General features: G+C 44.3%; 1 protein-coding gene, 1 long non-coding RNA gene and 1 pseudogene across 4 annotated transcripts; 1 reads left to right on the top strand and 2 right to left on the bottom strand.

Annotated features, from left to right (window-relative positions):
- Positions 1-16,446: 16,446 nt before the first annotated feature.
- On the bottom strand, positions 16,447-20,474 carry LOC112859372 (negative elongation factor E-like; annotated as a pseudogene).
- A 16,260-nt stretch (positions 20,475-36,734) lies between these two features.
- SNAI2 (snail family transcriptional repressor 2) lies at positions 36,735-40,456 on the bottom strand. 3 transcript variants are annotated; one of them, XM_086695939.1, is made up of 3 exons: positions 40,218-40,456; positions 38,877-39,422; positions 36,735-37,972 (listed from the first exon to the last, which is right to left on the bottom strand). In XM_086695939.1, exons 1-3 carry the CDS (start codon positions 40,294-40,296, stop codon positions 37,791-37,793), a joined length of 807 nt encoding a protein of 268 aa, XP_086552065.1. In that variant the 5' UTR covers positions 40,297-40,456; the 3' UTR covers positions 36,735-37,790. The 3 variants fall into 3 exon arrangements, with proteins under 3 accessions (XP_086552065.1, XP_086552064.1, XP_086552063.1); XM_086695938.1 differs by lacking the exon at positions 40,218-40,456 and adding an exon at positions 39,997-40,146; XM_086695937.1 differs by lacking the exon at positions 40,218-40,456 and adding an exon at positions 39,507-39,978.
- On the top strand, positions 37,969-52,409 carry LOC147572143 (uncharacterized). Its single transcript, XR_015247014.1, has 2 exons — positions 37,969-38,607; positions 49,211-52,409. It is a non-coding gene; the product is annotated as an uncharacterized LOC147572143 (long non-coding RNA).
- Positions 52,410-71,824: the final 19,415 nt, after the last annotated feature.

Below are 71,824 nucleotides of genomic sequence, written 5' to 3'. Positions count from 1 at the left end.
CATTCCAGTCGGTGTTCTTCTATAGAAATAACTCACTCCTTTGGCTGCTATCAACAATTTTCTCTTTGTCTTTAGTTTTCATACGTTTGAGTATGATACGTACTGGCATGGATTTCCATGGGCTTATTCTGTTGGAGGTTGGCTCAGATTTTTGAAAATGAGTTTGTGTCTTTCACCTTTCACATTTGGGAAGTCTGTATCCATTATTTCTTTGAAGCTCTTCCAGCCCCACTCCCCCACTCCTCTCCTCGTGGGTCTCTGATACCGTGGGATGTGGGACCTTGGCTATTTTCTGCCTGGTCCCTGAGACTCTCTACTTCCATGGTAGCAAATGGAAGGTGTGCTCCTTGCTTATTCCTGCTGCCATTGCCCCAGCAGAGGAGTTTGAGCCCCGCAGAGTGGGAGGGGATGTGGAATTCCAAATTCCTTTTTGGCCTACTGAAAACGTAAAAGCAGAAGGAGAGAAATGGGGTATGGTTCTCTACTGCTGTTTGCCCCCGGTAGAGGACATATTGCCAAAAAACTTTCTGTTGTTAGGCCACCCTCTTCCTGTTTCTTTGGAAGTCTTTTTGTGCTGCTGGTGATTCTGGATTGGAAGCTTCTACAGCACCCAAATATGTATAGGAGGCAATCTGGAAACCAAAGGGATATTCTACTATGCTGTTCCTCAAGTGCTGAGCTTTCTAGAACATCTTCCTTCATCTTTTCATCTCGCAGAGTCTTCATATGCTTGTTTTTGTGTGTTAAGGCTAAGTTTTTTAAGTTGTAAAAAGGTAGGCTACTCCAGCTTGAAATAACTGGAAGTCACCCTTGGACTTATGTTGTGAATTCCATTTTACTTTTGGTAACTAACGATTCTGCTATATTATTGTGATGTCATTTATAATCAGGTAAACCCTACAGTGGTACTCAGTTCTGGAAGGGTTTTGCAACTGTGTCAGTACTATAGTTGAATGGGGAAGCCCTTTGTCCACCTGTCTTTATGTGGGTAAAATACATGCTTCCTTTTTGCAAGGTGCCAGTTGAAGGTGAGATTTTATAAGCCAAGGTAAACAAAGCCTGAACCACAGGATGAAAAGCTCATACAAACCAAGATTGTAATAGTTTTCCGGACAAGTTTAAGCTCGCAAAATGTTAGCTAGAACGAAGATAAATAGGAAATGGGGACTTGAGTCTCGGGCATTACCTGATGATCAGAAATGACCACGTTTTGTTGGGTTGAGTAAAAAAGAAAATTCACATTCTGCCCTTTTTGCGTTGAGTCTGTCTCACAGACTTACTGCGCGCAGCAGCTCCAAGAGATTTAGGAGTTAGCAAGAACAAGAGACACATTTACATATGATCCACCTTTTAACTACACACTGCAGTGCTTGGACACAACATGGAAAAATATAAACCAACTGAACACATGGAGCTGGTATCCTTAGTCTAGCTATTACCTTTTGCGGGTGGTCACCCTCCACTCTTTGGTGGAGTGCTGTGAATCTCACAGAAATTCCTCTCGGTGTCAGAACCAGCCAGTGGCAGCCCACATATATCTTGCCTCCAGAGGAAACGTAGAAGAAACAGAAGACACTGACGTGGCAACAGAATGATGCATGCCAGGTTTGTTGAGAGTGCTCTTACCCTGCTTCCACTTTTCACCAACTTTTTCTATTAAAGTCTTCAGTGATGTTCTTAATTGCCTTACGTAAGATTTAGTGCGGTCTCAGAACATAAAGAAAGTTCTAATACGGTCTGCTGCTCTGAGAGTGTGGTGTTAGGCATGTATAACCCGGACACGGTAATTTAAACCAAACTTAAGCTTTCATCATGGAACCCTAGGTACAACATCGCCTCTTCTTAAAGTTTGATTGTTCATATTAATTTTTGTATATGTGAAAGGATGCTAACTAAGGTTATTCACTTTGGTGCCGTTTAAAAGTCTATCATGCTTTAAAACACAGTACAAGAAGGTAAACCAACATTTTATATACATTATACATTATAATGTATACATTATGTACATTATAACATTATCAATATACCTTTAGACTATCTAGCATCTATTGTATTTAAGCTATTGTACTTCATTTAATATAAAAGTGTCACTTGCTTGCAAAGTCTTTCTCTGAACCTCATGTAAGTCAGCTTCACACGATGTTCTCTATCACAGTTCCTTATTTAATTTCTTCCTGGCACTAATCATCACAATATAAATTCATATTATTTGTTTATGTTTGTCTTTACATTTCTAGAGTGTGGCTTCTACAATTAGGATGAAAGTTCCATGAGTGTAACAACGTCACTTATTTTTTATTGGCCTCTCTCTGTCCCTCACACACTCTCTAAAATCCGTGAGACTCTCGGCGGTAATTGTTGAATCAAATAATCGATCAAACAATCCACCAGTGTATTCTGTAAGGGTAGGCATTATGGTCCCATTCAATAGATGAAGCAATTGAGACTCTCAGCAGTGTAAAGAGGACATTCTGATGGCTTTGGTCATTACTTCAAGGGGACTATCAGATCCCAGAGAAGGGAGGGTAGAGAACACTAAAGACACATGTGTTTTCCATGGCTTAGGTTGCTTACATGTAAGTGCATGATACGTATTTGTATCAAATGTTATACGTTTCACCTTGCTCTCCCTTGCCACTTTCAACTCACTGTCCCTCTTGCCACTCTCACGGTGCTCAGCTTTGAACATTGCCGTCAAATTATTCTATTTCCTGTGTAATCCTTGTTCCAGCAAGCTACAGTGTCTCTAGTCATGCCCCCACGCTATGGTTCTGGAAGATGTTAACCCCTAGCCTCTTGCTAATCCTTCTGATGCCACAGCAGTCATCATTACTGCAGGTTTCAGAATCCACGTAGATGATGACTCACACGTTCTGGCTTCTCAGATCCTCCGGCGATCCTGTTTCCGCTCTTGGTCTGCCACTGACACCCATACCTAAATCTTCTGGCGACCTCCCATTATCTCGAGTTCGAGTGTCCTACTCTCCTTCTTCCAGTTTGATCTGTCAAGCACATGCTACCTAAGAATCTCCATTCTGGTCACTTGTTGACCCCACCAGCATCTAAAATTCACTGACCCTACTATCTTTCACTCTGACTCAGTGTCTGAACATCCTCTCGTTTCGTGAGCAGCTTAAATCCTGTAATCCACCATTATAATTACTTATTTTTATTCTCTCTGAGTCCCCTTGATCTGTCTCACCTTCATGTCGCTTTGGCTAACCCCTAAGCCTGGCTGTATCCAACTATACCTACTCCGTGCCTGCACCAGGGCACCTCAGGAAGGCAGGGGGAAAACACACAATTGACAATTTCAGGTGGGTCTGTACTCACTAGAAATTATATTACATTTCTCCAGGTGAATATTTGATACCTCTTTTTCTTTCTTGAAACGGTCCATACCTCATTGTCAGCTTATGACTGTTCACTGAGCAAAGCAAACATCTACTCACCTTCACCACTTTATCTACCCATCTTCCCTCACAGGTGTACATGTTCTCCTGCTCTCCTGTTGCTATGGATAAAAGTTCATGTGATACAATAGCCTTTCCACTTGTGCACTAGACCTTGTCCTTCCCACATACTCAATAAAACAATTCCAAAGATTATCTTTCTCCTATATCATCAAATCTTCCCTTACTATTAAGGGAAGACATAAAATAGATGATAGATAGATAGATAGATAGATAGATACAGGTAGATATAAAATATATATAATGTATATGTTAGATATATACTAGATATTATATATATGTATATATATGTATATATATACACATTAAGCCCACCAGAAACATATTGTAATATCTTCCATCTCAAAAAAAAATCAAAGTCAAACTCTCGTTTGACCTCGTATTACCTTTAGCTACTGTTTGTCCCCTCCTCGTTGTGTCCTTTAAAGGAAAGTCCTGGGGCGCCTGGGTGGCACAGTCGGTTAAGCGTCCGACTTCAGCCAGGTCACGATCTCGCGGTCCGTGAGTTCGAGCCCCGCGTCGGGCTCTGGGCTGATGGCTCAGAGCCTGGAGCCTGTTTCCGATTCTGTGTCTCCCTCTCTCTCTGCCCCTCCCCTGTTCATGCTCTGTCTCTCTCTGTCCCAAAAATAAATAAACGTTGAAAAAAAAAATTAAAAAAAAAAAATAAAGGAAAGTCCTAACAGGTTGTCTGTGTTCATTGTCTCCAATTTCTCTCCTCCCGTGCCCTCTTTCAACTACTCCAGTCTAAGCAGCCCTTGTCTGGGTCACCAATAAACCCCACTCAGCAACATGTAATGGTTCATTCTCAGTTCTCATCTCAGCAAGCCTAACAGTACCACTTGACACAGGTGATCACTGTCTCCTACTTGGGACGTATCTTCCCTTAACTGTCTGGAAAATACTTGTGGCAGACTCTATTTTCCAGAGATGCCTACAAAAATATTTCCCATGTGACCCACCTTTTTATAAGGTGAACCTAACACTTCTGCTACTGAGAGGTGGGGCCCATGTTCCCTCCCTGAGAAGCCCCACAGGCTTGAGATTGTTCCAACCATGGCATATGATCGAGGTGGCACCACGTGACTGTTTAAGATTGATCATAAGAGGCCACGCAGGCGTGCCTGGCCAATTCAGTCAGTAGATCACGTGACTCCTGATCTCAGGGTCCTGAGTTCAAGCCCCACGCTGGGCGTGGAGCCTACTTGAAACAAACAAACCAACAAACAAACGGACAAACAAGCCATGCCTCTGTATTCTAGCCACAGGAAGAATGGAGGAAACGATGTGAACATGTGAGCGTTGTATACAGAGTACTTGTAGACTGCTTCTGTGTACTTACCCTCCCTGATATAAGACTATCATTATTACTGCTGTAGAAATCATCGCTCTCTTTTCTCTTCACACAAGCGATAGACTGCACTTTTCACTTGCACCAAGAATCAAATGCTGTATGGCCATACTGCTTTTGTATTCAGATCATGGAAATATACTCCAAATGAGGAACAAAGCAAAACTATTTTCCAAGAATATACTGAAGGTAGGTGGTTACAAATAAGGCCCTTTTCTCTCATTAGTCTCCTTCTCCCTTGTTTTCCATCTCCCCATCTCTGTTTTTTCCCACTTTTTCAATCCTTACAGTCAATTCTGTGCCCTCCCACCTTTGATCTGAATACTGACGCAAATATGTCCTTCTTCCTTATTCTTTATACCTCTTCCTTCTATACTCGTTTCTACTTATTCCTTAGCCTTAAATGCTCACTATTATCTGCCAGGGACTCAGACTTATACCAGGTCCTTAGAAAAAAAAATAGTAAGTGTGACTTGGTCATTTTCCTCAAGGAGTTTGTAGTCTACTTGCAGAGAAAAGATGAGAGCCGGTGAAGCAATGGAAGGACATTGGGTGTCTCCTGGATCTTTTTCTTCTGAATTCTTTACTCTCAATTACAACCTGCCAACAAACTACAAACTTCATCCAACTGAAAGCAGGAATCAAGAAAAGTGTTCTGGCGAGAGAACAAAAACATCACAATGCATATTGGGCCACAAAAGTTTTGTCAAGAGACGGTCTCAGTGAGGAACAGATTTTCAGTTAGCAGGGATTAGAGTACAGAGACAAGAAAATGGCTTATCGTTGGAAAGAGTACATTCATTTAAAATCTATGTTTCTGGAGGAATCTGATGCGTAGATGATTGCTTTTCATCATTCATGAATTCTCCATTGAGAATTTGCCTGCTCTAAAATGTATTTGTAAGCCCCAAATTGTTGTGCTTTTGTAGTCATTGGGGATGTTTGATAAGTGACAAAACTTTGACTTGACAGATATGTATGTTCCCCACCGAGGTCGAATGAGGCAAGAAGCACTGCCTTCTTGATCCCACTCACAATGCCGGCTAGTGTCCTCTTCACAGTCTCCTCGGTGTCAGGTGTTTCACATTCTCGTTGGAGATTTTCATGTGCAAAACAGCCCCAACACATAGTACTGGGGTGCTGTCTAGTGCCCCCACTGCAGGACAGCTGTGATGTGCCTAACAGAGAAAATACATGTATTGGAAAGCTTTGTTCAGGCATGAGTTAGGGTGCCGTTGGTGTGACTACACAACTAATGAATTAATAACATATATTAAACAAGATTTCTAGACAGAAACACACATAGAGCAGGTATATATGGATAGGCAGATGAAATATCGTGACCAGAGACTCAGAGGACTCTAACCCTGTACCTACTCTAGAACAATGGTTCTATTTTCATGCATACATATATACATCATACACACACACATATGTTTTATATATGTGTTTCCTAGATATATATATATGATATATGTCATATATATGATATATATATATGATATATGTCATATATATGATATATATATGATATATATATGATATATATATGATATATGTCATATATATATATATCATAGGTAGGGCTCCAAGTCAAGTTTATAAGAAATTCATTTGTGACATGCAGTGTGCTGGGCTTTCACAGGCTACTCATGGACACCATGAGGCAGGTCACTTTCAGAAATTAGTTTGAAGCTTAACAATGTCTTTACTTGCCCATGGAAATGGTAGTGTTGACCTTCAAACTAAGTTCTGTCCAACTACAAAGAATGAGCACTTTCTTCATCCTTTTTAGGAATCTTCATTGACTAATACTTTGGACAAATAATTAGTGGGTTAGCTTGTAACGTCCATAAACAAAGCACAGATTATAGGTAGAATATGAATGTCTATTTTCTAGTCTTTTAAATATAGCTGAACTTCACTCCAGGAGAATGCATGGGTCAAATGCTTCCCTGGATGTCCTTGTAACTCTCTTGGGGAACTTGTTCTCCCTTCTGCCACTTGACTCTTTGATCAGACGATTTTGACCTCTGCTGTCACTGTCTTCTCAAATGTTTCCTTTGAGTTTGCTCTCCCTTTGGGGATTTTACTCTAAATTAACATTCCTCGTGACCATTCCTCACCGTAGATGCCCCTTGGTGTTGCTGCATGGAAACTCTGGGCAGGGGATTTGTGTGTCCCCAGACGTTGCCCTTCGGTTCCTTCCTGACCCGCAAATCTTACCTTTTTCCCCCCAGCCTTTTCATTTCCCTCTAGCTTCTCTAACTCACCCCATTGTGGATCTGTTCACCAATTCACAAGCAATTCGGGAAGTCATGTTCATTTGGGTGTTAATACAAGAAGAGACTCTATGAACTGCCCATTAAGAAGTATTGGCTACTTTTCCACCTCATGCATGGCTCATTGGGCATGCGCTCGTTACTTATAATTTGTATGACCAATAGTTGTAACTGGTACAAAGTCGTCAATTTGAAATGTCCTAGAAGATGGTATTTTATTTGGTCTATCCCGGAAACATTCACGCTGTAAAATAGTAGGCCCATGCATTCTTAAAACAATTGCCACATCGCATCCGTGGCCAATGCTTGAAAATCGCTCTCAGAATTCCTGCAGTGATTTTAATGATTAACCTGGTAGCCTTTGTGATGCACAGTTGCTCTCATCATTTGATTTCAGGTGGGAGAAAGGAGCCGCCACAGCGAGGAATCAACATCACGTCTGTTCTTTACGTACCCCTTTCCACCAGAGACGTGGTGTATACCTATGCGGGGGACGAAAATATATCAAGGCTTTTCCTGTAAGCACTTGTCTCTCACAGGTGGAAGTATGAACAATAAATCAAGTTTTTGGAAAGAGTTGGACCTGTGTTTACCCCAAATGTATAATTACTAGTACAGAAGCACTTCAAGAGCATTCCTGACTTAAGAGTATTTGACTCCTCCTTGTTTGCTGCCAGAGAGAAATTTCGGTTGCCGAAGGAGTGAGGCTAAGGAGCTCGCGGACTCTCATCACATGACAAAATGAATCATGAGTCGTCACGTGCTTTATGGGCTAGAGGTTTCCTAGAAAAATAAGCTTTGTCTTCATTTTAGAGGAACACACCAGCGTTCTGAGATAGTCCATGCTCCCCTCTGCGGCGCGGGCAGATCCTTCCGGGGAGGCGAGCCCGGGGCAGATCCTTCCGGCAAGCCCGGGGCCTCAAGGAGGAGAGACAAGTGACCGTTGCCTCATCACATGCAGTATCATGTGCCAGGTTCTCTGAGGGCACGATCTGTTTGCGGCTGACCTTTTAATTAGAAGCGTTCAAGCCAAGAACTGCAACATCACACTGTGAAGGGCATAGTCTTGAATCCTGCGGCGTGGCTTCCACAAGTTCTCCGTTTCCAGCGCCTGGCAGCATGTACGTGAGCAATGGACATCTTTCGTGACTATACCAAGATGTCAGGCACATAGATGATGGTGACTACCGGCCTAGAAATATTGCACGGCTCTTCCTGAAGGCGAGGACAGCAGATTTTACAGCACCCGGGATCTAGATTCCCGGGGAGAGAAAATGTCACTGTGCATTCATGCCGTACAAATGGCATTAAAAAACAGTAGTAGTGACGATAATAGTTTTTATTGTGTGCAAGTGACTTTACGAAATGACTGATTCTCATAATTCTGCAAAAGTAGTCACTGTCATGCTTAGCATACAAATTTGGAAATGAAGCTTCAGGGAGACTTAGTTATCTGTCTGTTAGCTACTCAGCATTTAAAACTGTAATCCACAACCGTGCCTTTCTGACTCAGTTTTTCCCTTCTTTCTCCCTGCCTTTCCTCCTTTCCATCAAATCAATCAACAGTTTTCTGCTGAATGGCTAATGTGATCCAAACGCCGTTCCAGACTCCCAAGATAAAAACAATGAATACGGTGTCAGTTTATCTCTCAACAAATTCTCACTTCAGTAGACGACACAGACATGAAAAACAGTAATTTCATTAAAATATGCAAGTTACCAGAGAAGTAAGCAAGATAAGTAAGTATAAAGTCCACTGGGGGCCCAAAGGGGATCAACGATGAACACAAGGTGACCCTGAGGAGGGTGCCGATGGGGAAGAGCTGCCGGAGGGAGCGCCATGATGGCGATGGATAAAGCCAAGGATGAAGTGGCCGGGAGAGCAGGGTCAGTGTGGTTGCAGAGTATGAGCAAGGGGCAGCGGGATAGGCGTAGGGACAGTGGCCGCAAGCCGGGTCCCAGAGTCGCACGGGCGGAGCGCGCCTTCCTCACGGTGTGACTTGAGCTCAGACGTTTTCCTCCTCGCGCTTCAGTGTGTACCGGGGTGTAAATAATGGCGCTCATTCCACAGGTTGACGTGAAGATAAGTGAGTTAATACTTGTCACTCACTTCCAAGAGTGCCAGGCCCGTGGCATTTTACGCAGCGCGCTCGAATCAAAACCACCTTGGCTATGCGTGCTGGAGACAAGTTACTGAGGCTTTGTGGGCCAGGCAAATGTCCTCAGACTTGGACCTGGATAAAAGGGAAGCCGCTGAAAATTTCATCCGGTGGAGGAATGGGATTGGCTCTGCTCTCCGGACGATGACTGCGGTAGCACCATGGAGGCAGACGAGGCTGCAGGGAGCGGGTTAGGCCAGCCCTGCCCAGTGTGCACTTGGGAACACTGCATGCATCACCATTTAATTGAGGCCCTCCGCTTTTTGTAAATGCCTGGCTTTTCCCAAAGGGCCAATTTAAAGGAACAGCAATCATTTGGACGTGTAAACTGAAATATACGTTCATTACCGGGTCGCATCTCGTACTAATGTGGTTTTATGTATTTTTCTGAATGTTGAGAAAAGAAATCTTGCCATAAGGCCTCATTTCTCGTATTAGAAACCTCCTGGGGAATTCAGGATTTAGCAGATAATTCAATTGCACCCACGCTGAGAAACGAGAAAATTCAGTTATACAAACTTTTCTTTTATGGTCACAAATTTCAATGCAAAAACTATATTCATAGAATTGTATTTCTTAAGTAAATTACTCTCAGACTTATGTCTTAAGTACATTGTTCATAAATTAGGTTCCTGGCACTTGTGGGTCAGCAAGCCGTGATTGTTCCATATTATTCTTTTAGTAGGGACCACTTGGGAAAAACCATTTAGCATTACCTACAAAAACTTAGAAAGTTCTCTCCTTCGTATATGTACCGCACAGTGATGCTTACACATGGCACTGGGAGATTTGTTCAAGAATATTCATGGCTACGTTATTTATACTAGCTCCAAGCTGGAAACAAGTCGGATGGCCATCACAGCAAAATAGATATGTGTTTTGTGGTTCATGTGTGCGATGAGCTCTAAAAAATGCTGACGTGAAGTGAACAATAGTTACATTCAGCAGCAGAGTGAGTCACAAAGTTGATGTTGAAATAAGAAGCCAGATACAAGAGAACATATACACTATGATTCTATTTATGTAAGGTTAAAAAAAAACAGACAAACTGGTGTTAGAAATCTGCACTGTGGTTACTTTTGGTGAGAAGGGGGGTCATAGTGATTGGACAAATCACAGACGGAGTCTCTGGGCTCCTGAGCCCCATTCTTGATGTGGTCCTGGTCACATAGGTTCTCATTCTCGTCCCTCCTCCCCTCCCTCCTCCATCTCCTCCCTCCATCCCTCTTTCCCTCTCTCCTCCTTCCCCCCTCGCCATCTCCCTATCCCAATCTCTATCTGTATCTATCCATGTTTTTTCACTCATCTGTGCCTTATTTCAACATGCCTTTTGAACAGATAATACTCTAGGGGTGCCTGGGTGGCTCAGTCAGTCAAGTATCTGACTTGATTTCAGCTCAGATCATGATCTCAGGGATCATGAGATCGAGCCCTGGGTCTGACTCTGCGCTGACAGTGTAGATCCCGCCTGGGATTCTCCCTCCTTGTCTCTGCCCCTCTCTTGCTCACGTGCGCTCTCATTCAAAATAAATAAATCGGCATGTAAAAAAATAAATTAAGGGTAATACTCTAGTGTTTTATGCATATTTTTAAGATTATGAAAATAAAACATATATAGAATGTTAGAAGATTAGGAAAAAATAGCCATAATTATCAAGCTCAGAGAATATTTCAACATTATAGCACAATATAAATTGTCAGGCCTGGAATAGTCATGATGTGCTGAAATTACATGAGAATTTTAGAATTGTAACAAGACAACAGTGGGCTCCTATCACTTTTATTTTTTAGACAGCATTCTTCAATAGAAAGGAAACACAGTGAACTGCCAGTGACTCTATTACTTTTTAAGTAAATGGAATAAAAACTATGAAAACTTTCATTGCTCAGAGCTGAGTCATACTGAACTCTTTCAATCTTTGAAAGTCCTAAAGGACACATTAATATACAGATCTATGATGTATACAATGTGATAACAAGGTCAAGGGTCTGTGCTATGTCACAGATACATGCTTATCAGCAAGTTTTGGCCTAGCTTCATGTGATTTTTGGCCTAAGCAAAGTTAATCGTGTCTAGAAAGGATAGCAGGATATTCATTTTGTGTAGCCAGTTTTGCATACACACACACACACACACACACACACACACACACACACGAACATATTCTCCAAATAAATGCACACATGATTCAAACATGAGCGCTTGTCAAGCACACCAAGATTCAGGCTTTGGAAGAGATAATAAACCCATAAAGTTTCTAGACAATCCATGTTGGGAACATGTCGGCTTCACTATGAAGAGTTTCTGTCTCCAAAACAGATTTGAGTTTTGAGAGCTCTCAGACACAGTTGGTATTATCACTCTTTTTTTTACGGCCATTCTGATGGGTAGATGATAGCATCTCCCTGAGTGGTTAGTTTTGTTTGGTTTTGCATTATTTTTTAAATATTTATTATGGAAAATTTGAAAGAGACACAAAAAGTAAAGAGAAGAGTAGAATGAACCTGATTTACCTAACATGTAGTGGTGACAGTTCTCGGTACATTGCCCGTTTTATTTCCCGTACGTCACTACCTGCTTGTTGGCCCCTCCTCCCCCTCCAGGGTTATTATGAAGTGTCTCGGACATCAGGAGTGTCACCTACTGTGACACATCCTGGTGTCACATGTACCACATACTAGGGACGTGCTGGAGGCTGTGGTTTTGTTACTTTTAAGTAATCTAAGAAATATTTTTAAAAATCTCCACTATGCACAATTTCAGATCTATATCCACCTACGGGAAAATACAAGTCACAGAACTTTACAGACCTCTAAAAATACTGGGATCTTAACTTTTTTTTTAGATTTAGAGCTAAAAGATTTCAAAAATCTTTTTAGATTTTTGCTTGGAAACTTGATTGCTAAATTCCGAATGTCATTTCGAAAGGTATTCATGTATTGTTGATATACTTTTAAAGTTTGCATTTCTTTTCCCTAGGATAAAAGTCAACCATACACACTTTATAGCATGAAAATAACAAATTGCTCCCGGCTCCCTTTGGAAATATCCAGTGTTAGCTATTTATTATGATTCTTTTCAGATTTTCCTGTGAATACCTTTTACGTAGTTAAGGTCATACTTAGTGTTTCAATATTTTTCAAACCTTGGATAATATCCAAGTTTTTCCTTTTAAAGGAAAAATGTGAGCAACCCATGGTTTGCGGATCCCCCAGGCACCAGGACCTAATTATTTAAAAAACTAATTTGAGAATAATTTATTTAAGAAGGTATATTTTTTATCCTAGGAGTATATCAAGTCAAAATTTCACTTTGACAGAGACGTTTTTATAACCGATAAGATACATGTCTAGATTATAATTAAGAGTGAAATACGTTGCAGGGTTCTAGAACTCATATCTGCGAGGGATCGACAAAGCCCGTTTTGTAAAAAAACAAACAAACAAACAAAAAAAAAAACACTGGACTACCACATTGATCGTTCATAATCACGGGCAATGAAACTCCTTTGAGCCTTGAATTGGACATTGCTGTCAAGTACCCCCTTATCCAGGAGGATAACACTTAGCGACAGGAAGGAGTGAGAAGGATGTGACCAGCCCTGGAGGCGAGGGGCAGGTGGTGCCCCCTGAGCTCAGTCCTGGAGGTGAATCGGGGCTTACGGACGGGGCGGGCCAGGTAGGAGATGGCGTGACCTGAGGCACAGAGGAGGGTCTTGTGTTCACGTGGGGGGGGGGTACTAGGTGAGCGTGTAGTGTCTGACCGGCAGGGCACAGTGTCCCGCTCCTCGCCCTAAGCGATCGGGAGCCGTTGAGGAGCTGTACGCAGCATTTAGTGGCACCGTTAAAGTCAGGATGGGCCTCCATGTAGTGGTCGTGAGGAAGCTTTCAGCAGCCCAGAAGGATCTTTTCTAGCAGACTCTGCTGGTGTTACCCCTCTTCCTGTCTGGCCTTGGTCTGGCGGTTCAGACGAGTCTTAGGGCGTGGGCTCTGCTCTTGTCTTGTCAGGCAGAACGACAGGTGCACAACTGTCCGGAGGGCATGTCTGCGTGTCGGCGCATCTCCGCCCCCGGCCTTCTCTCTGATGGCTGGTTTTCCCCAGAAGGCTTAGGACCGTGTTGTCTCAGGTCTTTCTGGGGGGCACACGCTCCCTTTTGGTAGATCACAGCTTCACACCTGGCCAGGGGCTGCCATGGCCAAGAAGAGCCCTGGTCTGTCCTGCCTGTCATGGGGCAACAGAAAGCTTTACTCTTAGTTTTCCGTCGAAGAGAAATCAATATTGTTAGTTTGTGCCTACAAAATTGTAACCTCCCATATGTTTTCCCCAAAACATCTCCTGGGTTACGGTGTAACCCTGGGGAAAGGAGGTCAAAGGGGGAGACAAAGGGTGGGGGCCACACCTTTGCCCCTTGGCACTCAGAATAGCAGGTGGGAAGGAAGGGCTGGCCCGATTTCAGTGCTGGTTCTTCCAAGGTCCTGCTGGCCAGCCGGCCACATGGGGAGGGAGCCTGAGGTGCAGGGAGTGGGGCTCTCCCTCTGCTGCTTCTACTTGTTTTAGCTCCGTGGCCTGGCAAGTGACTCAGTCAGCATTCAGTTTACCCGTCTGTATAATGGACATAATACCAGCTCCACCTCTGAGGATTTTCGTGAGAATAAAGCAAGTCATTTTATTAAAGTGCTTTGAACCATGTTTGAAAATTAGCACATTTATTACTTCTTTATTTTGAGGTAGCCTCTCCCTTCACACGTATTTGCTGAATAAGTGTTCGAATAGACACACGAGTGAAGACATGAGTGGAACACATGGTTCTGAAGACACATTTGGCTTCTGCCTTACTTTATAGTCCGTAACTGCACAGGCTGACACACTTTATCAGTACGCGGCATATAAACCCGCCCTCCCACACTCGCACGGATACCACACGCACGTCCTGCTAGAAGCAACCCAGTCACTTACTCGAGTGGGCAAGTGGGCACTCTGCCCCATTCTGACCACTGCTGTGCTCTGTCCTGTGCCTCTGTTCTTAAATGAGCCCATCATGGGGAGGTAGCCGCCACTGTTTTCACCATAAAAAGTCCCTCGGAAAAAGACCACATGCAGCGTTCATGCAAACCTAACTTGAAGAGTTCTGAGGGTTTGTAGAAATTGCTTTCAGTCGTATAAATCTGGAGTGTGTGCATCTGGGGTGGGGCGGGGTAAGGTTTGATTACTCTGCTTATAATTTGTGGCTGAATGAATTGGCACCCACCTGCGTTGAATGTCCCGTTGGTGCCGAGTCGTCGATGTGGCCCCCTTCCCGGCTACAGCCCCCGAAGTTAAGATGCTGTGAGTCGGTGTGTGGGTAAGCACTCAAGAACACAGGCGGGTGGCTTGGAAGCTCAGAAACAGGAAAGCTTCCACTGGTTCTAAGGCGAGGAACCATCCCTGTAGGGGGCTGGCGGGAGGGAGCAGGGAGTTGGTCAGAGATCTTTTCCCCTTCGAGGCAGGTTACTCTATCCCTTCTAGATGAAGCACAGGGCTATGTTTGGTAATGCGAAATGTCGGGCTGGAGAATAAGCGACTCACTTTATGCAAACAGATTAGCATATCACGTATACAGTTAGGCCTTTGTTGTTTCAGGCATGGGGCCCACTGTGGAAGCTCACCCATCACCGTCTGGCGGGGTGCTGCAGCCAGGTTCCAGCATCTCTGGTGGGGACAAAACTCGTAGCTTGAACACTACCTTCCGAATCATTTTCGAGGTCGTTTGCTTCTGGAGACTTGAAAAAGGTCTTCTGTTAGACCACTGGGGTCATTTGATACAAAATGGTGTCAGCAGAATCAGTAGCAGAGCTCTTTCTGTCCACGGGTAGCCTTCCTAGCGGGAGTGAAAGAAGTTCCCGGCAAACAACATGGTCATTGTAAGTGGGGCCCCTCTAGGGCCGCACGGTGGGGGATGACGACCACTGGTCACACAGTGGATAATTGAATCGGTTCCACTCACCGGTCACAGTGGCACGTGCTGGTCAGTCATGCCCCAGTCGGCAGGCGTTGGAAGTTAGGAACATCCGTGCCAGCATGCGCTATCTCTTGTCTTTTTGAGGATGGTCATCCTGACAGTGGGCGTGGAAATTGGTTCAACTATGGAAAACAGTATGGAGACCTCTCCAAACATTAAAATAGGAGCTGCAGCCATGTTCTATCATCTCTTGTGGGGACAAAAACCCTAGTGTGAACACTGCATTCCGGATCATTTTCAAGGTTGTTTGCTTCTGTAGACTTTAAAAAGATCCTTGGTTGGATCCTGGGGGTGATTTGATGTAAAATGGTGTCAGTAGAATCAGTAGCAGAGTTCATTCTGTCCATGGGTTTCTTTTTCACTTTTGGGAATATATGCAAAGGAAAGAAACATACGACTCCAACAAAATATCTTTACCTTATGATCACTGTAGCGTTTCCAACAGCCAAGACAAGGAACCAGTGTCCATCAATTTATGCATGGGTAAAGAAGTTGTGGCATCTCTTCCTATGTACAGAATGGAAGAGAGCCATCACAAAATGTGGAAATCTTACCATTTGCGGCAATGTGGATGGACCTTGAAGACACTATGCTGAATGAAATAAGTCAGACAGAGAAAGATGCTTTAGGATCTCATGTATACATGGAATCGAAAAACAAAAGCAAAACGAAACAAAACCCCAAACTCAGGAAAAGAGATCAGACTTGTGGTTACCAGAGTCAGGAGACGGGGAGAGGGGGAATCAGAATAAGGTGGTCAAAGGCACCAACTTCCCGTTAGAAGAAAACTAAGTACTGGGGATGTAATAGAGAGTGTGAGGACCACGGCTAGCACTGCTGTATGGTATATAGGAAAGTTGTTAAGTAGGTAAATCCTAAGACTTTTCATCATAAGGAGAATTTTTCTCTTTTCTTTTTATTGTGTCCACATGAGAAGACAGATGTTAGCTGAACCTACCGTGATGACGATTTCACCATATATGTAAAGTAAATGCTCACCTCAAGCTGTAAGTCTTAAACATATACAGTGATGCATGTCAATTATTTTTCAGTAAAACTGGGAGGAAAGAAAGAGCTCCCGTATCTTTTTAATTTTTTTTTATTTTATTTTTTGAGCTTGCATCTCAATGTTTTACTGAGACCAGTGTTGGCACAGATGAGGCACACAGAATCCAGCTGAATTCCCTAGAAGCCATCTACAAGGTTTTCCTCGGAGCCGTCATCACTGTAGACAATCCTGACCATCTTGTCCTAGTGACAACCCTTAAGGCTGTTCCGGACAGCGGGGCAGCCCCAGACAGACTTACCAGTGGCAGATTCCAGCACCGGCCGTTTGCCTGCAATGCTGACTTTGAGCTGTACTGACTCCCCCTGGGCCCATTGAGCCCAGCAACCGCCTGATCTGCTGGCTCCACCTTTTCTTGGATAAGGAAGGCACAGTTTCTGGATGGGTCCATGGAGAGGCCAATGGTGTTTCCAAAGGCAGAGAAGGTCCCACAGAAGAGGGTGGGCATCATGTCCTCTCTGTACACACACAGTATTCCCCTTCTGAGGGGCTCTGTGTTCAGGAAATGAGTCCCACCTGGGGAAAGGACCCTTGCATTCATGGTTCCTGTCTGGATCAAAGTCCCTGACCCCATCGCAATTCTTGTCTGGATCGAGGTATCTATCCCCATTGCAGTCCCTGTCTGGATCACGGTCCCTGTCCTCATTGTGGTTCATCTCCAGATCATGGTCACTGTCCCCATCATGCTTCCTGTCCCGATAATGGTCCCTGTCCCTATCGCAGTCCCTGTCTGGACCATGGTTCCTGTCCCCATCATGGTCCCTGTCCAGATCGAGGTCCCTGTCCCCATTGTGGCCCCTCTCCAGATCATGGTCACTGTCCCTATTACAGTTCCTGTCCAGATCGTGGTCACTGTCCCCATCGCAGTCTCTGTCCCGGTTCCACTCACGACTAGGGTCCTGGCTGAGGCTTCGAGGTGGGGAGGCTGAGGAGCGGCCCCACCACACTTTTCAGAACCCCAGTCAAAGCTTCAAGGGGGACTTCACCAGCCCCTGGGCCCTGTGCCTCTTCCCCATTTGGCCCCAGTTCCCAAACCCAGTCGCTGGAAGACACAGAACTCACACAGAGGTTTCCTCTGCAGGTGTGTGCACGACTCCTGCAGATCACTGTTGCAGATATGCAACTTTGGAACAGCTGGTAAGTGGGCACTGGCCCCTTCTCAGGGTCCTTTAACTTCCCTCGAGGGTTTGAGAGTGCCGGAAGCCCGGGTTCTTGAGCTGCCAGCTCCCAACTTCAGCAGCCGCTTTGCTGGTTCTGCTGCGGTGGCCCTGTCCACCACGCTGCTCAGACAGTGAGCCTGGGACACCACCTCGACTGGCTGTGCTGCTGCTACTTGGCTTTGTCAGAGCCAGCGATGCCTTTTTCTTCCTCTTGAATTTGCTGAATTTGTTCTGCAGAGCTGCCCCCTCCTTGCTCAGCTGGGGGTATCACCAACCTGGTGGCTCCCCAGGGGGCGGTACCAGGGGTCCCGTGGGCTCGGGCAGTGCCCGCGTGGGCCAGGAGCTCCTGAATCTTAAGGATCTTCCGGTGACATGTAGTGGCAAAGGCCTCCGCAGTCTTGGAGATGCCAAAGGCACCACTACCCCTCGATTTCCACACCACCCAGAGTAAAGCAATGTAGAAAAGGAAGCTTGCTCTTCTGACGGTTTCCAGTCATCACTGTAGAGAAGAAAATGGCCAGCGTAATGCATAGTACAGATTCAAACTAGACTGCAGAATCTAAGGCCAGGGAAATCACTGGAGACTTGGGTATTATTATCGGAGAAATTCTTTTGCATGAGGTATGGTGTGAAGAGTCATTTAATATTTGCAAATGTGTTGACATTTTATAATTTCATCATCCTTTTCTTGTTTTTTTTTTTTTTTTTTGTCTATGGAGAGGTTTTAAGCTACTTGTGCATCAAGATATATAATTCAAAATTAAGTGGAAAAAAAAACCCCTATCTTTTGGTATCTGTATACAAAGAAAGATCATCACTAAGTATTAACCTTTAGAGTATTTGTAGGGAAAAAAATACATGTTCTAAAGAACAAAAGTAGACCTGAGTTGAGATTTTTCCCATTAGGTGAATAATGTGTTAAACGTAGGGTGAACATGATGTCAGGATGGACACGGTGGTCTGTTTTTATAGAAAATGAAAGTATAGCACAACTTCCTTTTTAATGATTTGCAGAGACAGAAGTTCGGTTGTATTATCTTGAGCTTTGACAGTATTACTGCTTTGGGGGGGTTATGATTTAATCCATGTCACATGTGACTGTGTGGAAACATGACATGTGAAAACAGTCTGTTGAAGCACTTTGGTATGGCTCTGTGCCGTCGCTTATTATCAGCACTTTACAGAGAGCTCACGTTCAAGGCGATCAGCGGAATGGAGGACAACCTCCAAACTTCTAATACCTGCTCGGAATTATGCTAGTCGAAAATTTCAGGAAATCCCTGAAAATTTTTCTCAGAATTAGAATGGAGATAAGAAGAAGGGATATGGTGATAATGATCGTAGATTTCTCATGAAGTTAGCTTTGCTCCTCCTAATAAAAAAATGCTCGTAAGGCGCTGGCTGTCTCCGATCAGCAGGGTTTCCACGTTAACATGGAGGCACCTTTGAAGGTTAAGGGTTACACACAGAGATTGCCAAACCCCCAAGCCCCCTGTTCTGTTTATATAGGTCCTTGGCGGGATAGTCAGTTCTGTTTCATAACTAATAATACCCCCCCCCACAAAAAAAGAACTACATTACTGTGCAAAAACAACAGTCCTGTAAAAAATACTGATAGCAATAGGAATCTTCAGAAAACAGATTTTATTTCTTTCAAGTAATAACTGGGAGTGGTTGTGTATGTATCATTCATTCCTGAGCCCTTTTCTCAAATCAAAATTTAGATTTAGAGACATATCTCCCAGATGGGAAGAACATTCAGCAGGTGTCAAAAACTCTCCATTATACTGAAGTCTCAAACTATGATGGTAAAACCTCCCACGGAGGGTTTTTTTTGTTTGTCTGTTTGTTTGTTTTGCTTTTACAATTAGGATTTTTAACATGTTTGTCTCTGGCGCAGATCTGTTTTAACAAGGTAAGAAAATATTTCTCAAGCAAATCCAAATATTCACCAATCTGATGGGAAAATGTAAGGGTTAACTAAACCTTCTCCATTTGTATCTGAGGCAAAGCTTTGGTACATAATTAGTTTTTCTTTAAAATGTTTCCTAGAGATAATTTTCTCATCCTCCAGCATCCTTCTCCAGCTTGTGTGGGAGGGCAACGTGGCCTTCAGGCGAATCCTCCCCACCACTCTGTGCTCCATGGGGCAGGAGCCAGGAGACCACAGGCAGGTGTCGGGCTCACCCCCTGCCTTTGGTGGTGTCCCAAACTCCACAGGGTACAGAAGTCCAGGAAAAAATGTGAGATCAGCCACCCAAGTCGAATGGAAAATTTCAGGATGTTAGAAAATGTGGGGACAGCTGATGGCTGAGGTCATGGCTCAGAATGAGTTTTTGGTTTACCTGTTTACCCAATGCATTTCATCCATTCCAAAAAAAAAAAAAAAAAAAAAAAAGAAAGAAAGAAAGAAAGAAAAGAAAAAGGAAATGAAAACTCACAAGAAGAAAAAAAACGGTTGTTAATCTATTTTGACAAGCAGGATAACGAGTATCATTTTGTAAAATTTATATTCATGGATTTAGCACGATCTGTGTGACCATATGACAAATCTCTCTAGAGTTTTTTGATTTTTTTCACTCTTTGTTCTTTGTGTCATTTCTCAGAAATTACTTGAGTGTATATATTTGTAAGGAAATCAAAGCCATTATAGAGCTAGAATTAGACTAATAGATGAATATTTAAATTCATTTGAGAATTTTTTTTTCAGAGAGGCAGACACCCCTCATTTAGTGGATATGCTTTGCATCTAGGCCTTAGGGTTTTCAAAGAGGTTGCTGAGGGCTCCTGGGGGAAATGGAAGAATGTCAGGAGAGGGTTCGCCATTGAATTTTTGGTCTACACAGAGAGAAACAGAGAGAGGATATGGAATTTATTCCACTTGACCTCATTTTTGGAAACTTGACCCAATAAATGCTGGTCCCTTTCTTCTTTACATTCTCCACTTCCCTCTCATGGGCCCCATTGAATTTGTGCCTCTCCACCATGCCAGGCCCTACTCAGCTCTGTCACCCTGTAGAAAGTAGTCAAATCGGTCATGTGGATATTCTCCCCAAGGGTCTTCCCCCAGTGAGTGTGTTTCAAGGGAATGAGGGGAAACGCCAGGGGCTGGCAGTCTAGAATATATGACAATGTCCTTGCCCTAAAGATTCCATGTGGTGTTAAATCCGTTAGTGTAAGATCTCCCTGGAGTCTTCCTATGTTAAAGTAAACTTTGAGACTGCTTGTGGCGGGGTGGGGGGTGGGGTGGGGGGGGTTAGTATACACCATGTGACAGAATTCTGACCAAAAAAATCTTTGGGAAACATCTGAAAAGATTCATATTTTCTGGAGCACAGTTTGGAAACCGGAGCCAGGCACTGATTTTCAAACTTGCTCAATGAGTGCCTTGGAGGAAGTTTGAAAAGAAGCAAAGAGGCAGAATTCAGGCCTGTTTCAAGAAGAGTCTTTCTTACTCATTTCTTTTATATATCTGGCTTTTCAGTGACTAAGGTTTTCTTTGAAGAAAGGTCTCCTTGACCAAAAAAAAAAAAAAGATTCTAGAAATATTTGTGGATGTTCAAGACTGAATCTCAATGTCAGCTATTTTTTCCCCCTGGCTTTGCTACTCCTCAGACTTTCTTATGGTATTTTTGGAATGAAACCACATATTCAAACTTGAGTATGAAATCCAAAAGCCAAAAATGTCTGATATTTTTTCCCACAAGTGCGTTAGAACCACGAGCAAATGAAAGGACTCCTCTTAGTGGGAGATCACTGTGGTGGCTCAACAGAAGGAAAGAAAGATGAAGGCAGTTCTGTTGATTTATGTATAAATTCCTCATGTAGTTCATTAGCTGGACACTCTCAGCGGAGCACCAGGCTGTCCTGGGCAGAGGTTGTAAGTCCCTGAATTCACCACAATAGTCGCCTGCAGGATAAGGACGCTGCATTCCACGGGCTTGTTCCATGGACTTCTACAAAACTGCAGCACTGTGTGTGTAGATAAGGGAGGCCCATTAGAAATTGTGATTTTTAATCACAGGCCCAAGAAGACGAGCAATCAAATTTGAAATAGAAAAAAAAAATGATTCTTGAATATCAGCTTGTGACCTTATATTTATACTGCATTTTCCTAAATTTCCAGATCAAATACATGCATTATTAAGCACAAGTCTAAATTATTATTTAGATTTAGTAGGTGAAAAAACAATAGAGGCTGATAAATGGGCCTGGTTAGGGTCCCGTGGCCGTATTTGGCCCCTACTGTCCACAGCTCAAGATCTCCCAGGAGCCCCCTCACTGGGCTGGGGCAAGCATATTTGGAAGGGTACTTAAGGAAACCCCTGGTAGAATGCTGTAAAATCAGTTTCCTGACTGCTGGTGGGTTTTTTTTTCCTCTTTCTTTTTCCTTTTTCTAGTTTTTTTTTTTTTTTCTTTTTTAGTTACATACTCTATAACTTGCTCTGGGCAAAATTCTCTCATCGGGCTGTGGGATAAATTCAAAATGAGTAGCAGAAATGACAACTTATCTTTATTTCAACATGGAAATGTGGTTTCTCCAGATGTTTCTAATGTTCCAAATAGGGATTTTCAAAGGCTGAACATTGCATCAAGGCTGCCAGCCTGAAGGACTGTACACAATCATGTTGCTTCTGTGTGTGTGTGTGTTGGGGGGGGGGGTGTTCTGTCTGTCTGTCTCTCTCTCACACGCACAGAGCACGCATACACATCGTAAATGTAGACAGTAACATAAATCAATGCGTAAATAAAGATCCATCCGAAATGAACCACCATTTTTCTTCTTTGACATAGTGACTGATCACAATTAGACACAGATAATAGGCAACTGCCTTATTGGTAGAGCTGTTAAGGGTATGAAAGAGCCTTAAACAACCCAGAGCATTGAGTGGTGGCTGAGTCACTCTGAAGGGTGGTTTCCAAGACCGCAAGAAATCAGGAAGGCAACCTACAAGAAACATCGAAAGCACACACCACACCATAGGAAAATCCCATCTATGTACCCCTCCTCAACATACAGGGGAGAGAAAAAAGGGAGAGAGAGACACGCAGAGAGAGAGAAAGACAGAAACACCGAGACAAAGAAGTTTCACAAAGTTGGAAATATGGTTTTTGTTAGAATCACTGGTATTGCTGTTTTAATCGCGCCTTTAACTTTTCTCTGGGGAGAGGTGGAACCAGTGGCCGGAGCATAAGGATTTGAAAATTGCATTAATGTAGTGACGCTTTGCCTAACTGCTGCCGAGAAAGGGCTATCTGAGTGTGCGTAGATACACAGCGCAACGCATTGTTTCAGCTTTGAGGTGCTTTATGATACCTTTAAATGTTTACAGTGAGACGTGAAGTTATCCCCACAACCAGCTAGGTCGTGTCTACTTTGGGTCATTCATTCAATGAAAATGTTCTGTTTATCTTTTCGGTCCTGGGATTGTGCAAGGCCCTGGGGGGGGAGGGGGTAAAAGCGTGATCCCTGACTCTGCATTTACATTTAGAATTCATAGTCCAGTGAGGAGCTAGGCACATAGGCAAACAATTGTAGCACAAATTATGTATGACGTGCAGTGAAATAGAGATAAGAAACTCGATGTAGGTCTGGGAAAGTCAGGGAGGCTTCTTAGGGGAGGTAGCAGTTGAATGAGATTCTAAGAATATGTGGGAGTTAGGTAGACAGATAGGCACAGTATGTATAAAAATGTAGTTGGCTCGGGAAACTAGAAATTGTTCCGTATTTCTGGAGTATGCAAAAATATAAAACAGAACAAATTATTTATTTATTGAGGGAATCAACAAAAGCTTACAGGTTTGAGTTCATATCTTAACATGTCCGGACGTTGCCTTGAGTATCATGTGCTAAGAAAGCATTTTTGTTTAAGTTACTCTATTTTGCTATATTAGAAAGATAGAAATATACATTTGCTGTATTACAAAGAGAGAAAGCCAAAGCTCTGTTTGGTGACTTTTCTGCTATCTTTCATCGTGGCTGAAAGAGGGTGGGATATTTGCATGAAGGCGATGCAAAGGCCTGATTGCTTATGCACTAATATTATGTTTCCCTTGGAGTTAAGCCAGTGGGCCCCAAATTCTCCCATATTAATTTTGCCTCCTTCATCAAGACTCAGCCTAGAGCCACAGCCATCCCATATAATCTTACTCAGAGAGGCTGAGGTTTGGTCAGAATTATTTGAGAGTCTACACAATCCCCAAATAGGCACTTTCTGAATTTGTAAGACCCATCGATCCTTCCCACCCTTTCTGCGTGTGCTGAGGCATGAATAGCCCACCGGGGAACCCAGTATTTAATGTGGCTAATGAATTGGCCATGGTGTGTCTGTGGTAGACAAGTCAGCTTCTGGGGTTCTCCTTACATATATTTAGGAAAAAGTTATTTGTAATAGGAAAAAATTAAACAGAACACCAGAAACATCATCTCTTACCTTCCTCATGGTCTTCTGAGTGTTTACCCATTACCTGACCAAATATAGTCTTGTGATTACTAGATATAAAAAGGCCAGAAAGAACAATGTGGATGTTTTGATACAGCTTACTGAGGTTTTCTTTTTTTTTTTTCTGATGCCCTCCATAGGTGAATTAGGTGAATTAAATTGGGGTTTGGACCCCATTCTCTGTTTGCTGGGATCTATGGTTGCTGGATCCAAAAGCCCAGGTAATTGTTTTATTTCTTCTTTATTTTCATATTTTTGTTTGTTATGGAAAAGAGAGTAAATAAAACTTGGCACCTTACTAAATACAAATTTATATTTTTCTCTTTCCTTTTGTAAGTGATAAGGGTTGGTTCTTTGGTCCTTCACTGGGTTAAATGGGCTCATTTATAGGAAAGGGCCAAGGTGGGCTTCCTGCCAATGTTCAGCTCAATATTTTTTAAGTTTATTTATTTATTTTGAGAGAGAGACAGAGACAGAGACAGAGAGAGAGAGAGAGAGAGAGAGCGTGAGCAGGGGAGGACCAGAGAGAGAGAGGGAGGGAGAGAGGGAGAAACCTTAGCAGTCTCTGCACTACCAGCATGGAGCCCCACGTAGGGCTAGAACCGTGAGATGATGACCTCAGCCAAATCGAGAGTTTTCTGCTTAACTGACTGAGATTAACTGACTGACTGGGGCCCAGGCGCCCCACAGTTCAACTTTTTTTGTTTGTCTTTAAGTATTTTTAAATTTGGTGCTATTTTAAATTGAGTTAATACAAAGGTATTGAGGAGTCTATGTTTAGAAACTAACCCGATTACTGTGCAGACTGGCTCTCGAGAGCTATGACGTCTGCGTGTTTGAGTCACACACATAGGTGGTAAAGAGCTTTCATAACAAAACCTACATGCTCAGCACTAATGGGACACCATCTTCCAAACCCAGCTCCCACTCAGGTAGACCAAAACCCTGTCTATGTTCTATTTAAACGCTAAATACTATTTTCAAGAAAATGCCTCAGTTTGGTTTAGAATTTATATTTTTCAATTTCCTGGATTAAGAATTTTAGACACCAAGTGATTTAGAATTTTAAGTGCTGTAATTCACACAGGGATGGACTTATGTCTTATGAAGAGCAAGAGGCTATTAGTGCATTTTAAAAGTTCTTAAATGTGATCTTTTGATCTCACGTGACGTTCAATGTGACACTTTTGAAGGGTCTGCTTGACTAGGGAGAAGGACTGTGGTCCATAGGTGACATGTAATCCATTCTCTGGAAGGCAAATGTCTCAGAGAAGCAGGTTGAGACCAATCGCACCACCCATGCCTCCTCTTGGCTTGGGTTTTCTGGCACCTAAATAAATAAGGATGTTCTCATTCTTGTGGACGACCCCTGTCAGCCAAGCACTTATTTCGCTGTCAACAAAAGGGTCTATATGTTCTAGTAACTTGTTGCCTTTGTTTAGCGTCTGGTCACAAGGGAGAATTTTGACTGGCAGAGTCCAGGGGCATCAGAGGCAATTGCATTTACCAAGACAAAAGTGAAAATCCTATTTCTAATCTTCCTTTTCAACTGGGCTTCAAAATCTTTTTCTTCTGCATGTCATTTGAACCCTCCTGATTGAGTGAAAGTTATTTTGGTTTTTCAAATTACTTGGTCTTTGATATAGACCCAGATGATAGGTAAAGGATATAGGGAGAGAACAAGACTTTGGGCATTGGATGTAAGGTAAGTGAAGTATTTTGTCCTGTGATTTTTTACTTTTTTTTCCTGATTTCAGAAGTAATTTATGATTACTTATAAGTATGTGTGTTGTATCAATGCATCATATAGAGGGTGACGTTTTCAAAAATCTTTCCAAACTCATTGGATGATGAAGCACTTTTTGAACATTTTAGTGGCTTGTAAATATGAGAAACATCATTCTGACTTTTTCCAGCTTTCTGCATGGTTCTAGGTGAGACAGCAAAGCTTATGGGCATGCTGCCTATATGCTTTAATCCATTATGATAACATGGTTGATTCTCTGATCATACCCACCACAGGGGATTTTCTATTAATTCGTGCCGGGGGGGTAGGTGAGAGAGACCGCCAGTGGAAGGAATGTGTCTTTCTGGTAGGCAAAGACAAAATAATAAAATGGATGAGTATGTATAGACTGCAAGCTGGTTTTAGCTTTAAGAAAACAAGAATATACTGAGGGGCACCCGGGTGGCTCCGTAGGCTAGGCATCCAATTCTCGATTTCTGCTGAGGTCATGATCTCATGGTTTGTGAGATTGACCCTGCATCGGGTGCCATGCTGGGCATGGATTCTCTCTCTCTCTCTCTCTCTCTCCTCCTGCCCTTCCCCCACCTCGAAGAAAGGAAAAAAATATTGAGCTCCACAGCGTGCACCCCAGTGACGTGTGCTTATCATAGATTCGTTTAGTATCTTTGCCAGCACCTGGACTCAGGAATTGTCCCCAGTATACACCAGATGAGACTGAACACAGATCTCCCCACTGACAACCTAGGCGACAAAACTGCACCTCGAATCCAGATCAGTCGGATTACAGCCTTTGTACTACCCTCTGTGCTCATGGAACAAGACCAGAATGACCTGGACTGCAGCGCAGCAGCATTGATTAGTACTTCTTTAAAAAATTCTATCATACATATTTTGATTACTCACCATTATTTCAAATGGCCCCGACAGCAATTTTTGCAGGACACATGAAAATGCGGGCCCCTTCTTGTTTAAGATTTGCAATTGGGGAAGAAAAAAAAAAAAAAGAAGAAGAAGAGTAGCTGCCTTTAAAATCAATCAGGACACCTCCATGGAAAATTCCCTGGGCTGTTTCGCGGTTGGCAGGAGCAGAGGAGAGAGCTGGCATCCCGGGAAGAGGCACACGCCCGGCCCTGGGCCGGCCAGAGCTCGGCCCCGGAGTTGTCAAGATTTTCCTAAATTGTAAAAATCTAAAAGTTACATTTCAGAGTCGTCTTTTCTTCTAATTCTTCTTTATTGCCTTCTTATTAGGAAAGCCGTAACACAAAAGATCCTTTTACAACTTTTGATTTAAAATGCAGATTCCGAGAGGGGTTTGCCTGGCTTGTTCAGGGAGGGAAATCTGTAGGTGATGGGTGTTCATCCTGCCAGTCACAGCCCAATTACGGCGAACAGATTTGTTGATTGTAGCTTATGAATTCAAGAAAATGTCTGCAAAGTTCCTAATATATCAAGAAAATTGCCCTGTGTTCTCACCCAATTTAACTTTATAGAGAAATCATTCTAGCTATGAAAGCTGTAATTTCTTTCCTTTTTCTTTGTTTTTAAGTCTTTTCAATGTTTATTTATTTTTGAGAGAGACAGAACATGAACAGGGGAGGGACAGAGAGAGGGAGACACAGAATCTGAAGCAGGCTCCAGGCTCCGAGCTGTCAGCACAGAGCCCCTAGCGTGGCTCGAACTCCCCAGACCTTGAGATGGTGACCTGAGCTGAAGTCCTATATTTAACCAACTGAGCCACCCAGGTGCCCCACTTTCTCTTTTCATTACATAAAATAGTTTTTCACTGTTCAGGGAAGCTCCCAGCCCACACCTTTTCACCACTCTGTATTTTATAGCGTATCTTTCCAAACTCTTTAAAAGCCCCTATGCTGTAAACTAATTTGTTACAGGAATTTGTAAAAAAAATTGGAACCCGTAAAAAGATTTGTGCTTTGGCCCTTTACATTTTTTTTTAATTTTTTTTTAATGTTTACTTAGTTTTGAGAGGGAGAGAGACAAGAGACAGAGCATGAGCAGGGGAGGGGCAGAGAGAGGGAGACACAGACTCCGAAGCAGGCTCCAGGCTCTGAGCCATCAGCACAGAGCCCGATGCGGGGCTCGAACTCACAGACCATGAGATCATGACCTGAGCCGAAGTCGGATGCTCAACCGACTGAGCCACCCAGGCGCCCCTACATTTTTTTCACTAGGAAGTCTTACTTAGTACCTCTTTCCATCGAGTGCTTAATACGGTGACAAGCAGGCAAACAGTCCAAAGCAATGAATAGTAGTGAGAAAGAGAAGGGACTCTACACTTGTGTACGGCTCATGATTTATAGCTTGTGAACTGCGACAGCTGAGCCTCAGCGCCCTGCCCCAACCTCCCATGGCTGCGATTCTGTCCTTCTCAGAGGGTGGTCCCCAGACTGTATCAGCCTCACCTGGAATCATGTTAGAAATTCAAAGTCTTAGGTCCACTACAAATCTTCTAATTCAGAAACTCTGGCGGTGGAACCCAGCAATTTGGGTTTTAACCAAGCTTCTAGCTGATTCTGATGTTCTCCGAAGTCAGACCCACTGATGCAAGCCCGCACTTGCCACGTTGTTTTCTTTTCCCCTCACCCTTGGCTTCTGGAACCTCCCCTCTGCTCTCTGGTGGCACCCAGGTTGCTGCCATCCACCTAATCCCCTCCACTTGAGAGAGATGGGCTAGGCTTCTCTGTTTCTGCTTCTGTCTTCAGAACACAAGAAGACTGGAAGTGTCTTTAGTCTCTGCTCGGCTAAGGAGGATCAAGGACATAATCCTCACTCTTGCCGCAGTAGACAGATGGGAAGGGAACCAGCAGTCACTAATGCTTGAATAGTTGTGTTGGCCTGTACTCGAAAGAACGTCTTTGTCGGTGAGTGTGTATAATGTACAATTATGATCAGTTTGCTCCTAAAGTAGAACGCAACCCAGAACTACATGGAAAGGCACATTGGGAGAAGGGCAGAAACACGTAGCTCCATGGGCAGGCAGATACCACAAGTTCCATCACTGCCTCCTGCCTATAAGTCAGTCCGTGCTGCTCTACGCTACTCTCAGTGCAGCTAGATCTCCTGTTAAACATCCGGAAAGGTGATGACCATGTCCAAAGGAAGCATCAGATTAAGCAAGTCTAGGCTAATTGAACTTGATAGATGGCCACATTGAAAAGGAAGTCCACACGAGTCTAATCTCCACACATAGAAACAGATGCCAAGTGATGCTTTGTGGCATTTTGTACTGTCATGCCTCCAAAGGACTTACATTGTCTCTTACCTATTTGGTGAATTCCTGCTGAATTCCCTTCATTATAATCCAAAACTTTGCTTCATTTAGATTTTGTACACTTAGGATATGGTGATCTCCATATTATTTTGTTTTAATAAGCATGGTTTAAAATAGGCTCACCTTGGGGCTCCCGGGTGGCTCAGCCAGTTAAGTGTCTGACTTCAGCTCAGGTCATGATCTCGTGGTTCGTGGGTTCAAGCCCCAAGTCGGGCTCTGTGCTAACAGCACAGAGCCTGGAGCCTGTTTCAGATTCTGGGTCTCCTTCTCTCTCTGCCCCTCCCCCACTAGTGCTCTGTCTCCCTCTGTCTCAAAAATAAATAAACATTTAAAAAAACTTAAAATAGTCTCACCTCATAAAGTTGTGATCAGTACATTGTTAATAAAATGAAATAACGTCACCAAATTGTTCCGTAATATAAGAAATAGGGCAATCCTTCAACAACACACTTAAAGTGACACTCAATTTCATAATCAATTATCCTTTTATTGAATTTTGAATAACTTCAACTATTATAAAATAGAAACACTTGAAAGTGAGGAAGAGGTCCTGACGACCCTCACCCCAGCTCACTCACAAGAGGAGGTTCTACACTGAGAGAGACAAAGCCAAGAAGATGAGGCTACAATCCTCCCCCCACCTCCCCACCAAATCCTTGCTTGTAAAGCAAGGGTGTCAGTCTGACAAAGTGAGTTACTGTCCGCACCACCTACCATAGAGCAGTGACTCAGAGATTTTGCCCAGGGGGACAGGGAAGCCATAAGAACAGAAAACTTCCAAGGTCTGCCCATGACTTTATTAGGAACAGAGTGTAGGGAAGCTCAAGCCTAAGGGTACTCTCCAAATCACCCAGTAGATTTTGATAGTAAGTGATTAACAGGACACCGGTAGTTTCACGACCGCAATAAGCTAAGCTAGTTTACGAGAGAGAACAACAGAAAAAGGCAGGCATGGGGAACCCACCTGGGGTAGGGACAAACCTCAAAGACTAGTTTGACAAACTATCCCCGAAAAGGGGTCCTGCACTTAACCTGCAGAGCAGTTTATATCCCAGGACATTGTTGAAAACAACAGAAGAGCCATCCAGCCAACAGTGGAGCCTAACATACGGGTGTGATACCAACAAATGCAGACAGCTCACAGAGAGATGAAGGAAAGAGATGGTCGAGGAAAGCCCTGCCAAAGCCACTGTTATCCCAGGATGATTGTGCATGTGTCCAAGGCTGCACATGTTGAGGGGCAACATCAGAGGCTCACACATGTGCACGCAAGCACACACACACACACACACACACAATTGAGAGAGAGAAAGAGAGAAAGAAGATCTACTTGTCATCAATTCAGAGAAAATAATTTTCATCTAAGAATTCCTATTTGCAATTTCATAGGAATAGTAATAAATAAAATTATGAAATGAAAATGACATGAAAAAAATTAACCGAAGAGCTGGAGAAAAAATATACATCAGATAACTTCCACCTGGCAAAGTGTTAAATATTCTTAAAAGATAATAGAGCGGGAAAAGCCTAAGCAGCTTGCTCGCCCAAGGTGTCCATAGACATCCTTGTTCAGGGGGGATCCCACCTGACACGGACAAGGGAAGCCCACAGATCCTGAGGGACAATGGAGAGAAGGAGCCAGAGGCCTCTCAGCAGTGGCCCTCCCCCAATCACTGTCAGCTGCATCAACATGGGTAGTCCTTTCAGCTCAGACAAAAATTACATTTTTTAAACAAATTTTTAAGTAGGCTCCATGCCCGGCATAAAGCCCAATGTGGGGCCTGAACTCACGACCCTGAGATCAAGACCTGAGCTGAGACCAGGAATTGGATGCTCAATTGACGGAGCCACCCAGGTGTCCCTAAAAAGGCATTTGATGCTTCTCTGGAGTGAGGAGGGAAAAGTCTCCTTGGTGTGAGTTGACTAGAAAGAGCCAGCATGCATTTCCGGGCCCTCCAAAGGTGGGTGAGGAGTGACCAAGGCTGGAGACATCCTCAAAACTTGGAGCAGAAATTCAAACACCCAAGCATGGACCTGGTTAGGTAGATCCAGGATCATGGCATTGGGTGACTTATGGGGAGCAGAGAGGTCAGGAGAAAAGTAAGCTGACTTTGATGGAACTCCGTCTTGTCCTGTCTCCCCCTGCCTCTGCCCTCAGTTAGGCAAGCTTGGAGCTCAGGCATGTTCTAGACCCCACCTGCTGATGAATCTACCTGTTGCTATACGGATGCTCTCCAGACACTTATGCTTACTTCAGATGAGGAACTAAGGTTGGGCAGATGAGGAGCTCGGGTTGGGTGGAGAGAAAGGCATGGGACTAAGAGCGGAGCTAGGGGTCAAAGCTTAGTTCGTTGGCGTGAGGTACAAGGATCAGCAGCATGGACACAACCAGGAGCTGGCTAGAAGTGCTGACTTTCACACCGCGCCCCAGACCCACCAAACCAAGAAGTCAACTAGACGGACAGGCAATCCTGTGCACATGGAGAGCAGGGAGCCTGGGCCCGTGATAGGCCCTCAGAGCCTACGTGTTAGCGACACGGTGTATGGCTGAAGGTGATAGCCGCTTTTACTATACTTTCTGACAAATCTAAAGCAAAGTCTTAGCACAATACAGGAGAATTTTAAACTTCCTGCTCATGTGATGGATAAATAGGTAGACATGTTGGAACTCATAGGAGATATCACTGTCATTCATTTTCTCTGTAAGGGAATGTGGCACTATTTTTGCTTTCAATCGAATTCTCTCCTTTCCACTCCTTAGAATTAAACATCGCTACCCACTAACTGAGTGGTGGAAGAAATAGAACAAGTGGTGTTTCCTACCTGGGACGGGGTAAGTTCCAGCCCCAGAATGAATTTGTGGAGAAGGTCCCCCAACTCAACCGCTACGGTGTGTGAATGACTGGTTGATGTCTCTGGCCATTGTCCAAGGAAACTGCAGAGCGATAATGCAGAGGGCCTTACGACCGTCTCCCAAGACTTCCCAAAGACCTGGTGGAAGGGCTTACGCCAACCGTCCTAACCAGAGGAGCTGGCTGGATTAGCTGAGCTCGTACTCAAAATACATGAATGCCCCCTCCTTAATTCACAGCCGCCCACCCACTCACTGCTATAAATACCTTCCAAGCCCCTTTGGAGTTGGTGGACCTTGACACGCTGCCCTTTCCTCGCGAGCCTCTCCTTGTTTGGGGTCTGGCTAAGTGCCACAACGGAAAAGCTGCCATGCTTCTTGCTTTCCACATGCACGCTTTCCACAAAGTAATTATTACTTCCTGGAGGGCTGAGGGGCTCACTCTGACTTTAGCCAGAGATTTACTCCAATGGTCGCAGAGTCTCCACATTGGCGACGAAAGATTGAACGACAGGTCTTTCCCTCCATACGTATCCATCTCAGGTGAAGGGAATACTTTTGTGCTTCACGTGTCTCTGATGAGAAGACAAGGATGATAGAAGAGTCAGCCTGTTTGAGAACCGTTGCTTCCCCCGATGACAAAACGCTCCTTCGCAAATTAGTTGTGCTCAAAATGTTTCCCATACCTGAAGCAGGGGCAATTTCTCGGATGTGGCTCGTAGCCAGGGAAGCCTTAGACTTTGCAAAATTATAATTGCCTCGTTACACCAGAGTGTCCACATTTTAGTGGTGAAAGGAATGACTGTTTAGCTTAGAAGACTTTTTAGGCTAGGAAGATAAAAGCCAGGCTGAGGAGTATGTGTGTGTGTGTGCGTGTGTGTGTGTGCGAGGGAGTAGCAGTGGCCTTCAGAAGATGAAGTGTTAATGCACAGAGGATGGAGACCAGCTGCTTTTCATCGCCACAGAGAGCAGACCGGAGGAAGTGGGCTCGCAGTCACCAGGAGAACTTCGGGGGGGGGGGGCTGTGAACGAGCATGTCATGACAGGGAGGGTCAATACTGGAGGAAGTAGGGCCAACAGGATTTCTAGAAGGAAATTGGGAAATGGCCCTGAAGATTGTTGCATGTAATTGCATAATCCCTGAATAATGATCGTCCCTAAATTCACCCTTAAAATATTTAATCTAGGGGCACATTATCGTTGTTCTTTTCAACAACTGTCCCAGAATGCCTACAACTTATGAATCACCATGCTGAGTGTAGTTCAGTGGCCTCTCTATTCCCTTGGTGCAGTGGAAGAGGTGGGGTCTTTGGAGCCAGAAGAATCCAGGTTTGATCTCAATTTTGCAGCTTACCACCTCTGTCGTCTGAGCTTCATCATCCAAACTCTCTGAATTTAATACCCTTATCTGTAAAATACCGACTTCAGAGAGAAACGTTTCCCATTGAAGATGACACAAGTAGGTTTCCTAGTACCAGAGCAGATACATCCTCAGCGTTTAATAAAACATTGGGTACTTGATAGCATCTACAAGGCCTCTTCGTGCAAAGGACCGTGTAAGTACTTCCTTGTGATACTCCAGAGAATCTATTCCTATTTTACACCCAGGAAGCATAGACACTGAGGGGTTAAATACGTTGTGTAAGGACGTAAAGCCAGCAAGTTGGAGGCAGTGATTCCATGAACGCATACGTTGCCTTTGAAAGCTGGTGCTCTTTTTACTAGACCACGCTGCCTCCTATCATAGGAAACGAATTAAGGATACAGAGAACCCTTATCAGCATATGTGCCTATGATTAAAATCCACAGTTTCCAAAGCTCAGGCACTCAGAAGCCCTAACAGACCTGACCCGCATGCACCGTGCTTGTCCCTCTTCACTTTTGTTGAGCAATCAACCTGGTGGGGGGGGGGGGGGAGGCTGCCATCACTAAGTTAGTAGTAGCAGTTAGTAGTAGAAACTAAGTTAGTAGTAGAGACACTAGTAAATTTGTTTGGAGGGTCTCTCAAAGACCATCAGCTCTCTTTGTGGTAAAGGGGGATACACTGAATTTAGTTCAGATCTGCAAGCTATTTTTCACCAACTTCCGTTCTTGTGTCCATTCGTTTGTTCAACAAACATTTGTGGACGTCTGTGTTCCAGATGACGTGTCGGGCACCGAACATTTACGCCTAAAGGATGCTCTGGCGAAAAAAGGAAAGGTACCACCACACAACTGCAATGTGGGGAGAAGGTAAGTACTACATTATAAATGGCACAAAGCGGGGCGCCTGGGTGGCGCAGTCGGTTGAGCGTCCGACTTCAGCCAGGTCGCGATCTCGCGGTCCGGGAGTTCGAGCCCCGCGTCGGGCTCTGGGCTGATGGCTCGGAGCCTGGAGCCTGTTTCCGATTCTGTGTCTCCCTCTCTCTCTGCCCCTCCCCCGTTCATGCTCTGTCTCTCTCTGTCCCAAAAATAAATAAAAAACGTTGAAAAAAAAATTAAAAAAAAAATAAATGGCACAAAGCTTCCAGAAAGAGCACATTTGGAAAAGCGTTTCAGAGTCAGTAACATTTGAGGCAGGTCTTACGTGGTGCAGAAGGTCAGCTATCTAGTCCATCCTAGACTTTGGTAGAAACACTCAAGATGCTATGGGGCACTCGGGTGGCTCTGTCGGTCGAGCATCCGACTTCGGCTCAGGTCATGATCTCACGGTTTGTGAGTTTGAGCCCTACGTTGGGCTCTGCGCTGACAGCGCAGAGCCTGCTTGGTATTCTCTCTCTCCCTCTCTCTTTGCCTCTCCTTCATTCTCTCTCTCTCTCAAATTAAATAGAGGTGTCTGGGTGGTTCAGTCAGTTAAGCATCCAACTTCATCTCAGGTCACGATCCCACAGTTTGTGAGTTTGAACCCCGCGTCGGGCTCTGTGCCGACAGCTCGGAGCCTGGAGCCTGCTTCAGAATCTGTGTCTCCCTCTCTGCCCCTCTCCAGCTCACACTTTGTCTCTCTTTCTCTCTTAAAAATAAATAAACATTGGGGCGCCTGGGTGGCTCAGTCGGTTGGGCGTCCAACTTCAGCTCAGGTCACGATCTCGCAGTCCATGAGTTCGAGCCCCTCGTCGGGCTCTGGGCTGATGGCTCAGAGCCTGGAGCCTGCTTCAGATGCTATGACTCCCTCTCTCTCTGCCCCTCCCCCATTCATGCTCTGTCTCAAAAATAAAACGTTAAAAAAATTTTTTTTAAAAATAAACATTAAAAAATTAAAAAAAAAGAAACACTATAGATGCAGAACAATCACTGAGCTCTATTTACAGAAAATCTTCACATCTGATGTACTGTCATTCAAACTCATGTTACCTTAATGAAAGTAAAGTATTTTGATCATGAAGTTAGAACGGTGAGGGTAAAGTGGAAACACATTACAACATTATTGTAACTAATGCTTCACTGAGGAATTAAACCGATGAACAGACTCTTCCTTTTAGAAAAGTATCTGTTTTACATTTGGGGCACCAAAAAATGATCAGCCTGCATAGCGACACGACAGAGGGACATGTGGATAGGTGTGGTTCCTGGGATCACCAGGAAGATTGCTCTGAGAATGCTCGACTCGCTCCCATTTGCCTTTGCAAGACCCTTCCACATATTAGCTGACCTGGAAACTTTCAAGCAATCATTTTTGTACCATATACACTAACTAAAGTGGTCTTTTTACAACCTTAGAATACCCCATCAAGCTATTGGCCATTTCTTTTACATTGATAATTTGCAGCTCTAAATAATTTTGTCTTTGAGATATATGTCCTGAGATATCCAAAAAAAAAAAAGTAGAATGTTAAATTAAAAGTTTTTCTTTTTCTTTCTTTCTTTCTTTCTTTCTTTCTTTCTTTCTTTCTTTTTTTGTCAAATGCACACCTTTTATATGTTGGCTAAAAATTTAAATGTAACATACAGTGGAGTGTGTGTGAACATTAAGGGAATAGTATTGGTATTTTCAGTCACTTGTTAATGGCCTGTAACTAATATCTTCGAGATACCGGTTCTAGTTTTCGTTGTATCACAAGCACATGCAAAGGAAAAGTCATAATTCTGCAGGCTCTGAGCATCCAAGGGAGAAGTGATTGATGGTAGAGGGAACTATCCTCATAATGGGTTTGGAGTTGGGGTTCAAATACACTGGTAATTGCCACAGTGCCTGTGAAGGTTAGTATTTTTACCTATGAGTTAGTAGCCAAGCATTTGGTGAGCATGTGCTTGTAAATGGAATGGCTGGTCATGCTATAATTTAAGTACATCTTGGGTTTGGGGAGGGGCTTGTTCAAAAAACTATAAAGGGAGACCTTCACTCTCTATTATCTAACCCTGCTCCCATCAAACCTGTCCCTTCTTTTATGTCACTAACTGTGGGAGCTGCTTTCATAGTTTAATTTTCCAACTCGTGTGATTTTTGATTAATCCACTTTTTCCTGATTTTTTTTCATGCAGAATTTTTATTTTTTCTCTTACACCTTATCAAGTGATATTTCTTCTAAAAATCTTAAACTGTTCCAGTAGCTTATGCGATCATCACTCAATACAATGAGTGGTTGTGATTTGGTTTCATAAAGCAATATAACAAAGACATCATAGGTAACGAGTTGTGAAAAGTATTCTTAAGCATTAATAATATAGATATTTTTAACACTCAGTGTCATTTTTGTTAAAGGGATATACTAACAATCTACCACTATGACGACGTTGTCCTTTTGAACGCGACAGTATTATCTTAAGAGTAAAAAAAAAAAATACTGGCGGTATACTTTATTATAATCTAATACATAAAATAACACTTGATATTCATACAAATGCTATTCACTTTTTCTTATTAAGAAAAAACAATTCTTTGTATAGCAGTTTGACTTGACTAATCACGAAGCGAAGTCTCTGAAAATAGTATACAAACAATAGATTTTAAATCAAAAATGTTTATTGTAAAAAAGGACCTTTAAAATTGTTTTTTAAAAAAGAAAAATTGATTTCACAAGTCTTCAGGTTGTTTATAGACATCAGCTATAGACAACATCTCACTTTCATACAAAACTCATTCAGTCATATAAAAATAAACACAAATTTACATTGACTCATCATCTATACAATTAGTTTAAAAAGGCACTTGGAAGGGTGCTGTATGGATGCATTTAAAATAGTTTAAGTACATTACTGAGTTTCTAAGAATCCTTTCTTGCACTTATTCCCATCTTTAATTAATTTTAGAAAGTCATTAAAAATTCTTTAAAAAAGTAAGACATGGGGCATGCACCAGGAATGTTCCAAGCTTGTTTTCCCTCCTCCCCCAAGGCGCATACCCTTTATTGGCAAAAACAAAAACAAAAACAAAAACAAAACACTCTTAATACATTCTCTTGTGTTTCGTTCCTGTTCTTTTTTTCTCTCTTTCTATGTCTCCTAAAAATACCGTTTAAAGCATTACAGGTAATCACAAAGGCTTCAGTTCAACAATGATAACCAGATACCAGACATGTAGTGAAGTAAACTTGGAATACTTTATAAGGCACCTGAGATAGCGTCTGGCAAATTCGCTTCCTATAGAAAATTCTATTACAAACTCTATGACAAAGCAATACTGTTCGTTTCGGTTGAAATGATTTGGCAGCAATGTAAATCTTTGCATTCTTTCTTAGTGAGAAAAGATGCAGTGTGCTTTTTGCTTCAACTTTTGAAGAGAAAGATTCTTGTCTTTTATCCTCTCAATCTCGCTGTCAGTAAATATATAGTAATTTTAAACTTCACATGGAAAGGATTAACTTGGAACACATGGATTTCGTGCTCTTGCAGCTTTGTGTGTGTGTGTGTGTGTGTGTGTGCGTGCGTGCGTGTGTGTGTGTCTATACACATTATTTGGTCGGTAAGCACAAGAGAAAATGCCTTTGGACTTTTATTTGTCATTTGGAGTCGGAGTGAAGAAATGCATTCTGTTCGAGTAAACATTGATTGCGTAAGTCAGTGTGCTACACAGCAGCCAGATTCCTCATGTTTGTGCAGAAGAGACATTCTGGAGAAGGTTTTGGAGCAGTTTTTGCACTGGTATTTCTTTACATCCGAATGGGTCTGCAGATGAGCCCTCAGATTTGACCTGTCTGCAAACGCTCTGTTGCAGTGAGGGCAAGAAAAAGGCTTCTCCCCTGGGGGTGGGGGTGGGGGGGGTTGAGAAAGAAAGACAGTCAGTGTTTTTAGAGGAAAGGTAAAGTCAGATAATGTTCACGAACAACAATCACATTTTGTCGCCAAAAAACTAGACTAAAACTCCGCAGAATAGATCCTTATGTCCATATCTGGCCCTCGAAGATAAATCCGAACATTGCGTTAAAAAAAAAACCCACCACACCCACAGAATCTTGCTACTGCTGCCCGTCACGCAGAAATAATTCATGTAGTTCTAGGACTTTCACTCATTAAAGCTTTCTGCTTCAGCAGGTGCAGCTAATGTTGAGCTCCTCCCAACATTTCCTAATATCTCCCCTTTCCCCTCCTTCTGTATCATGACTAAGGCTGGATAAATGCCTTGGCTCCCTGCAGGATGATTTTGTGCTAGGAATAAAATATTCAGCAGCAGAACAGACAACATAATGAGACAGCGAGAGTCAACTCAGTTCTCTCTGTCCAGCTCGCTCTGGGGTGACAGCTATCGCAAGAATGTGACCGACAGAAAACTAGGGACAAACCTTCCTCGCCTACCTACCTGCCAGACCCATTGATTAAGATAGTGACGTCTGCGTTTGCCGGTTATTGAGAGCAGTTTCCCAGAACACACACTCAGGTACGTCTTTCCTGACTTTCTAACCGATCTTTGAGACCCAACCTTCCGAATCTACTTTCCAAAGTCTAAATGCTGTTTGCGGTGTCTGGAACGGAGCGCTCTGTGCTCTAACAACTTTTTGAGTCATCAGGAAGTAGCTATAAAGATCATCCGTCATTAAAAGCACCGCGTCACTACCTAATGCAAGTCCGACAGCCTGACTGGGGCTTCGTTCTATCACACAGTAACATTCCTGTCTACGTTTTGTTTGTTTGGTTTTTTTCTCTTACCAGTGTGAGTTCTAATGTGTCCTTGAAGTAACCAGGGTCTGGAAAACGCCTTGCCACAGATCTTGCAGACACAAGGTAAAGTGTGGGTCCGGATGTGCATCTTAAGGGCGCCCAGGCTCACGTATTCCTTGTCACAGTATTTACAGCTGAAGGATTTCCTAGACTGGGCGTCGCAGTGCAGCTGCTTATGCTTGGCCAGCCCGGAAAAAGTTGAATAGGTTTTACTGCATAGATTGCACTGAAACTTTTCAGCTTCAATGGCATGGGGGTCTGAAAGCTTGGATTGTAGTCTTTCCTCTTCATCACTAATGGGGCTTTCTGAGCCACTGTGGTCCTTGGACGAGGTGTCGGATGGAGGAGGGGGGCTCACCCGCCCCAAGGATGAGGGGTATCCAGAAAGAGGAGAGAGGCCATTGGGTAGTGGGGAGTGGAATGGAACTGCCGTAGTCCACACGGTAATGGGGCTGTACGCTCCCGAGCTGAGGATCTCTGGTTGTGGTATGACAGGCATGGGGTAACTCTCATAGAGATATGGGGAAATAATCACTGGGGGAAAGAAAAGGAAAGGAGAGATTAAGGTAAAAAAAATAACTTGCGCAGCACAGTGAGGAGCCGCTTGGCCACACGCACCCGGGGCTTTGCGACGAAGTCAAGCGACTCCTTCCGGGCAGGCACAGGCCTTGGGAAGCCGGTTCACCTCCAGCCTGGCCGCTACGCGGTCACCCACCGTCCTGGGGCGCCCACGTTCGCGCCCTGCGTACAGCGGGTGACAGGAGCTACAACCTGCGGTGCCGCTGGGGAGTGCAGCCCAGGGAGGGCCCAGAGCCCGCGAGGAGGGCAACCTTGGACATCCCTTCAAGGATGCAGAAAAGGCGTCTTCCCTGCCTGCCTGCTCTGGGACCGCTCTGGGGACAAAGATACGCGCTGCGGGGCCTACTCCGTGCGGGGCAGGAGCCTTATCACCCGAAAACAAAGCAGCCACTCGGACCCTCGCCGACTTGCTCATCCTGCCCGTCCTCATGATGCCTGCGTCCGCCAGCTCCGGAAAGCCAAGTGGCCGGAGCTGGATGAAGGTGGCCTTGTCGGGGCGGAGTTCCGCCGGCTCCGAATTGGAACTTACCCCGACGATCGAGGGAGCCTGCACGACAGTTCGGGACACCGTGTGCAGGGAGAGCAACGGGCGCTTGGGTTCTCCTGCGAGGCTATCTGAGCTCGACGCCCACCAGTACGTGTACAGACGCAGAGAGGCACAGAGAGAGAGAGAGAGAGAGAGAGGAGAGCGCGCGCGCGGCATCCCCCCCCCCCCCCAGGTTCTCCTGACTTCGGGGCGCGCGTGTCTACCTGTGTGTGTGTCCAGTTCGCTGTAGTTGGGCTTCTTGGAGGCGTTGAAATGCTTCTTGACCAGGAAGGAGCGCGGCATCTTGCCGGCGGGCCCCGCGGGCGCGGATAACGGTCCGGGGAGGACGCGGCCGGTCCCTAGAGCATCGCGCCGGGCCGCGCTCGGGCTGGGGCCGCTCAGGTGCGGCGGGCGACGGGCCGGCGCCTCTCGCGTCGCCGGGCTCCCTGGCGGACTGAGCCCGCTCGGGCCGGGAGGGTTTTTTTTTCCTCGCTTTTGCAAGAAGGATCCAATCACGGCGGAGAGGTTCAGGTTTCAGCTCCTCCCTCTGGGACAGCTGTGAACAGAGGAAGAATCTGTTGTCAGACGAAATTACCCTGGTCCAAAATGGGCCGAGCTCCGGGACTTCGGGGGGGGGGGGGGGGGGGTGGGGAGGTGGGGTGGGGGTTGGGGGGGCGGGGGGGGTGAAGTTCTTTCCAGGGAGGTGATGTTGCTTAGGCGGCCCCGCCAGCGACTCGTGCGCTCGGAGAGGCTCGCTGGGTCCTGGAAGTGTGGCTCCCGCGGAGGGCCTGGCCTCCAGATGTCGCAAAGCAAATGCCCCGGGACACGGCGTCCGCTGGCGGGAGGGAGGGTGGCCTGCGGCGCCCGGGGCCGGGAGGAACGCGCCTATATTTGGAAGTGCGTTCGGAGAGCTCCGACCGCCGCGGGGACCGGACGGCCCGCTCCGGGCCCCGGACGAAGGGAGGGGGCAGCGCCGGGACAAAAGCCCCGGAGGGCGAGGCGGGCGCCCCCGGCTGGGGGGCTTTTCCGCGGCGCGCGGGGGGCCGGGCCGCGGGCGGCGCGCGAGCCGGGGGCGGCACTTCCTCCTGGAAACCGGGTAATCCTGTCGGCCTAGGGGCTCGGCCGGCCCCACAGAAGGGCTTGGTGGCCCCTGGAGGGACCGCTCGTCGGCAGAGCTGGGACGCAGCAAAGCCAGCGAGAGTGGCTGCGCACACAGAGGGGGACACGCCGCAGACGTGCTTAGGGGCCGTGGGAAACGTTTCCCCCCCCAGCTGCCGTCTGTCCGTCTGGCCGTCTAGCTGACGACCGTCTATCACCCACCACAAACGGGCCTTTAGGGACAAGTGTGTCATTTGAAGCATTGATCTGCTCTGTAGAGCGCTAGTTTCCTCAGGATTCACCTCGGGATCTGCCAGGCCCCTGGATTGTGCTTGCAAAGAGGGGGTGCCCTCTCGTCTGCCGCCTGCTTCAAGTTCTAAGGAGCTAGCTCAGGAACCAGCAAAAATACTTCCACTTTTTTTTTTCTTTCTTTTTTTTTTTTTTTTTTTGTATCCGGTCCGGAATCTAAAAGTCCGCTAAGGTGGCTAACTTTGAAAGTAAAATTCCAACCGTCATTTCAAGCATCTCTGACCATTCCAGGCTTTTCTCCCCACCTTCTGCTCAACGACCCAGGAAAGGACAGATTTTCAACAAGCACCCTAGCTTTGTTTCTAACAGGTGCTAGAAGAAAAAAGTGAAAAAAAAAATAATGGTGGTGAAGTCAAGACTTGTAAGAGGAAAACGCATTGTCAGGCTGCATAACTTCTTAATCTTGGGAGGAGAAAACAAGAGTGTGTGTGCCGGGGGAAGGAGGGGGAGGCTGGGAGGGGGCACTCGCAAGTTTCTGAGCCGATTTCAATGCTTCTTTTTTTTTCTTCCAGCAGTCATAATTTAAATGCCAGGGAAACGAATTTAGATGAATCTTTATGTTAAAAGGAACAGTATTTGTAGGAGACAGGAAGACATGAATATGTATTACATTCCCCTGCACACTATGAACCAGAGTATAATTCAGGGCAAGTTTTCTGAGCTTGCTACTTCTTGCGAGGGTTTGTTGAGATCCAGACCCCTGGTTTACCGCACAGGAGTCCTCCCTGCGCTGTCCACGCCACTCCCTGCAAAAGGCACGTTTTGTTAGAAAGGCGACACAGTTGAGAAAACATACATCATTTGCCCCTCTTCCTTTAACCCTGTCCAGTCCACTGACAGTGCTGACGAGCGCCAGAAAGCATTTTGCTTTTGACTCTCTTGCTAGCTAGGACGGCGACCTGCTAACGCGTGTCTTGAAACGAATCCGTTCAAAGCGTTTGACAGTCATTTCCTCAGCTTGGAGAGAAAACGCAAAACGTGAATTTGGATTCCAGACGCGTAACTGGGCCGAGTTCCCCACCACATGTGCAGGGGGGCTCGTGGCACATGACACAGACCGGAGTCGGGACGTGTTGCCGCACCTACTGGGAGGGGCAGGTAGCGTTCGGGATCGTGCGCGAGGCATGTCGTTACACAGGGCTGCGTGGTAACTGGCTCCACGGAGACCTGTGTGAGGTCTGGTCCGCTGTCAGGAGCCGGGGAGCTGCGCGCTGATGGCATGAGTCAGACTGCACAGGTGCTCTGCTCAGACACAGCAGAGGGCATTTGGTGCCAGAGCCGCGTGGTGAAAACAGGGGAAGGGAGCTCAAGTCCCCACCCGAAGGCCAGCTGCTGGACTCGGCTAAGACCAGACGCAGGGCTCTTGTCCCGCAAGCCACAGGGATGACGCCGGGACGTCAGCTTTGCTCACGGGCTAAGAGACCCTCTTGCCAGGGGACAGAAATCTTCGCCCAGGCCACGACAGCAGCTTCAAAATGTTTCACTTGGGCGAAACAAATCCCAGGGGGTTTTGCCAATGCAAGGAATTAGTTCTAGGCTCACGTAACTAGACTCACCGCCACAGGGAGAAGAGAGGGCTGTGCGGACACAGCCCAGCCAGGGTGAAGCCGGCGGGCCCGGGTCACGCGCAACACAAGGAAGGCACAGGCTCAGGCCTCAGGCTCCTGAGAGCTGAACGTGGGGAAGGCGGGGCTTGAAAATACCCCTCCCCGATGCGGAGCGCCCTAGAGGGCCCCTTCCTTTATGGATCTTCCGGGGGGTACGTGGGGCGTGAGAAGCCCACCCAATCTAATTTCTTAATCATTCATGGGTTTTATTAGGATGTTGCTTGATGTGACTTTATTTTATTTCCTCTGTGTTCTGAAGAAGCTCACAGTGGTAATTGGTGGAAACTCCGTGAATTAAAGGTCTGGGCCCTCGGGGGGAGGCCGGCCCTTCTCCGCAGGCTCCCCTGTACTGGTGGGTTTTCTCCTGGACAAGTCTTTTTCATGAAAGACGTATTCTTGCCTGGCCAGATAGGAGAATAAATTAGATCTAGGAGGCTCGGGAATGCACCTCAGACTTGTTCACTTGGCCCAGAGATGTGTGTGCATGCAGATATTTACGTATGCGAAAAGCAGTGCGGACTGACTACCTGGTTTAGGCAGTGGAGTAAATCTAGCACCAGAAGAAACCGTGGCTTGGCAGAAGCAGAAACTGTCATCTTGTGCTGCACTCTGTCTCCTAAAATGAATGGCCTCTCCTTCCGCTTCCATCGTGGCCTGATGGCGCTGGAGTGGCCAGGGCAGGAACTAACTCCCCCGACTGATATGATGTTGTGGAATGTCATTAGTTCGTGATAGCTGGAGAATATTAAAACACATTGCTGCTTTTTAAAACGATTTACAGAAGAGCCAAGTGCTTGTGATATGTAACTTTGAAGTGTGAATGACAAAGACATGATGTCATCTCCCGACGTTGTGTATTTGTTTCCTAATCGATTTGTATTTATATTCTTAATTCATAATTTAATTAAGCCTCAGCTAAGACAAATCAACCTCCCAAAGAGAAGTGAGTGCTTCCTTTTAGTACCTGGGCTTCTCTATCTGTAAATTATGTTTAATACCCTTCCCTTATTTCTTTTAGAATGACTTGGGGACAAATATTTCCCAATATAAAAGGGAAAATAATCAGACTTAGCACAGGATTCTGCTTATATATTCTGAACTTCGTAACAAGGAGACAGACCCCTTTTCTCTGGCGATGTGGGTGAAACTCACATATGCACTCAACATACTTAAGTGTATCTACTCAGTGATGTCAACAGTCATATGTGAAGTTGTGTGTGCGTGTGTGTGTGTGTGTGTGTGTGTGTGTGTGAGAATTGGGGTGAAAAACAATAGCAAAAGTGATGTCAGGATGTCCCTCTCCTGCTTAAGAATTTCCATTATTTCCTGTGTGTTCCCAGGGCCACATTCTCCAGGTTAATAGACATTAGCATTGTGTGGAGTTAGTTCTAATGCTATGCGCTTGGTAAGTGCCAATCATATAAAATCAGTCAATATTTAAGATAACTTCTAACAGAAAGCCATGTTTAACATGGGACTAGCATTTGGATGAGATTTATTTTGTGTCAAATCACTTGTATTCAGAATATTCTTTCCAGTTATGATTTTATAATCCCATTTCCCTTTGGGTGGCTATAAGATATTCATCTCATGAGTGTTCTGTTTGTACCTTGTGGAAAGTGTTGATGATCTTATCTGTTAGATGAGCAAGAAAGACTGTACAGAATGTTGACTTTATATTTTATGCAACAGCTCAGGGATATGTGGTTGCAAAGAGACACCTATTGGTCAACTTTGGGAAATTCATTGCTTTCTTTTTTTCTGGCCTTCTTTTCCGTAACTCTTTAACAAGGTCTGCCACCTTGTGGAAGATGGATGATTTGACTGACTCTGAGAACATTAACTCCATCTCATGCAATTGCCCCAGTTTCAGGCGAATGCCATTTAAGTGTTGAATTTTTAATTTTTTCTTTTTTTTTTAAATTTTTTAAATATTTATTTATTTTTGAGAGAGAGATAGAGTACAATCAGGGGAGGGGGAGAGAGAGAGGGAGACACAGAATTTGAAACAGGCTCCAGGCTCCGAGCTGTCAGCACAGAGCCCGATGCGGGGCTTGCACTCAGGACTGGCGAGATCATGACCTGAGCCGAAGTCAGACACTTAACCGACTGAGCCACCCAGGTGCCCCAATTTGTTCTTAATTAGTAATGACTTCTATTGTTTGTAGAAACACGAGTGATATTATCCAACAAATTACGTTGGCTTTACAAAAAGGTGAGTTAAGGCAATTTGTGGTGTTCCTCGATGTACAGTTATGAATAAAGAAGTAGCAAAAATAACAGCGTTATATTCAAAACTTAGTAAGCACCTCCTGCGACTTATTTCCTATATCGTCATAACAATCTCTACAAGGTAGAGGGTTGAAGGTGGGGAACAAGGCATCCCAGGAACATTCCGAATGATGGGAACGGAGTCAGGGATTTAGGCACAGTTGGCTTGCCCAACACCTTCTTGCAGGGCTCTGCTACCCCGCTGCGTTTGTAGTGTACCCAGTACCGGGCAGTTTGTGGCATTGTGGGTAATGACACCAGCTGCCATTCGTGAGTGCTTAACGTGAGCTGGCCACTATGCTAAGCACTCCACACACGTTGCTGTCATTAATTCCCCAAAGTGGCTGATCCCACAAAGCAGATATTTTCATCCCTGTTTGCAGATGAGGAGACAAAGACGCAACTGAAGTGACTTGATCAAATCACACTGCTGGTGAGGAACAGGTGGAGGTGGGATTTGCACCTGGTCTGTTTTGTTTCAAACCCTGCTCACTTCTCTTTGCTGTGATTGTCATTTCCCACCACGGGGGTGAATTAGACTCATGACCAACTGCGGAACTTGTCCTCCTTGTCAATTTGCCTCCCTGCTTTCTTCCCCGCCGGGAGAATACTTACACGTGGTGTTTAGAACCTAGGGTGTGCGGAGCTTCTGTTTCCACCTCTGTCCCATCCTCCACTGTCTCTGCTGCGTCTCCCTTTCTTCCTAAGTAACACGGGGTCATGGTTGCTTGATTGCAGACTTGCTACCGTTTACCTCCATGTGTCGGGTGTGACTTCTGGGAAGACGCTTGGACTGGAATCCTCTGTGTTTCAACGAGTAGCCGCCATGGTCTTTGGGTGGGCTGAAAGAGGCGATGGCTGCTCGTCGCTTGTTCTTGTTCTATAAGCGTATTCTTATAAAAATATGTGAAAAGTAGAAATGGGGTAGCCAACAATAGAGTAGAAAAACAATCATGTGGTTTTTCAAAGTGGGTGGTGATGACCTTTGTTACTTCAGTCTTCAATGAGATCATGTGGGGGAAACAAACCCATGGATATAGAACTGATATGTACCAATATAACGGAGGAGTTCTATCATCTGGAAGTGTCTCTCTCTCTCTCTTTTTTTTAATGTTTATTTATTTTTGAGACAGAGGGAGACAGAGCGCAAGTGAGGGAGGGGCAGACAGAGAATCTGAAACAGGCTCCAGGCTCTGAGCCGTCAGCACAGAGCCCGATGCGGGGCTCGAACCCACGAACTGTGAGATCATGACCTGAGCCAAAGTCGGACGCTCAACCGACTGAGCCACCCAGGCACCCCTAGAAGTGTCTCTTTATCTATGTGTGTGTGTATGTGTGTGTGGAGTGTGTGCATGCATGTACGTGTGTGTGCATGTGTGTGCGTGTGTGTGTCTGCGTGTCACATGGCTGCCTCGTTCCCGGCTGGTAAACCTGTAGGGTGGGTTGTCCACCTTGGTTTACAAACAGGACCTGAGGCCCTTCCTCCAGGGGAACAGGGAGTCAGGCTCGGCAAGCCTGCCCCTGTAAGGACCCAAAGAGGTGAGCTGCTTCTGCGTACAGCTCTGCACCTGTCACGGCAGTGTGTCTTTTGGCTAAGCACCCCAAGGTGCTGTGGCTCAGCCAGGGTAGACCCTGGAAAGTGGATTTGCTAAAAGGCTGTGAGCCTTTACAGGCTAGACACTACTGTGTTGGCATCTTTGAGGCAGAGACGATAAGAAAGAACATGCAGAGGGCGGCTCACGAGGGAAACGCTACAAAGTGTTGATGACTGAGGGGGGCAGGGCACTTGCTTTAGTGGCAGCCAGGCCGACAGGTACCGGCGGGGCTTGAGACGTGTGGGTCCCCGTGGGAGTGGACGTGCTGCCCTGTGAGACGCAAGGGCCTGCCGGATGCTCCGCTTCTCAGCGCAGTACCGGGAGCCCCTGGGCGGGAGTAGTGTTTTCTGGAACACATGACAACGCGTTTCAGAGCGAGACTGGAGTAGTCGGAGGGAGCACACCGCATCTTCTACAGGGATACTGAACCCTCGCCCTGAAGACCATAAGGGACAGTTTTGTGGGACTTTCCAGGATGCTCAGGTCCTAAGTCACTGGGAAGGAGACAAGGTGTCCCTTACACACTGAGCTAGGGACAGGGAGAACGAGTGGCCAGTGGGCGTGAGTGTGCTCCTATCACTGCTCGCGTGGACACCGAGTCAGAAATGACCTCACTTCGCGTCTTGCCTCTTTCTTTGCCTCAGATATGAGTCATCAACATGTCTACATGGACGTGAAAATCGAAATCCTGTAAAACAGCAGACTGAGAAACTTTCCAAGACAATTGAGAGAAGCAAACTCTGAATTATGCTATGTTTATGATTATCTCCCTCGCTCAGGTCTTGGTTCATAAACTTGGGGCGCCTTTTTCCAAAAGCATATGTCTGTCAGAGAACACAGGGTTTGTGAGAGCTTTCCAGACATCTTCAAAACTTTTCTACGTTTCTCTGCTCCAGAGACATGGCTTTTACCACCAGTCAAACCAGAGACAACGTTTGCAAGTCCTCAGAAAGAAAACATCAAGAGCCTGGTCAGGCAGACCCTTGTGGGTGTTTGGAATCCCCACCAATAGATAGAAATATCCAGATTTCTGCCTAGATAGAAATGCCATTTCGTATGCTGTGATTTTTTAAAAGTAGACATTTTCCTAAATTATACCATGGCCGTTTAAAAGAAACATACCTCCCCCGCACACAGGTAGAATGATATTTTCTAGAAATTCTCTTTGGCTTACATTTAAAAATTAAAGTCTTGGGGCGCCTGGGTGGCGCAGTCAGTTAAGCGTCCGACTTCAGCCAGGTCACGATCTCACGGTCCGTGAGTTCGAGCCCCGCGTCGGGCTCTGGGCTGATGGCTCAGAGCCTGGAGCCTGTTTCTGATTCTGTGTCTCCCTCTCTCTCTGCCCCTCCCCCGTTCATGCTCTGTCTTTCTCTGTCCCAAAAAATAAATAAACGTTGAAAAAAAAATTAACAAAAAATAAATAAATAAAAATTAAAGTCTTGGGGTGACTGGGTGGCTCAGTTGGTTGAGCATCCGACTTCAGCTCAGGTCACGATCTCACCGTCTGTGAGTTCAAGCCTCGTGTCGGGCTCTGTGCCGACAGCTCAGAGCCCGGAGCCTGCTTCAGATTCTGTATCTCCCTCTCTCTCTCTCTGCCCCTCCCCTGCTTGTGCTCTGTCTCTCTCTGTCTCAAAAATCAATAAAAAACATTTAAAAAATAGTAAAATAAAAATTAAATTCTTATCTTAAGGTCAGTACGATGATGGGAAATAAATATTGTGTTCACTCATTCCTTTGGACCTTAATACTCTGTCCTTGAATGTAAACCTCATGTTGGCACTAAAGGACAATCGGTCCCCAGTGCCCAGTTGACAGGTGAGGTGGCGATCCAGTGTGGCTGGCAGCAGACGAGGATTAAAATCTAACACCAAAGTCATTGTTAATGTAAGTCTTGCCAGTGCTGAGAGGTAATGGGCTGACTACAGAACTGTAAGACCTTCTAGGAACTGGGCTGGTGGGCTCCTTTGTCATTGTGGACCCCAGACAGAAATGCCTTCCTTCCCTCTCCAGCCCTGCCATGCGAACCCAAACTCTACCGAGGGATGGAATTCATTATTGCACTTTCAGAGAGAAAGCTGAAGACGCTGTGAATCATTTGGAAGTGATCATGGATGACAGTGAGGGCGTGAGAATAATCCTAAATCTTCAGGTTCTCTTGAATCTTTGGAATTGCACTGATGATGAGTGAGTGATGGTCCAAAGCCCACAATTATCCTTCAGAGAAGTGTGAAGGGATTTGAGTCTTTAGAGGAAACTGAGACAGAATAAAATCGCCCACCGTTGGAGCTGGGGACCTTAGCAACCCAGTGCAATGCTTTCTCTTTATTTTTTCACCAGGGAGGGCACGAAGAGTCTTGCTCAAGGGCGTGAACCTTCTCAGCATCACAGAGGATTGGATCTGAACTGTTCGGACTTCTAGTGTGAGGCACTAGGGGACAGCAACACTAGCCGGGGTGTGCCCTGCGGCGGGTTGTCTTTTATTCGGAAGTGTAATTGATCAACTTCCCCAAACTCTCTTTGAAGGCCTTTGAAGAAATCAAAATAGAAAGAAGGGCTAGATCTCTATGTCACAACTCTGATGAAAGTAGTCCCCTGTCCTGCTCTGGCCTCCCCCACCTGTGAAGTGGTCCATATTTAATTTTGGTTTTCATTCTTACACTCCCACACCTGGTAGAGAACCAGAGCAGGTGCCCTCGTGCCACGTTGAGGATTATTCAAGCAGCAGGTGTCGCCTCACACGACAACTACACTTCCATCTTGGGAGATGTCAGCTGCTGGTGAAAGAAAATAACAGAAGTTTCAAGATGCCTCGGTTTTAATGATTTTAGAGTAAGGTGTGAAAGAAGACTTTTAAACCATAAAACCAAAATGGAATATCCTTCGGGATCAGGGAGATGCAACGTTCAACATGATATTCTGCCGCCCGGTTTTGGTTTTCTCTGAATTTCCGTTGGCTATAAGCTATGATTTTGCAAAGGCTTAGTTGGTCTAATGCACAGATACTTGAATTCTGACTTCCAAATATATGAGTATGGTGGTGTTCCCGAAGATGGGTTGCAAGTTTTTTAGTCCCTGACATCTACCACAAAGCCACCAAAGAAACATGTGACCAAAACAGGACAGAGAACTTGCTAAGCAGCTACGGGGCAAGTTCTCTAATCAACCAGAGCCCCCCCTCCCTGACAAATCCCTCTTGTAGAGACTGTAAGAGTACGACTGTTGGGCACAAAACAATAATCCTGACTCCGCCACATACAAAAAACATTTCCTTCATTTCTAAATATGATAGTGAACATTTATCGAGTTATGATAAGGAAGAGAAATGAAAGATATTTATGGTAGCCAGTTATCTTTAAACATATAGGCTCTGGTGAGGTTCCTTCATATAGGGAGGTCTCAGAGCCAAATTGTTCGTATCATTCCTGTGCCACAAGTCGAAGTGACTCTTGTATCTGTCAGAATAGAGACTTGATACTGGAGGAGAGTCACCCAGAAGCCCCAGGGAAGTCACTGATTTGACAATGATGTTGAAAACCAAGAGGGCTCAGCATGAAACGCCTGGGTCATGGCAACAGGATTAGGTATCATTGTGATGAGGATGGGTGTCCCACAGTAGGAAGGCTGCCAGAATGCAGAGCACACAGGGAGCCCTTCTCCGACTGTGCAGTTATTAGCTTTTCTGAGGACACCTGCTGGAAAAATAACTGAGCTTGAATACCTACAGATCTGACTCTCAAATGGAACGGAAACTGAACAGCTGTAGACTGTCAGAGGCAAATTAGATTTACCACTCAGTGAACGATCCTGTGTATTGTGTACGTCTCTTTTGAAAATAGGATTGAGCGGCTTTTTTCTCCTGTGTACTTGGACTAGAAATGTTGGCTATTTCCACCAGCAGTGGATTCGTCATGGATTCCAAAGTAATTTTTTTTAACTAATAATCTGGAAATTTTAGGGACTGTCATGCTGTTCATCATCATTTCTTCATTGGACACTTAAATTTGTGTATTTTCCAGATGGTTCGCCAGATAAACCTATAGTCAATTCAGGTAGATGAACCACTCAAGAGGTTCAGCATGATTGTGAGTACACTTAGGTGAAGAATGGCTCCATTTTTGATGTGGAAATTAAAGCTAAAACTAACATAAATCCTATTGTTTGTAGGAATCAATGTTTCTTAAGCTGTACCAGCCTAAGGACTAAAAAAGAAGGGGCAGTGAATAAAAACCCTTGAAGAGTAGCTCTCCTGCTCTGTCCCAACAGTTTTGTACAAAGACCTCCCTTCTCAGATCCTGTCCAACTCCTTCCCGGAGTCCTCGGGTGCTTCCTCACTCATCCATCTTGGTAGCCATGTTAATGTCTATCCCCTTTCCTGGTCCAGAGTCAGGGCTCCCACAGCCACCAGAGCTGCTGAACATGCTGTGCAAGTTATCAATGCCATTGCAAAATGTCCCTGAAGTCCCTGAAGGGGAATGTTTGCTCTGATTTCCTTTCCAAAAGCAAATGCACCTTGCTCAGTTCCCGTGTCCGTGCTCCATGTGCTCCAGCCCTCAGCAGGGAGAGAAGCTCTCAGCCCGCACTTGTTCTGTTTGTAGCTACACAGATCCTCGAATATATGGTTTCAAGGTCTTTCAAGGTCTTTCTTACAAATCCTCATATTTTTTTCTTACACTTTATTTTAGCCCCCGTTCTGGAACTTAGGACCAAGAAATGAGGCCATGGGGGTTTACCCAGAGGACAATATAAGTGACACATACTGTGTTCAATGCAAACTAACCTTTCCTCTTTGACTCGGAACCAGTTGTCTTCAGATTTCCACCCTTTGTGATTCAGTTTCCCATGGAAGGCTTCTTGGTCTTTCAGGCAAATAGACACCTGTTGGGTGATCTCTCCCCACCCAGCAGATATTCCCTGATGGTTGAATGCCAGGATAAACCTAACATAGGTCCTTCATTTAGAAATCCTGTTATATACAGATTAAGACAATGAGAACTATTGCTGGTTGGTGAATCCCCAGAAGAGTAGACCCTCCCCTGGACACACTCAAACCACCACCAGTGATGTGACCTGCAGCTCTGGGATTAATGGAGTTTAAAAAATATACACTCTTTTCCCCTTCACTTTATCATCGCTAGACATTCTGAAAGGTAATAGTTACTACACAGCCATACGGGTAGTGCTTATAGTTTATTCGAACCAGGGGCATTACATAGATTTTTACGTAAGTTAGGAAAAGAGGAACAAGCTTCGATGACTGAAAAGATGAAGGAGTGCAAATAAGGGTGAAGGTGGACTGTACATTCAGTTTTAGTAGAATTAATTATTCTTCAAGTTGCAGGGACTTCCAACTCTTTCTTCCTCCCTCCCTCCCTCCTTCCCTCCCTCCCTTCCTTCCTTCCTTTTTTTTTTTTTTTTGCCTTTTTGTTGTATATCCTTAGAAGCACATGAATATATATGGAATATACATAATATAATATAGGTAACATAGTTTTTCAATAAACACTTATTGACTGGCTCCTTTGAACCAAGATTTACACTGACTGTACGTATGAATCTTATTTAAATCTTGTGACAACCCTTTCAGACAGGTACAGTTTATTGCTTTGCAACTGATGCCATGGAGACCTAGAATTCACATACATGACAGTCATTCTAACTCTTAGTCTACTGTTTTTTTTTGTTTTTTTTGTTTTTTTTTTTTTAATTTTTTTTTTCAACGTTTATTTATTTTGGGGACAGAGAGACACAGAGCATGAACGGGGGAGGGGCAGAGAGAGAGGGAGACACAGAATCGGAAACAGGCTCCAGGCTCTGAGCCATCAGCCCAGAGCCCGACGCGGGGCTCGAACTCATGGAGCGCGAGATCGTGACCTGGCTGAAGTCGGACGCTTAACCGACTGCGCCACCCAGGCGCCCCTCTACTGTTTTTTTTTTTTTAAATGATATTAACACAACAGCCATTTATTGACCTCCAATAATTTGCAAATCAAACAATAACGACCCCTATGCAGACTGGGGTAATCATGTTTGGTTAAGGATATAATAAAGAATAACGTGGCATGGTCGAAATGCCCATTAAATTACGCAGTTTTAGAGTCCCGTCATGATTGCAGACTTCGAAGTTCAACAGGATTGGATTTAAATAGTGACTAGTATCATTAGCGGAGTGACCCCACGCTAATTATTTAATTCCCATTTACTCACTGATGAAATGGGAATATCGATGACTACCTTGCAGAGTTGTTCTGAGGACATGAGATGATGTCTGTAAGATGCTAACTATAGTACCCAGCATATAGCAGTAATAAAAGGAGCTATCCTTTATTACGTGCTTACTATGTGCTAGGTACTGTGCTAAGCAACTTAACGTGTTTTGTTTTATTTAATTCTCCTACAACCTCTTTAACTCAGTCCTGACAAAACTGCTGTTTTGTACATGGATTGCCCACATAATCACACAGGTTCTACAGACAAGAGTCAAATGCCTTTAGCCTGGCTCCAGAACCTTGTTTTCATGTGTTTAGTTCTAGAGCTTCTGCTACTACAAGACCATCAGCAGAGGAGCCAAATGAATGATAGCTCTTGTGTCAGCAATCATACGACACCCTTAAATGGCATCGCTTTTTTGTCACAAAAGCACTTTTAAGAGAAACTATCCTAACAATTCGAAAATCCAAACAGCAGCAGTTATATTTCAGAAACATCACGGTTGATGTTTCCGTGCTATGATTCTATGGTGACCCTTGGTAACTTTGTTTCATCTTGCTTTGAAGCATCTTAAGACAGGTTGGAGTAGAAGCAACTTTAAGACTTCTTTTAAATCAGGTCCTGCCTCTACTCTGGCTGCTGTTCTCAGGTTGGTGTCGTTTGTTACTTACTGCACAAGAGGGCAGTGGATCTGAGCCAAGATAAGCTATTGGGACCTTCTGTCACTCACCAGCCAAAATTTAACAGTACAGTAGACCCTTGTTACAGCATGACTCATCTGCAGATTTGGATACATTGCCGGTCAACCTACGTCTTCCAAACATAACAAGGACACCTGCCAAAGTCTCAAATAATATGGTTAGACTATAATGCGGTATTAGTCCTATTTCTTGGGACTAGAGTTATAAAGTATGAAGGGTCATAACTCTGGGTGCATTGCTGGAATCAAGTTTGTTACACTGCAATGGTTTAAAACCTATTGAAAAGCAGATGACTGAGGTAAATGGAGTGTGGGAGAGAAGAAATAGATTGAATTTCCCCCTTTACTCTTACCTTCAATGATGGTTACCTGGAATTTATGCATTCTGAGGAATGCATAAGGAAGTGTACAGGGCTTTAGAAAACTTGATTTACATATTAGTTCATTACTTACTCAACAAATGTTTATCAACTGCTCAGTATGTGCAACATGCTGGGGGAACCGTATTGAGCAAAACAGAGCCCTGAACTCATGGAGCTTATAGTTTAGCGGGCAAAGGGAGACTTATCTGCTTCTAAGAATATGAACTACAGATTCAGGGCATTGTAATGAGTGGAAGACACCACAAAATCAAGATGTCGGTTCTTTGGAGTCAGGATACTTCTCTGATGAAGTGATATTTGAACTCAGCTCAGAAAGTTGAATAGACATGGACTAACTATAAGGTGTTGGGGGAAGCCATCCCAGGTAGAATGATAAGTGGATGGGAACCCAATTAATACCTAGAAGCCGAAAGAGGCCCCTGTGGTAGCACAGAAGGGACAGAGGAAAAGCGTTGCTGACAACATGAGGTTGAGGAGGAGAGGCCTAGCAGGCCATCGCTCGCCATGTTGAAGACACCATCTTCATTCAATGATAGATGGGAATATCAGGAAGGAAATTCTGTATATAAATATGTATGTTGACATTTCACGAGAAATATAAAATATTCATAGTGACAAATACATCACATTTCAAGCAGTCTGGCTTGATGAAATATCAAAAGCAAAAGTCTTCAACCTTGCTACTGCTCCCTAGTCTCATTCCTTGGAGACATCAGTGTTTACTATTTCTCTAAATTATTGGACGTTCTCTCCATGAGTTCAAATGATAGTCCTTGCTTTATTAATGTTAAGCAGTATCTATTGGTGCCCCACCAAGAAGTTGGTGCTAAAGGGGTATGGAGTTACTTTTCTTCCTCCTTCACTCACCAATTTTTGATGTCGGAATTAAATTTTTTGTAGTTTCTTTTACAACTTTGTGTTAGACACTTAGACGCAGTCTTGATTTTATAGTCAAATTTAATAGGTAGAGTGACTTCTTCTACTTTATTCTTCAAGGTTGTTTGAACTATGCCAGGACCTTCCCATATAAATTTTAGAAAAGGCTCTGCTGTGTCTACCCAATACCTTGTTGGGCTCGGAGACCAAATCCTGGCTCCCTGGGCCCACCTCCTAGTTTAGGGGACACACATAGAAAGGCTGCTGCCTATCCCGGTTCCTTGTTGCCCTGAAGCCTGCTCTCATGGGATGTCGTTAGCCTTGCCAGTCAAGAAGTGCTTCCTGTTAAGTGCCTGATTGCTTGCTGGACGAGGCAGGATAAGAGCTAACACCACTTCCTGCAGCGGTTTAGAGCTCCTCCTCAGAAACTGCACTAACAAACTCACTGGCCATCTCTTCAGAAGCCTGGAATCAAGGTCAACTTGATATGGTTCAAGCCTATGAACGAGAAGAGCCTGCATTCCTTACCAGGGACAAAGAGCCTAAGACCCTGATGGCAGGAGGTTATCTTAGGACAAGGAGAAGGGACTATGGGCGTTCACCATATTCCAGCTCTCAGTGCACGCCCATAGTCCCTTCTCCTTGTCCTAAGATAACCTCCTGCCATCAGGGCCCGAATTTTGCCTCATTATGATGTTAAGTCTCCACTGAGATGTAAGCAACAGGATGTATGTTACATATATGTTTACTTAAAGCACATGCTTCATCTGTCCTCATGACTAATCATAAATTTCCCCACCTTTTTATCAAGATGTATGTAAAAGATTCTTTGGATTTTTCTCCTATTTAAGTCTATTCCAACACCACATTGGTTCCTTCAAATTGTGCTTATTGGAATTCTTTTATTGTTTGTTCGTGTATGTTTGTTGTAAATGCAAAACCGGTCAATCTAAGGTAAGCAAACATACCATGTTCATTCATTAATTGGACTTATTAGAGAATACATACCACTCTTTTTTTTAACGTTTATTTATTATTATTGACAGATAGAGAGAGGCTGAGCATGAGCATGGAAGGGGCAGAGAGAGGAGACGCAGAATCCGAAGCAGGCTCCAGGCTCTGACCTGGGGGTTCAATGTGGGGCTCGAACTCACAAACGCAAATCATGACCTGAGCTAAAGTCGGACGCTTAAATAACTGAGCCACCCAGGCACCCCTAGAATATATATATCTCTTAAGCTGATCATCATTTACATTACAATAAGTTCCCACAAACAGGGAACCCTAGGTTAAGTATATATATATATATATATGAAACGGTTCCATATGTGTATGTGTGTGTGTGTATAGATATAGATATAGATATAGATATAGATATAGATATAGATATACCTAGCAATCACCTTGGCACTCAAGCACATAAAAACATAAAGTTGAGCATCAACACTTTGAGAAAAGATTATTGATCAAAGGGGAAAATGATAAAAGAAGTTTCCAATATGTACTGTTTGTGGGCCCTGCTCCTGGGCTCCCAGGGAAGCTATACTTTAATATTTATGTAGGTTAAAATGACATGACGAAACCTCAAAGCGTCAGTTATATTCCTTCCCTGAGCACACATTGTGCACCTGGCTCATTAAAAAAAATAACCAAAAAGAAACATTTCAAACATAAAGATAAGAAAAACATATTTATCATATTAAAAATTATTTTTTATTCCTTTTCTTTTGATTGGCATTTGTCTAACCTATCTTTTTGCATCCTTTTCTTTTAATACATATATATTGGGGCACCTGGGTGGCTCAGTCGGCTAAGCGTCTGACTTCGGCTCAGGTCATGATCTTGCAGTCTGTGAGTTCGAGCCCCACGTCGGGCTCTGTGCTGACAGCTCAGAGCCTGGAGCCTGTTTCAGATTCTGTGTCTCCCTCTCTCTGACCCACCCTGTTCATGCTCTATCTCTCTCTGTCTCAAAAATAAATAAACGTTAAAAAAAATTAATACATATATATTAATATATATTAAGATAAATTTATATTATTTATATATATATTAATATTTAAAGTATCAACTAAGTTCTTGCTTTTTTTAAAATCCGATCTGACAATTTCTACCTTTTAAGTTGGCTTTCTAGGCCTTGAAAACTTAACACAGTTTGGGTTTGTAAGTTGAGTTTTAATGTGCCATATTGATGGTTGCTTTCGATCCCTGTTCTCTGTGGAATTGTCACCCTTCTTTTCTAGACTTGCTACCATCACAATACATTGTTATTATTTTTTTCCTTTCAAATGTCAGTTATAAATGAAGGAGATGAAACCTGAGATAAATTAATTTTTATTTTTTATTTTTTTAATTTTTTTTTTCAACGTTTATTTATTTTTGGGACAGAGAGAGACAGAGCATGAACGGGGGAGGAGCAGAGAGAGAGGGAGACACAGAATCGGAAACAGGCTCCAGGCTCTGAGCCATCAGCCCAGAGCCGGACGCGGGGCTCGAACTCGTGGACCGCGAGATCGTGACCTGGCTGAAGTCGGACGCTTAACCGACTGCGCCACCCAGGCGCCCCGAGATAAATTAATTTTTAAATTTGCTCTTACACTCATGCTTTCCTTCTGCTTGGGAAAATTCCTTCACATTTCTCGCAGTGCCAGTGTAAAGGCAAATCCTTTGGTTACATTCCAACATCATTTATCGTTGCCTACTATGTAGCAGACACTCTACTGGGATTTTTCCCTATCTGTTAATCAGGGTTTTCTTTTTTGTAATTTACATATAATTGGCTTATAACGTTGTATTCGTTTCAGGTGTACAACAAAATGACTTGATATTTGCATATATTGCAAAATGATCACCACAATGTCTAGTAAACATTGGTCACCATACATAGCGACAAACATTTTTTCTCATGGTGAGTACTTTTAAGATCATCCCCACGACTGATTTATTTTTTAACTGAAAGTTTGTACCTTTTGATTTCCTTCAACCATTTGCCCGCCCCACTCCCCACCTCCTCTTTGTAAACACCAGTCTGTTTTCTGTATCTATAGGCTTGGTTATTTTTTTGGTTTGTTTCCTTGTTTTTTAAATTCCATATATAAGTGAGATCATACGGTATTTTCCTTTCTCTGTCTGACTTATTTCACTTAGCCCAATGCCTTCAAGGTCCATTCATGTGGCCACAAATGGAGAGTTTTCATCCTTTTTTATGGCATATAAAATTCATCCGTTTCATGTACATTTAGATTGTTTCCATTCTTGGCTCTTGTTAATTCTACTGTAATGGATATGGGGGTACAGATATCTTTTCAAATCAGCGTTTTTATTTTCTTTGGATACATCCCCAGAAGCAGAGTTGCTGAATCTATAAGAGTTCTTCCGTTAATATTGTTTGGAACCTCCATACTATGTTACAAAGCGGCTGCACGTATTACATTCCCACAAACAATGCGCGGGGGTCTCCACATCCTCACCAACAGTTATTATTTCTTGTCTTTTGATAATAACCATTCCAGCAGGTGTGATGGGGATATCTCATTATAGTTTTTATTTGTGTTTCCCTGATGATGACTGATATTGAGCACCTTTTCATGTGTCTGTTGGCCATCTGGATGTCTTCTTTGGAGAAGTGTCTGTTCATGTCTTCTGCCTAGTTTTTGATCAGATTGTTTTTTTGCTATTGAGTTATACGAGTTCTTGATATATTTTGGATATTCACCCCTTAGTAAAAATTTTCTCCCATTGAGTATGTTGATCTTTCATTTTGCTGATGGCTTTCTTTGCCATACAGAAGCTTGTCAGTTTGATATAGCATTGCACGTTTTGTTTTTGTTGCTTTTGTTTTTTAAGTCAGAGCCAAAAATTTATCTCTAAGACTGATGTCAAGGAACTTACTGCCTGTGTTTTCTTCCAGGAAGTTTTTGGTTTCAGGACTTACACTAAAGGCTTCAGTCCATTCTGAGTTGATTTTTGTGTCTGATGTAAGATAGTGATGCAATTTCATTCTTTGGGTGTGTGACTGCCCAGTTTTCCCAGCACCGTTTATCCAAGAGACTGTCCTTTCTTATTGTATATTTTTGGCTTTCTCAGGATTGCTTTGGCTATTTGGTATTGTTAGTGGTTCCAAATAAATCTTGTGATTTTTTGTTCTATTTCTATGGAAATTGCCATTGGCACTTTGATAGAGATTGTATTGAATCTGTAGATTATTTTGGGTAGTATGGACATTTTTACAATATTAATTCTTCCAATTCATAAGAATGGAATATCTCCATTTATCTGTGTCTTCTTCAATTTCTTTCATCAATGTCTTATAGTTTGTAGTATACAGGTCTTTCACCTCCTTGATTAAATTTATTCCTAGATGTTTTATTCTTTTTGATGTAATTAACTTAACTTTTTTTTTTTTTTTTTTTTTGAATGGCATTCGTGTTGTGCGTGGAATTCTGTGCCGAGAATGGTTTTCTCTCTTAGTTACTTAAAATTGTCTTTTTTTAGGTAGTTAGAGAAAAGTAAATATCTATTATGTTGTTACTTTTATTTTTAATATATAAAACTAAACCTAATCTTAACTAGTACAGCAGATATATTAGTGAAATAATGACTCATGACAATTCAATTAGAAGAAGAAAATAAATGAGAAGGCCGGTAGAAAGGAGAACTCCAAGAACTCAATTAGTTGAAATCTTTTAAGATTTAAGAACAGATTTAAGGAATCAGATAAGCAAAAAGTTGAATTGGTGGAAGTCTGTAATCAGAGAGTGGGATGCTGGAATTAGTGTTTTTGGAGGTGGGGCAGTTTTGAGTAAAGTGGCCACTCCATGGGAGTGGTGTATGGACGGACATAACCTTGAGGAGAGGAGAAGCTGGTGTGTGATAGGTTTTCATATGCAGCAATAAATAACAAATAAAAGAATGGAAAATGACTTGAAGAATTTCAAAATTTTTATTCCATTGCTGTTTGTTATTTTGTACAAAGAATTATATATACTCTACTAGGCAGACATTTTGATCGATTTGAGTTTTATGCCATTACTTATTTTTTTCTTTCTTTTGTTAGTCAGTTGCTTCACTAATTAACTATTTTGAAAAACAAATCTACCCTTATGCATCATAAAGTACCCAAGGGAATGGCTATAAACTAATTATTGCTGATTTGGGCTACATTTTCTTTCTTTTTTTTTTTTTTTTAGAACAATATTTTTAGAGGGAGATACCTAGAAGTGAGACTGTAGGGACTATCCGTCTTTTCATAGATATAAGTAGGTTAAAAAAAAAAATAGACTTATGAGGTACATTCTACATTTCATGAAATTAATTACTTTAAAATGTACAATTCAATGATGTTTTAGAAACTTTAATGAGTGCTGCAATCATCATCGTAAATCAATTTTGGAACATTTCCATGCCCCCAGTAAGGTCTCTTGTGCTAACGTGCAGGTAATATCTTTTTGTACTCCTAGCCCCAAGCAGTCACTAATCTACTTTCTGTCTCTGTAAATCTTCTTTTATGGACCTTTCATATAAATGGAATCATACCATATGTTGTCTCTTGTATCTGGTTTCTGTCACTTTACATAAATGGTTTTGAAGTTCATCAATCTTATAGCATGTATCAGAACTTTATTTCTTTTTCTTGCCAAATAATATTTCATTGTAATGATACAACACAATTTATTTAGCCATTTATTGACATACTAAAAGAGGCAGCTTAGATTATCGATTTGAGATCATTCTTCATTTCTAATACAGACATTTAAAGCTGGATTAGAAAAATTAAGCACTGCTTCAGTCATATACTGTAAATGTTGATATGTTGTATTTTGTTTTCATTCAAATAGAAGTGTCTTACCTCCCTGGTAATTTCTTCATTCTTTTTTTTTTTTTTAATTTTTAATGTTCATTTATTTTTGAGACAGACAGACAGAATGCAAGCAGGGGAGGGGTAGAGAGAGAAGAGACACAGATTCCGAAGCAGGCTCCAAGCTCTGTGTCATGATGTGGGGCTAAAACTCACGAACTGTGAGATCATGGTCTGAGCTGCAATCACACCTTAACCAACTCAGCCACCCAGGGGCCCTGATAGTTTTTTCTTTCACCCATGTGTGTGTGGTTTGTAGCTTAGAAAGCTACTGTTTAATTTCCAAATATCTATGCTTTCCCCAAATTACCTTCTGTTATTGATTTCTAATTTGACTCTGTTATAGTCTAGTCAGGGAATATACTTTGCATAATTTCAACCCTTTTATCTTCATTGGGACTTGTTTTATGGTCTAGTCGAATAGTCTATACTGGAAATATTCCATATGTATTTGAAAACCCTACACTGGGTATTGTATGGAAACCAATTTGACGATAAATTTCATATTAAAAAAAAATGAAAACCCTATGCATCTTGCTGCTGGCTGGAATGTCTCAAGGTGCCTGTTAGTTCAAGCTCATTGATAAAAGTCTTCTTCTATGACTTGGCCAACTATTATTTTTACTGTGTGGGAGCCACAGTGTCCTATTTCTTTGTGTGTCTTAGAATATTTTGGTGGAAATTGGGCAACTGGAGAACATAATGTTGTAACTCTGGAAACTAGATTTCCATATACCCCTTCCCCCAAGGTTTGTGGTTCTTGCTATTTTGTTATTATTTTTCCTTATTGACTTTCTTGGACTAAGTCTGTAAAGTCTGTATTCCCTATCTTACGTGATCACTGAAGTGTCTGCTCAGTTAGCCTAGTTTTTAGCTAATGGTTGGTCAGTGATTTTCTTAGATGCCTTGGGCCAGTGAGTCTTCCACTCCTTTCCAAGGTGGTGTGTGTGTGTGTGTGTGTGTGTGTGTGTGTGTGTGTGTGTGAGAGAGAGAGAGAGAGAGAGAATGACATCTTTGACATCCAAGTATTTTCGACAATTCCTCCTTAGTTTTCAAGTTTCCTTGCACCAAGCCTCAAGGTCAGCCAGAGGTGACTGGGCCCCCTCAGGTCTTTCTTGCATATGCACATGACGTTCCATACTCCTGGAATAGTCTGCGCTTTTAAAAGCCCCCTTTGAACATCTCTTTACCCAGATCATTCTTTATAATTTTTGGCCATCCTCTTGTTTGCGCAAAATGGTATCACAGCCTGAGGCAGCTGCCAATGTTAAACAATGGCCGCTGATTATTTTCAAAAATTGCCCTGGGGGTAAGGCTTTTCAAAAGGGCAAATCTCCGAGGTCAATTCATGAAAACGCTGTATGAACGTGGCTTTTCCAAGGAGCTTCAACAGGTCAAATAGTGACAATACTCTGGGGATTTTCTAGAAGCTCCGGGCTTGGCCTGTGCCATGTTATGCTACCAGACTGCTAGTTCTCAAGGCTGCTTAAGACCAGGGAGAAGGGGGAATGGGAAGAGAGCAACTTCAAATGCCATAAACCCCACTGCTCTTACTGAGGTTCAGTAGTTTTTCCTGTATAAATGCTCTTCAGGTTGTTGTATGCGTTTGGCTAATTTCCAGAGTTCTGTAAAAGCTGATTTTGTTAATTTACTTAGTATTTTTGTTGCTTTTATGTGAACGCATATGCATTGAGGTTTTTATTCCTCCATGCCAGGAGTCCTGTCCACATGAAATTGTTAAATACAATGTCAACCTATTTTCTTGCCAGTATATTTAATATTAGTAATCTTCTGCTAAGACTTCCTATTACATTTAGGATTCACGTATGTTTAAAATAGGGGCACCTGGGTGGCTCAGTAGGTTGAGCATCCGACTTCAGCTCAGGTCATGATCTCCTGGTTTGTGAGTTCCAGCCACGCGTGGGACTCTGTGCTGACAGCCCAGAGCCTGGAGCCTGCTTCAGATTCTGTGTCCCCCCTCTCTCTCCACCCCACCCCTACTTGTGCTCCATCTCTCTCTGTCTTTCAAAAATGAATAAACATTAAAAAAATTTAGAAATAAAGATCACGGCTTTAAAACCACAGCGACTGGAAACATGAGTAATCTTAACCTTAGGAATACCTTCTTTTAATATTGGACAAATACATTTTGCAACACCCTCAGGAGAGATTAAGAAGAATGAAAACAAGATGAACATTAGGTGAAAAAAATAAGAACAGTTATAAGGCAAACAATGCAAATGCAAATTTGCTGACTGTTAAAATAAATAATTAAAAATTTGTTGATGGAAAATAAAAAAGAACCCTCTCAAAATAATGTATGATAGTTCTCAAAATACATTCAATGAAACAATGGACAGGAAACAAGATGGGCAATTGAAGTAGAATTATTTCAAATTGAAAAGAATAATGATCATGAAATACAACATGGATATGGGAAGAAAAGGGTTTTTTTTTTTTTAATTTTTTTTCAACGTTTTTTATTTATTTTTGGGACAGAGAGAGACAGAGCATGAATGGGGGAGGGGCAGAGAGAGAGGGAGACACAGAATCGGAAACAGGCTCCAGGCTCCGAGCCATCGGCCCAGAGCCTGACGCGGGGCTCGTACTCACGGACCGCGAGATCGTGACCTGGCTGAAGTCGGACGCTTAACCGACTGCGCCACCCAGGCGCCCCGAAAGAAAAGGGTTTTAAGTGCGTTTTTAGACAGGTAAACATTCTGGATTTAAATAGAAGGGGGAACGAGGGAAGAAAATGCTTCTACATTTTTAAAGTATTAATTCAGCGATCAGACTAACTCATCTTCGTCTGTTACCTGACTCATTTCAATCATTTTCTCACCCCTACCTATGCTAATTTCTCTTCATAATCTTGCTTCTGAGACCAGGCGGGTAAGCAGTTGGCCACCACACATTTGTAATCCCCAAAAGATTTTTAAAAGTGTTTGAAATCTGCAGACGATGCAATTGTTTTGGATGTTCGTGAGATCGTGTGCCTTAAATACTTCCAAACACAGCCTGCAATTGAGAGGCACGGCTTTAGGGACCCTTTCTCCGTATCACCAGGCATATCCCACCAATGTGGAGGGAAGTGAGTGAAGGGGAGACAAACAAGGTCATGAGTGATAGTGCATCATCCACATCTAGAGTTCTACGGTCACGTGTCCTATAGTTGCACACTTTCGGCCTTCTCTTTGTAGCCTCGTTGTGTCTTCAGTGGACACTTGGCTCAGGCCTCCTTCCTGCTATCCGACTGATGGGATGTGTATCAGGCCTCCATCCTGCTATCCGACTGATGGGGTGTGTAGTTGCAGGTCTGCTTCACCGGAACTGGCCCCGACAGGTTCACGCGTGAATTTGGAAGTCTTTTGGGAACCAGAGTGAGGAAGAGTTTATGGGAGACCGCTGCGCCTCACCAGGCTGAAATGATACTTCAGAAGGATGGAATAGCAGCTGTAACTAAACTTAGAGGAGGAGCAGTGCACCTTAGTTCACACGCAGCTGGGACCACGGCCTGCGGTCACAGAGATGCCATCGTTGATTTGAACACCGCCGCTGAAGTGTGCTTTTTCTACCTATCGGTAGGAACCTGCAAGAGCCGATACAAAGGACAAAGAACACACTGGGAACCGCTCAGTCTGGCTCATGTACTCCTCCCTTGGGAGAGGGAGTGATGCCTTCTTCACAACTGTGTATAGCTTCCACGGGATACAGCATCAGGCGAATTTCTAAAGACGGTGCCGTCTTCCGGTTAATATATTTTAGAACTGTGTAGAGACAGTTTATAAATGATAAGTTGTTTTGTTACTCCTCTGAGCATCAATCCTTAGGAGGACTATTCTCATTCTACCTTGAGTAGGGAACTTTACTTATGACAGTTTTGTGGTAATGGCTGGTCTGCACTTCTGGGTGTGACAATCCAATTCGTTTTCGTATTTTGACTCCTGGCAGGTCACGTTCGTGTGTGGTCAAAAAGTTTAGGCAGCTTTCCAAAGTAGAAAGACTGAAATTATCTTGCTAGCTATTAAAACAGTGATCCTTTGGTATAAGCACCGATAATTCTGATGCCCAGTAGGGTCTCGGAGGGCTGTTGTGGACACGTGACCATGTGAATTAAGCGAAAGGAGGGTTTTGTTTCTAAGTGCGTTGCCTACAAATGCTTGTAGTTTTACTCTCTTTGTACGGCTTTTTGAGCTTCTTTTTAAAAAACCTACTCAGGAATGAGTACTTTGGGAACATGCTTAAATCTTTTTTTCCAATTAGCTTAGACACATAGCACAGCGATTGATAATTAAGCAATTCTATTTCCGAGTTGAAAAATTCTTAGAAGTCCTCTCACAAAGATAATGCTGCTGTTCTACACAAGTGTTTCTTGAGCATAAAAATTCATAAAATTACTTTAAGTCTTGTTTCAACCGAGTTTAGGCTTTTATGAAAGCACCCTTCCTATATTCTAAATCTTTGATCAGAGCACCCATAAAGTCCTTCTGACCAATCCCTCCCCTTTCCCTACCCAAGACTTCTTCCCTGCTCTTCTCCACACCCTAGAAGGCTAGCCCATGTGGAACGTATTTCCTGGACCCTTGGCTGGCTGGGTGTGAAACAGTAGGTATGGTAGCAGGAGAAAGAAGTTTGGTGTTTCTTTCCTCCTCCCTTGCTTCAATCATGCCTCCTTCTGTAAGAGAGAGTCCCCAGGCAGCCCTCCTTCTGAGCACCGGCTCCTACCTGGTTTCAGTGTCTCTATTTCCTCCCCTTGTCCCTTCAACCCCAAGTGTGGCGACAGCTTCCTGCTCTCACTAGTCTTGCTGTGCCTCATCATCTCTTACAGTTGTTGTTTGTCATTTTATTTTTTTTACATTTATTGATTTTTGAAAGACAGAGACAGACAGAGTGCAAGCAGGGGAGGGGCAGAGAGAGAGGGAGACACAGAATCCGAAGCAGGCTCCGGGCTCCGAGCTGTCAGCACAGAGACCGACGCGGGGCTCGAACCCACGAACCATGAGATCATGACCTGAGCCAAAGCCGGATGCTTAACTGACGGAGCCACCCAGGTGCCCCTCATTATCTCTTGTTTGAACATTTACTCCATACATATCTCTGTGAGTTGTCCCCACTTTTAAATACTTTCATTTGAACATTTGAGGTGAAATCTATTTTCTTCTGGAGTCCTGACTCATCTATTGACTGACATGTGTATCCTGCTATCCAGGTAAAATGTCCTTGGAAGCAGAAGGCTTATGTATCATTTGGGATAGAGTAGATTGGAATGTGGAAAAAATAATTTAAAAAAATGACTAAATATTGCTAACTCAAACACATAGGTTTATTTCTTGCTTATGTAAGATGCCCATTTTGAGGAGACATCTGGAGGCCAGGGGATGGGGTGAAGGGGTTTTGACTACTTATAGACATCCAGGGTCTCAGTTGCCCATCACAGAGAAAAGAAAAATAAAAGTTCCATGGAGCTTGCAAGAATAATTAAATGTCCTGGTTTCACAGTAACACATATTAATGCTTCTCAAAACCATTTGGCCTTAGAAAGAGTCACATGAATTCACTCAACCAAAAGGAAATCCAATCCTATCATTTTCCCTAAGGGCTGAAAGCTAAAACTATTTGGCAAATAGTGCTAATTACAACTAAGTCTGTACTGTCACCACATATTGAGCTCATTGTCCCTCCCAAAAGCAAAATATTCCTACCTCTTCTTAAGGGACAGCCCAAGGATAATGTTCCTTGGGGCAGACATTTTGGAGCCCTCCCCCCCAACCCAGGAGGTGGGGTTGTGTCTTGTTCAGGCTTTAATTTTTCTTCCTGGAGCACCTTGCCTTGATCTCCATGGTCCTGGCCTCAATATGGGAAATTCCTCCTTTTCCTTTATCCTTCTTGGCTACATCTGAACTAGACATTGGGATATATTTCCTCCATGGGGATGAAGCAGCTTTCCAGGCTTTATTTCTGCCCGTAGAAAGCTAGGAACCAATGGTTCTTTTATTTCTTACGTGGTCACATTCTCTTCTAGTCCCAGTGGATGGGTTTTTTAGGCAATAAAACTCTCAAAGACTTGAGTAATTTACCCTATATTTGATTCCAATCAACTCCACATATCAATAACCATACGCACACTTATTTTCTAGGCATGCGTTTCAAATTTGCTGTATTTCTCAGCTTTCTGACCTCATGTCTTTCCCTCTGTTAATTTTAATTCTGGTTTTGGAAGCTGAACACACAAGTGATCTTATTTCCCTAAGGGATTTGTTCCACTTGAAAGACGTATTTATTGCCAACACTGTAACCGGTCATCGCTCCCAAACACCTCATTCCATCCTGATAGTGTAACGGTGCATGTGGCATCTGAGCATTGGCATGTCTTTAGTGCTTTTAAGCTGTTCCAAAATGTGGCTTCATCAGTGATTCAGATTAACGTTTTGGTAGGAAGACTTCAAAAGCTGGTTTGCAGCCTTCCAGTTCAAGTATCCAATCGGCAGAGACAACCTACCAGTTTGTTCCCATTTGACAATCATTTTGCCATTTTAAAAACACCTTTTTCACTCCCTAGGTATCTGCAGGGGTGCTTTGTACGTCCCTCACATGACCCCACCTGTTACCCTGACTATCCTGAGGGGGCCCTGACCCAGGAACTAGTTCCAGGGGGCCTGGCTGCCAGGTCAGAGAGGCCAGCACGTGCACCCTTGGTTCCCTGCTCCCGCCTGCCCTCAGTTTCCAGGACCTCTAGGCCTGTGTGAACATGGGCCACCTCAGCCCAGCAGGCCACCCTCCTGGAGCCGGGGGTGCCCCTCGCTGCATTCCCGCTGCGGAGACGTTTGTGACAGGGTGATACTCAGTACTTGTGTGGGAGGCTGGTCTCCAAGGTGCTTCTTATCAGCGGACTTTCTGGCCGTGCCCAGGATGGCAAGGGTCAGGGGTGCCCGGGACAAGTGGCTTCAGGGAGACAGGAAACGCTTTCTGGAATGGGATGGAATCGGGCATTGCTGCGAGTCCCCAGCTACCCCCACCAGAAGCCGGTCAGTCTCACAGGTCCCGGTCCAAAAGAACCATCCCGCGGTGCCCAGAGGCTGAGTCTCAGTGGAGGAGAGCGGCTTGCCCCTCCCACCTGCCAGCAGGCCTCAGGCCCTCTCGGCGGTTGGAGAGGGTCCGTTCTGGCCCAGGCGGCCTTCTGTCTGGAGCAGTGCTTCCCCGCACTGCTGCCTTGAGGATGGTTACTGCCAGACCCCATATCGTCCTGCCTTCCTTATGGGACAAGGGCCTGTCTGGAAATCATTACTCCCAGGTGTGTCCCATCCCACCTGACAATGGTCGGGCTTGCAACAGCGTCCAGGGTCCCTCAGGTTCTGACCAGAGATCCCCAGAGATTCGCTGTCCGGGAAACGAACTGCTCTGTTTTGGAGAGGAGAGGCCCTTGTTTTCCCTAGAGGCTCCCGCTTGTGGCCCCAACTATCCCGACACCCCCCTGAGCCCGGGACCAATCCATCCTGGGGAGCCTGCCTTCGGGATTGGAAGGGCCAGCTCATACACGTGTGCTTTTCACCAGCCCCCTGTGCTCAGGTTTCCCTGACCTCTAGGCCTGTGTGAACAGGGGCCCCCTCAGCCCAAGTCCACCCTCTTGTTGCCAGGGGTTCCTCGTACGGCACTCGCGATGGCAAGAAGGGCAGGGCGTTTGAGTGAGAGCCCCCGTGGCCCTGTGGCTGGGCGTCCACGTAAGCGGCTCCTGTGGGAATCAGGTCCCCCGGGGATTCTCATCAGCGAGCTTCCCTGCTGGCTTGGGGTGGCAAGGCTAAGCAGTCCCCGTGAGACCTGGCTTCAAGGGAACTGGTAACTTGGCTTTGGAGCGGAGTGTCCCTGGGCATCCCTGTGAGTCCCGCGTGAGTCCCCAGAGGGGCGCCTTCCCGTCCCCACGACCCCAACACAGGAACTGCGCCCAGGCTGCCTGGATGCTGACTCACAGTGGCTCCTGCTCTGCAGCTGGCTCTGTGTACGTGCTCCAGGCATCAGGCCCACACCCAGTGTTGGGTAGAGCCCACGCTTGCTCAGCACACATCTTTCCCCAGGCAGCCTTTCTCCCGCTGACCCACTGGAGAAGAGACTAGAATGGTCGTTATCGTTATACCCCACGTGGGCTTCCTGGATAGAGGCCTGTCCAGCAACCATGATTTCCAGGTTCTCACAACTCAGGTAGCCCTATTCAGGCCCAGAAGGGCTTCTGAGATCCCAGGAGGTCTGGCATCAGAAGGTGGCATCCTCCGCCCTGTTTGGGAGCAGCAGGGGCCCTTTCGGGATGTAGGGTCCCTACATCCCAGACGGTCGGTACATGCCCCTCAGTTGGGAGCCACGCCCAGGGATCCCGCTGCAGCTTTGCAGCACCCGGGCCTATACACTTGGCTCCGGATCCCCATGGATCTCTAGGCCTGTGTACCGGGGGCAGCCCGGCCTAGCAGTCCACCTTGCTAGAGCTAGGGGTTTCTCATGCTATGCCTGGGATGCAGAGACAGCAAGGTCATTCGGGGCAGACCTCTTGAGGCCCTGCGTGGGTGGGTCTCAAGGCCTCCTCGGGAGTCAGTCTGCCAAGTGGCTCTCATCCGTGAGCTTCTGGCATGCCCAGGATGGCCAGGTCAAGGAGTTTCCATGAGACTGGGCTTCAGGAAAGCAGAGAGGTGGGTCTGGGAGTGGGACAGACCTGCGTATCGTGGGGAGTCCCCCAGAACTGCCCGCTGTGGTCCCTTGATCTCTCTACAATTCCCGGGCCAGGGGCCTGAGTCACAGTAGTTACATGCAGTTAGCTCCTGCCAGCCTGTCCCTATCGGCCTTTGGTTAGGGCCTGTGTCGGCCCACCCTGTTGTCTTCCTGGAGCACTGTGTCTCACGCTGCTACTTCGGTGAGGAGGTGCGAATGTTTGGTAGGGAACATTTGAGTTAGACCCCTTGTGGCCCCGTGCTGGGGGGATACTCGGTGCCTCTGTGGCAGTCATGTCTCCCAGGTGTCTCTCATCAGTGGCCATCCCGGCACTATGTGGATTGGCAAGGCTAAGCTGTTCCATGAGGTCTGGATTTAAGGGATGATGAAGGTGTGTTACGGAGTGGGGTGGAATCTGGCTTTGCTGTGGGTCCCACGGAAGTCCCCACTGAAACTCGGTCTATCCCCTCAAGTCCCAGACCTGTGGACAGAATCTAGGGTGCCTGAATGCCATCACAGGAGCTCATCCAAGAGCATTTGCTCTTATGTACCTACCCGCAAGCATCAGGCCCTCTTGGCCCATGAGATGAGGTCTATCTATCAGACAGTGGTATTCCTAAAGCAGCGTTTCTCTGCACTGCTTTATTGATGAGGACGTTTGAACCGTTGCTACTGTTAGACCCCAGATAGCTCTCTGTTCTCTATGAGACTATGGGCCTGTCTAGCAACCCCGATTCCCAGATGTCTCACTTCCAACATAGCTAAGGTGAGACTGGCTCCCAAGATCCTGGGAAATCTGGCCCATGTCCCAAGAGATCTTGTGTCAGGGGAATCTACTCTGGAAAAGGATGGACCTTTCTTCCCTTTACCCTTCTAGGTTCAATGGCTCAGGATTTCTAATCCAACTGAGAAAAGATAGGTTAACAACAGAGGGTAGATGTTTTAACTATGTATGTTTGCAAACTAACTATGTTTGCAAAAGGAGGGAATCTCAAAGAGCCAACGTGGCTTCACAAGGCAGTCAGATATGTGGTGCTTATAAACTGACTTAGTCTGGGCAAGGGAAAAGGAATTTTGGACTTCTAGTAGGAGGAGGTAAGTTACGAGAAGAAAATTAGGAAATATGTATTAAACAAGAAAGTTTTAGTAAGGTTTTATAACTGAACTAACATGATGAGTTTGCTCCTTGGTGAGTCACAGAAGCTACACCAGGTTAGTTGTCTCACAAAGGAAACCTTATTTGTAGCAAGCAAATAAAATAAATAAACCCGTTTTTTATTTGAGATGAATATAAAGATAGGGAAGCTTTGTCATTGTATGTGGAGGTGGTTTTAAGACCCCCCATGTGCCTTAAGGAAGCATGCCTGTACATACGTTCTATGGTATGTAAATGAGGCTTGTGCTTCTCCTTGGGCAGAGAATTTAGTATTATAATGAGAAAAAGGTAAGTGTCTGTTATCCCAGTGGTCACTCCATGGTCCATCTGAGAAGACCTGAGTCAGGGGTTAAAGTCAAACTGATCTGGGTGTTCTGGGCCACCAGAGGTCTTCCTCTGGGCGGTTAAAACTGCTTGAGGTTTCCATAACGGAATTGTGCCCATAGGATCCTTTGCCTGAGTTAACGGATAAGCTGGAAAGAAGAGTTTAAGGAAAAAATGTGGGACAAAGTTTGGTGGATATAAGCAGGTGAGCAGTAAAGATCGGGTCTGGGGGTCTATCTGGCAACAGTTTGTCACGCGGATTTAGGTCGCTTTCTCATTTGTAAGAGTTAAGGCCTCTTCCTTTTTGATACAGAAGAGGGAGACACTTTTATCATTGGAAATTTCCCTTACTAATGTAAAATTTCCATACAGAAGGAAATTTATGCTCTGTTTTTAAAAGCTTCTCCTGAATCAGCAGATTTTTCAAAATAACGAGATAAAATTATTTCGCAAAATAATCCTTATGCCAGATGGGCATTTTTGGAGTGGCGTATTCTGGCCCCATTCATTAGAAGATACTCAAAAATTCCCTGTGTGTGGGTTTCCATGTGCATCATCCATTGCTGATCAGTTGTGGGCTGATTGATGTGGAATAATCTTGATTACAGTACTGTTCTCCTGCTTGTGTCTCTCCCACCCATTCAGCAGGCCAGCCCAGGCACATTTCATGACAGGGCAGAGCCAGGAGTGGACATTTATGTATACAACTGCTTTTCCAAAGCTCTGTTCGGGTCTAGTTTCCTATGGTCTCATAAAACAC

The sequence above is a fragment of the Puma concolor genome, chromosome F2 (genome assembly GCF_028749965.1).
Source record: "Puma concolor isolate L17-30 chromosome F2, mPumCon1.1.hap2, whole genome shotgun sequence".
Lineage (NCBI taxonomy): Eukaryota > Metazoa > Chordata > Mammalia > Carnivora > Felidae > Puma > Puma concolor.
This window is presented reverse-complemented; position numbering and strand designations above follow the sequence as displayed.

Coding starts and splice junctions, on each gene's coding strand:
- SNAI2 (XM_086695939.1), bottom strand. CDS start 40,296: ATGCCGCGCTCCTTCCTGGTCAAGAAGCATTTCAACGCCTCCAAGAAG. Junction 39,423..40,217: donor CGAACTGGACACACACACAG/GTAGACACGCGC, acceptor TCTTTCCCCCAG/TGATTATTTCCCCATATCTC. Junction 37,973..38,876: donor ACACATTAGAACTCACACTG/GTAAGAGAAAAA, acceptor CCCCACCCCCAG/GGGAGAAGCCTTTTTCTTGC.